Source organism: Pseudophryne corroboree, unplaced genomic scaffold (assembly GCF_028390025.1).
Source record: "Pseudophryne corroboree isolate aPseCor3 unplaced genomic scaffold, aPseCor3.hap2 scaffold_1622, whole genome shotgun sequence".
NCBI classification, from domain to species: Eukaryota; Metazoa; Chordata; class Amphibia; order Anura; family Myobatrachidae; genus Pseudophryne; species Pseudophryne corroboree.
This window is the reverse complement of record NW_026968257.1, coordinates 1-67,888: the sequence shown is the minus strand read 5'-3', so window position 1 is coordinate 67,888 and position 67,888 is coordinate 1. Positions and strand designations below refer to the sequence as shown.

Sequence of the window (67,888 nt, the reverse complement as noted above, 5' to 3'; positions counted from 1 at the left end):
CGCATTGGAAAATTCAGGGCTATGTCGTGTAGATGATGGCCTAACAGGAGGCTTTAAAATTTTCTTTCTAGTGTCCTTCGTTTGGGAGAAAAATGCAAAGGTACAAGACAGCTTTTCCTTGCCGATATCTCTCTTTTGCAAAGAGATAGGCATTGGAAAATTCTGGGCTATAACGTGTAGATGAAGCACTAATAGGAGGCTTTAAAATTTTCATTCTAGTGTCCTTCGTTTGGGAGAAAAATGCAAAGGTAAAATACAGCTTTTCCTTGCCGATATCTCTCTTTTGCAAAGAGATAGGCATTGGAAAATTCAGGGCTATAACGTGTAGATGAAGCACTAATAGGAGGCTTTAAAATTTTCATTCTAGTGTCCTTCGTTTGGGAGAAAAATGCAAAGGTACAATAAAGCTTTTCCTTGCCGATATCTCTCTTTTGCAAAGAGATAGGCATTGGAAAATTCAGGGCTATAACGTGTAGATGAAGCACTAACAGGAGGCTTTAAAATTTTCATTCTAGTGTCTTTCGTTTGGGAGAAAAATGCAAAGGTACAATACAGCTTTTCCTTGCCGATATCTCTCTTTTGCAAAGAGCTAGGCATTGGAAAATTCAGGGCTATAACGTGTAGATGAAGCACTAACAGTAGGCTTTAAAATTTTCATTCTAGTGTCTTTAGTTTGGGAGAAAAATGCAAAGGTACAATACAGCTTTTCCTTGCCAATATCTCTCTTTTGCAAAGAGCTAGGCATTGGAAAATTCAGGGCTATACCGTGTAGATGAAGCACTAAACAGGAGGCTTTAAAATTTTCATTCTAGTGTCCTTCGTTTGGGAGAAAAATGCAATGGTACAAGACAGCTTTTCCTTACCAATATCTCTCTTTTGCAAAGTGCTGCGCATTTGAAAATTCAGGGCTATGTCGTGTAGATGATGGCCTAACAGGAGGCTTTAAAATTTTCTTTCTAGTGTCCTTCGTTTGGGAGAAAAATGCAAAGGTACAAGACAGCTTTTCCTTGCCAATATCTCTCTTTTGCAAAGAGCTACGCATTGGAAAATTCAGGGATATGTCGTGTAGATGATGACCTAACAGGAGGCTTTAAAATTTTCTTTCTAGTGTCCTTCGTTTGGGAGAAAAATGCAATGGTACAAGACAGCTTTTCCTTGCCAATATCTCTCTTTTGCAAAGAGCTGCGCATTGGAAAATTCAGGGCTATGTCGTGTAGACGATGGCCTAACAGGAGGCTTTAAAATTTTCTTTCTAGTGTCCTTCGTTTGGGAGAAAAATGCAAAGGTACAAGACAGCTTTTCCTTGCCAATATCTCTCTTTTGCAAAGAGCTGCGCATTGGAAAATTCAGGGCTATGTCGTGTAGATGATGGCCTTACAGGAGGCTTTAAAATTTTCTTTCTAGTGTCCTTCGTTTGGGAGAAAAATGCAAAGGTACAAGACAGCTTTTCCTTGCCAATATCTCTCTTTTGCAAAGAGCTGCGCATTGGAAAATTCAGGGCTATGTCGTGTAGATGATGGCCTAACAGGAGGCTTTAAAATTTTCTTTCTAGTGTCCTTCGTTTGGGAGAAAAATGCAAAGGTACAAGACAGCTTTTCCTTGCCAATATCTCTATTTTGCAAAGAGCTACTCATTGGAAAATTCAGGGCTATGTCGTGTAGATGATGGCCTAACAGGAGGCTTTAAAATTTTCTTTCTAGTGACCTTCGTTTGGGAGAAAAATGCAAAGGTACAATACAGCTTTTCCTTGCCGATATCTCTCTTTTGCAAAGAGATAGGCATTGGAAAATTCTGGGCTATAACGTGTAGATGAAGCACTAACAGGAGGCTTTAAAATTTTCATTCTAGTGTCCTTCGTTTGGGAGAAAAATGCAAAGGTAAAATACAGCTTTTCCTTGCCGATATCTCTCTTTTGCAAAGAGATAGGCATTGGAAAATTCAGGGCTATAACGTGTAGATGAAGCACTAACAGGAGGCTTTAAAATTTTCATTCTAGTGTCTTTCGTTTGGGAGAAAAATGCAAAGGTACAATACAGCTTTTCCTTGCCGATATCTCTCTTTTGCAAAGAGCTAGGCATTGGAAAATTCAGGGCTATAACGTGTAGATGAAGCACTAACAGTAGGCTTTAAAATTTTCATTCTAGTGTCTTTAGTTTGGGAGAAAAATGCAAAGGTACAATACAGCTTTTCCTTGCCGATATCTCTCTTTTGCAAAGAGATAGGCATTGGAAAATTCAGGGCTATAACGTGTAGATGAAGCACTAACAGGAGGCTTTAAAATTTTCATTCTAGTGTCTTTCGTTTGGGAGAAAAATGCAAAGGTACAATACAGCTTTTCCTTGCCAATATCTCTCTTTTGCAAAGAGCTAGGCATTGGAAAATTCAGGGCTATAACGTGTAGATGAAGCACTAACAGGAGGCTTTAAAATTTTCATTCTAGTGTCTTTCGTTTGGGAGAAAAATGCAAAAGTACAATGCAGCTTTTCCTTGCCGATATCTCTCTTTTGCAAAGAGATAGGCATTGGAAAATGCAGGGCTATAACGTGTAGATGAAGCACTAACAGTAGGCTTTAAAATTTTCATTCTAGTGTCTTTAGTTTGGGAGAAAAATGCAAAGGTACAATACAGCTTTTCCTTGCCGATATCTCTCTTTTGCAAAGAGATAGGCATTGGAAAATTCAGGGCTATAACGTGTAGATGAAGCACTAACAGGAGGCTTTAAAATTTTCATTCTAGTGTCTTTCGTTTGGGAGAAAAATGCAAAGGTACAATACAGCTTTTCCTTGCCGATATCTCTCTTTTGCAAAGAGATAGGCATTGGAAAATTCAGGGCTATAACGTGTAGATGAAGCACTAACAGGAGGCTTAAAAATTTTCATTCTAGTGTCCTTCGTTTGGGAGAAAAATGCAAAGGTACAATACAGCTTTTCCTTGCCAATATCTCTCTTTTGCAAAGAGATAGGCATTGGAAAATTCAGGGCTATAACGTGTAGATGAAGCACTAACAGGAGGCTTTAAAATTTTCATTCTAGTGTCTTTCGTTTGGGAGAAAAATGCAAAGGTACAATACAGCTTTTCCTTGCCAATATCTCTCTTTTGCAAAGAGCTACGGATTGGAAAATTCAGGGCTATGTCGTGTAGATGATGGCCTAACAGGAGGCTTTAAAATTTTCTTTCTAGTGTCCTTCGTTTGGGAGAAAAATGCAAAGGTACAAGACAGCTTTTCCTTGCCAATATCTCTCTTTTGCAAAGAGCTACGCTTTGGAAAATTCAGGGCTATGTCGTGTAGATGATGGCCTAACAGGAGGCTTTAAAATTTTCTTTCTAGTGTCCTTCGTTTGGGAGAAAAATGCAATGGTACAAGACAGCTTTTCCTTGCCAATATCTCTCTTTTGCAAAGAGCTGCGCATTGGAAAATTCAGGGCTATGTCGTGTAGATGATGGCCTAACAGGAGGCTTTAAAATTTTCTTTCTAGTGTCCTTCGTTTGGGAGAAAAATGCAAAGGTACAAGACAGCTTTTCCTTGCCGATATCTCTCTTTTGCAAAGAGATAGGCATTGGAAAATTCTGGGCTATAACGTGTAGATGAAGCACTAACAGGAGGCTTTAAAATTTTCATTCTAGTGTCCTTCGTTTGGGAGAAAAATGCAAAGGTAAAATACAGCTTTTCCTTGCCGATATCTCTCTTTTGCAAAGAGATAGGCATTGGAAAATTCAGGGCTATAACGTGTAGATGAAGCACTAATAGGAGGCTTTAAAATTTTCATTCTAGTGTCCTTCGTTTGGGAGAAAAATGCAAAGGTACAATAAAGCTTTTCCTTGCCGATATCTCTCTTTTGCAAAGAGATAGGCATTGGAAAATTCAGGGCTATAACGTGTAGATGAAGCACTAACAGGAGGCTTTAAAATTTTCATTCTAGTGTCTTTCGTTTGGGAGAAAAATGCAAAGGTACAATACAGCTTTTCCTTGCCGATATCTCTCTTTTGCAAAGAGCTAGGCATTGGAAAATTCAGGGCTATAACGTGTAGATGAAGCACAAACAGTAGGCTTTAAAATTTTCATTCTAGTGTCTTTAGTGTGGGAGAAAAATGCAAAGGTACAATACAGCTTTTCCTTGCCGATATCTCTCTTTTGCAAAGAGCTAGGCATTGGAAAATTCAGGGCTATAACGTGTAGATGAAGCACTAACAGGAGGCTTTAAAATTTTCATTCTAGTGTCTTTCGTTTGGGAGAAAAATGCAAAGGTACAATACAGCTTTTCCTTGCCGATATCTCTCTTTTGCAAAGAGCTAGGCATTGGAAAATTCAGGGCTATAACGTGTAGATGAAGCACTAACAGGAGGCTTTAAAATTTTCATTCTAGTGTCTTTCGTTTGGGAGAAAAATGCAAAGGTACAATACAGCATTTCGTTGCCGATATCTCTCTTTTGCAAAGAGATAGGCATTGGAAAATTCAGGGCTATAACGTGTAGATGAAGCACTAACAGTAGGCTTTAAAATTTTCATTCTAGTGTCTTTAGTTTGGGAGAAAAATGCAAAGGTACAATACAGCTTTTCCTTGCCGATATCTCTCTTTTGCAAAGAGCTAGGCATTGGAAAATTCAGGGCTATACCGTGTAGATGAAGCACTAAACAGGAGGCTTTTAAATTTTCATTCTAGTGTCCTTCGTTTGGGAGAAAAATGCAAAGGTACAATACAGCTTTTCCTTGCCGATATCTCTCTTTTGCAAAGAGATAGGCATTGGAAAATTCAGGGCTATAACGTGTAGTTGAAGCACTAACAGGAGGCTTTAAAATTTTCATTCTAGTGTCTTTCGTTTGGGAGAAAAATGCAAAGGTACAATACAGTTTTTCCTTGCCGATATCTCTCTTTTGCAAAGAGATAGGCATTGGAAAATTCAGGGCTATAACGTGTAGATGAAGCACTAACAGGAGGCTTTAAAATTTTCATTCTAGTGTCTTTCGTTTGGGAGAAAAATGCAAAGGTACAATACAGCTTTTCCTTGCCAATATCTCTCTTTTGCAAAGAGCTAGGCATTGGAAAATTCAGGGCTATAACGTGTAGATGAAGCACTAACAGGAGGCTTTAAAATTTTCATTCTAGTGTCTTTCGTTTGGGAGAAAAATGCAAAAGTACAATGAAGCTTTTCCTTGCCGATATCTCTCTTTTGCAAAGAGATAGGCATTGGAAAATGTAGGGCTATAACGTGTAGATGAAGCACTAACAGTAGGCTTTAAAATTTTCATTCTAGTGTCTTTCGTTTGGGAGAAAAATGCAAAGGTACAATACAGCATTTCCTTGCCGATATCTCTCTTTTGCAAAGAGATAGGCATAGGAAAATTCAGGGCTATTACGTGTAGATGAAGCACTAAAAGGAGGCTTTAAAATTTTCATTCTAGTGTCTTTCATTTGGGAGAAAAATGCAAAAGTACAATGCAGCTTTTCCTTGCCGATATCTCTCTTTTGCAAAGAGATAGGCATTGGAAAATGCAGGGCTATAACGTGTAGATGAAGCACTAACAGGAGGATTTAAAATTTTCATTCTAGTGTCTTTCGTTTGGGAGAAAAATGCAAAGGTACAATACAGCATTTCCTTGCCGATATCTCTCTTTTGCAAAGAGATAGGCATTGGAAAATTCAGGGCTATAACGTGTAGATGAAGCACTAACAGGAGGCTTTAAAATTTTCATTCTAGTGTCCTTCGTTTGGGAGAAAAATGCAATGGTACAAGACAGCTTTTCCTTGCCAATATCTCTCTTTTGCAAAATGCTGCGCATTTGAAAATTCAGGGCTATGTCGTGTAGATGATGGCCTAACAGGAGGCTTTAAAATTTTCTTTCTAGTGTCCTTCGTTTGGGAGAAAAATGCAATGGTACAAGACAGCTTTTCCTTGCCAATATCTCTCTTTTGCAAAGAGCTGCGCATTGGAAAATTCAGGGCTATGTCGTGTAGACGATGGCCTAACAGGAGGCTTTAAAATTTTCTTTCTAGTGTCCTTCGTTTGGGAGAAAAATGCAAAGGTACAAGACAGCTTTTCCTTGCCAATATCTCTCTTTTGCAAAGAGCTGCGCATTGGAAAATTCAGGGCTATGTCGTGTAGATGATGGCCTAACAGGAGGCTTTAAAATTTTCTTTCTAGTGTCCTTCGTTTGGGAGAAAAATGCAAAGGTACAAGACAGCTTTTCCTTGCCAATATCTCTATTTTGCAAAGAGCTACTCATTGGAAAATTCAGGGCTATGTCGTGTAGATGATGGCCTAACAGGAGGCTTTAAAATTTTCTTTCTAGTGACCTTCGTTTGGGAGAAAAATGCAAAGGTACAATACAGCTTTTCCTTGCCAATATCTCTCTTTTGCAAAGAGCTAGGCATTGGAAAATTCAGGGCTATACCGTGTAGATGAAGCACTAAACAGGAGGCTTTTAAATTTTCATTCTAGTGTCCTTCGTTTGGGAGAAAAATGCAAAGGTACAATACAGCTTTTCCTTGCCGATATCTCTCTTTTGCAAAGAGATAGGCATTGGAAAATTCAGGGCTATTACGTGTAGATGAAACACTAAAAGGAGGCTTTAAAATTTTCATTCTAGTGTCTTTCGTTTGGGAGAAAAATGCAAAAGTACAATGCAGCTTTTCCTTGCCGATATCTCTCTTTTGCAAAGAGATAGGCATTGGAAAATGCAGGGCTATAACGTGTAGATGAAGCACTAACAGGAGGCTTTAAAATTTTCATTCTAGTGTCTTTCGTTTGGGAGAAAAATGCAAAGGTACAATACAGCATTTCGTTGCCGATATCTCTCTTTTGCAAAGAGATAGGCATTGGAAAATGCAGGGCTATAACGTGTAGATGAAGCACTAACAGGAGGCTTTAAAATTTTCATTCTAGTGTCTTTCGTTTGGGAGAAAAATGCAAAGGTACAATACAGCATTTCGTTGCCGATATCTCTCTTTTGCAAAGAGATAGGCATTGGAAAATTCAGGGCTATAACGTGTAGATGAAGCACTAACAGGAGGCTTTAAAATTTTCATTCTAGTGTCTTTCGTTTGGGAGAAAAATGCAAAGGTACAATACAGTTTTTCCTTGCCGATATCTCTCTTTTGCAAAGAGATAGGCATTGGAAAATTCAGGGCTATAACGTGTAGATGAAGCACTAACAGGAGGCTTTAAAATTTTCATTCTAGTGTCCTTCGTTTGGGAGAAAAATGCAAAGGTACAATACAGCTTTTCCTTGCCAATATCTCTCTTTTGCAAAGAGCTAGGCATTGGAAAATTCAGGGCTATACCGTGTAGATGAAGCACTAAACAGGAGGCTTTTAAATTTTCATTCTAGTGTCCTTCGTTTGGGAGAAAAATGCAAAGGTACAATACAGCTTTTCCTTGCCGATATCTCTCTTTTGCAAAGAGATAGGCATTGGAAAATTCAGGGCTATTACGTGTAGATGAAGCACTAAAAGGAGGCTTTAAAATTTTCATTCTAGTGTCTTTCGTTTGGGAGAAAAATGCAAAAGTACAATGCAGCTTTTCCTTGCCGATATCTCTCTTTTGCAAAGAGATAGGCATTGGAAAATGCAGGGCTATAACGGGTAGATGAAGCACTAACAGGAGGCTTTAAAATTTTCATTCTAGTGTCTTTCGTTTGGGAGAAAAATGCAAAGGTACAATACAGCATTTCGTTGCCGATATCTCTCTTTTGCAAAGAGATAGGCATTGGAAAATTCAGGGCTATAACGTGTAGATGAAGCACTAACAGTAGGCTTTAAAATTTTAATTCTAGTGTCTTTAGTTTGGGAGAAAAATGCAAAGGTACAATACAGCTTTTCCTTGCCAATATCTCTCTTTTGCAAAGAGCTAGGCATTGGAAAATTCAGGGCTATAACGTGTAGATGAAGCACTAACAGGAGGCTTTAAATTTTTCATTCTAGTGTCTTTCGTTTGGGAGAAAAATGCAAAAGTACAATGAAGCTTTTCCTTGCCGATATCTCTCTTTTGCAAAGAGATAGGCATTGGAAAATGCAGGGCTATAACGTGTAGATGAAGCACTAACAGTAGGCTTTAAAATTTTCATTCTAGTGTCTTTCGTTTGGGAGAAAAATGCAAAGGTACAATACAGCATTTCCTTGCCGATATCTCTCTTTTGCAAAGAGATAGGCATAGGAAAATTCAGGGCTATTACGTTTAGATGAAGCACTAACAGGAGGCTTTAAAATTTTCATTCTAGTGTCCTTCGTTTGGGAGAAAAATGCAATGGTACAAGACAGCTTTTCCTTGCCAATATCTCTCTTTTGCAAAGAGCTGCGCATTTGAAAATTCAGGGCTATGTCGTGTAGATGATGGCCTAACAGGAGGCTTTAAAATTTTCTTTCTAGTGTCCTTCGTTTGGGAGAAAAATGCAAAGGTACAAGACAGCTTTTCCTTGCCAATATCTCTCTTTTGCAAAGAGCTACGGATTGGAAAATTCAGGGCTATGTCGTGTAGATGATGGCCTAACAGGAGGCTTTAAAATTTTCTTTCTAGTGTCCTTCGTTTGGGAGAAACCAATATCTCTCTTTTGCAAAGAGCTACGCATTGGAAAATTCAGGGCTATGTCGTGTAGATGATGGCTTTAACATTTTCTTTCTAGTGTCCTTCGTTTGGGAGAAAAATGCAAAGGTACAAGACAGCTTTTCCTTGCCAATATCTCTCTTTTGCAAAGAGCTACGCATTGGAAAATTCAGGGCTATGTCGTGTAGATGATGGCCTAACAGGAGGCTTTAAAATTTTCTTTCTAGTGTCCTTCGTTTGGGAGAAAAATGCAAAGGTACAAGACAGCTTTTCCTTGCCAATATCTCTCTTTTGCAAAGAGCTGCGCATTGGAAAATTCAGGGCTATGTCGTGTAGATGATGGCCTAACAGGAGGCTTTAAAATTTTCTTTCTAGTGTCCTTCGTTTGGGAGAAAAATGCAAAGGTACAAGACAGCTTTTCCTTGCCAATATCTCTATTTTGCAAAGAGCTAAGCATTGGAAAATTCAGGGCTATGTCGTGTAGATGATGGCCTAACAGGAGGCTTTAAAATTTTCTTTCTAGTGACCTTCGTTTGGGAGAAGAATGCAAAGGTACAAGACAGCTTTTCCTTGCCAATATCTCTCTTTTGCAAAGAGCTGCGCATTGGAAAATTCAGGGCTATGTCGTGTAGATGATGGCCTAACAGGAGGCTTTAAAATGTTCTTTCTAGTGTCCTTCGTTTGGGAGAAAAATGCAATGGTACAAGACAGCTTTTCCTTGCCAATATCTCTCTTTTGCAAAGAGCTGCGCATTGGAAAATTCAGGGCTATGTCGTGTAGATGATGGCCTAACAGGAGGCTTTAAAATTTTCTTTCTAGTGTCCTTCGTTTGGGAGAAAAATGCAAAGGTACAAGACAGCTTTTCCTTGCCAATATCTCTCTTTTGCAAAGAGCTGCGCATTGGAAAATTCAGGGCTATGTCGTGTAGACGATGGCCTAACAGGAGGCTTTAAAATTTTCTTTCTAGTGTCCTTCGTTTGGGAGAAAAATGCAAAGGTACAAGACAGCTTTTCCTTGCCAATATCTCTCTTTTGCAAAGAGCTGCGCATTGGAAAATTCAGGGCTATGTCGTGTAGATGATGGCCTAACAGGAGGCTTTAAAATTTTCTTTCTAGTGTCCTTCGTTTGGGAGAAAAATGCAAAGGTACAAGACAGCTTTTCCTTGCCAATATCTCTATTTTGCAAAGAGCTACTCATTGGAAAATTCAGGGCTATGTCGTGTAGATGATGGCCTAACAGGAGGCTTTAAAATTTTCTTTCTAGTGACCTTCGTTTGGGAGAAAAATGCAAAGGTACAATACAGCTTTTCCTTGCCAATATCTCTCTTTTGCAAAGAGCTAGGCATTGGAAAATTCAGGGCTATACCGTGTAGATGAAGCACTAAACAGGAGGCTTTTAAATTTTCATTCTAGTGTCCTTCGTTTGGGAGAAAAATGCAAAGGTACAATACAGCTTTTCCTTGCCGATATCTCTCTTTTGCAAAGAGATAGGCATTGGAAAATTCAGGGCTATTACGTGTAGATGAAACACTAAAAGGAGGCTTTAAAATTTTCATTCTAGTGTCTTTCGTTTGGGAGAAAAATGCAAAAGTACAATGCAGCTTTTCCTTGCCGATATCTCTCTTTTGCAAAGAGATAGGCATTGGAAAATGCAGGGCTATAACGTGTAGATGAAGCACTAACAGGAGGCTTTAAAATTTTCATTCTAGTGTCTTTCGTTTGGGAGAAAAATGCAAAGGTACAATACAGCATTTCGTTGCCGATATCTCTCTTTTGCAAAGAGATAGGCATTGGAAAATTCAGGGCTATAACGTGTAGATGAAGCACTAACAGGAGGCTTTAAAATTTTCATTCTAGTGTCTTTCGTTTGGGAGAAAAATGCAAAGGTACAATACAGTTTTTCCTTGCCGATATCTCTCTTTTGCAAAGAGATAGGCATTGGAAAATTCAGGGCTATAACGTGTAGATGAAGCACTAACAGGAGGCTTTAAAATTTTCATTCTAGTGTCCTTCGTTTGGGAGAAAAATGCAAAGGTACAATACAGCTTTTCCTTGCCAATATCTCTCTTTTGCAAAGAGCTAGGCATTGGAAAATTCAGGGCTATACCGTGTAGATGAAGCACTAAACAGGAGGCTTTTAAATTTTCATTCTAGTGTCCTTCGTTTGGGAGAAAAATGCAAAGGTACAACACAGCTTTTCCTTGCCGATATCTCTCTTTTGCAAAGAGATAGGCATTGGAAAATTCAGGGCTATAACGTGTAGTTGAAGCACTAACAGGAGGCTTTAAAATTTTCATTCTAGTGTCTTTCGTTTGGGAGAAAAATGCAAAGGTACAATACAGTTTTTCCTTGCCGATATCTCTCTTTTGCAAAGAGATAGGCATTGGAAAATTCAGGGCTATAACGTGTAGATGAAGCACTAACAGGAGGCTTTAAAATTTTCATTCTAGTGTCCTTCGTTTGGGAGAAAAATGCAAAGGTACAATACAGCTTTTCCTTGCCAATATCTCTCTTTTGCAAAGAGCTAGGCATTGGAAAATTCAGGGCTATACCGTGTAGATGAAGCACTAAACAGGAGGCTTTTAAATTTTCATTCTAGTGTCCTTCGTTTGGGAGAAAAATGCAAAGGTACAATACAGCTTTTCCTTGCCGATATCTCTCTTTTGCAAAGAGATAGGCATTGGAAAATTCAGGGCTATTACGTGTAGATGAAGCACTAAAAGGAGGCTTTAAAATTTTCATTCTAGTGTCTTTCGTTTGGGAGAAAAATGCAAAAGTACAATGCAGCTTTTCCTTGCCGATATCTCTCTTTTGCAAAGAGATAGGCATTGGAAAATGCAGGGCTATAACGGGTAGATGAAGCACTAACAGGAGGCTTTAAAATTTTCATTCTAGTGTCTTTCGTTTGGGAGAAAAATGCAAAGGTACAATACAGCATTTCGTTGCCGATATCTCTCTTTTGCAAAGAGATAGGCATTGGAAAATTCAGGGCTATAACGTGTAGATGAAGCACTAACAGTAGGCTTTAAAATTTTAATTCTAGTGTCTTTAGTTTGGGAGAAAAATGCAAAGGTACAATACAGCTTTTCCTTGCCAATATCTCTCTTTTGCAAAGAGCTAGGCATTGGAAAATTCAGGGCTATAACGTGTAGATGAAGCACTAACAGGAGGCTTTAAATTTTTCATTCTAGTGTCTTTCGTTTGGGAGAAAAATGCAAAAGTACAATGAAGCTTTTCCTTGCCGATATCTCTCTTTTGCAAAGAGATAGGCATTGGAAAATGCAGGGCTATAACGTGTAGATGAAGCACTAACAGTAGGCTTTAAAATTTTCATTCTAGTGTCTTTCGTTTGGGAGAAAAATGCAAAGGTACAATACAGCATTTCCTTGCCGATATCTCTCTTTTGCAAAGAGATAGGCATAGGAAAATTCAGGGCTATTACGTTTAGATGAAGCACTAACAGGAGGCTTTAAAATTTTCATTCTAGTGTCCTTCGTTTGGGAGAAAAATGCAATGGTACAAGACAGCTTTTCCTTGCCAATATCTCTCTTTTGCAAAGAGCTGCGCATTTGAAAATTCAGGGCTATGTCGTGTAGATGATGGCCTAACAGGAGGCTTTAAAATTTTCTTTCTAGTGTCCTTCGTTTGGGAGAAAAATGCAAAGGTACAAGACAGCTTTTCCTTGCCAATATCTCTCTTTTGCAAAGAGCTACGGATTGGAAAATTCAGGGCTATGTCGTGTAGATGATGGCCTAACAGGAGGCTTTAAAATTTTCTTTCTAGTGTCCTTCGTTTGGGAGAAACCAATATCTCTCTTTTGCAAAGAGCTACGCATTGGAAAATTCAGGGCTATGTCGTGTAGATGATGGCTTTAAAATTTTCTTTCTAGTGTCCTTCGTTTGGGAGAAAAATGCAAAGGTACAAGACAGCTTTTCCTTGCCAATATCTCTCTTTTGCAAAGAGCTACGCATTGGAAAATTCAGGGCTATGTCGTGTAGATGATGGCCTAACAGGAGGCTTTAAAATTTTCTTTCTAGTGTCCTTCGTTTGGGAGAAAAATGCAAAGGTACAAGACAGCTTTTCCTTGCCAATATCTCTCTTTTGCAAAGAGCTGCGCATTGGAAAATTCAGGGCTATGTCGTGTAGATGATGGCCTAACAGGAGGCTTTAAAATTTTCTTTCTAGTGTCCTTCGTTTGGGAGAAAAATGCAAAGGTACAAGACAGCTTTTCCTTGCCAATATCTCTATTTTGCAAAGAGCTAAGCATTGGAAAATTCAGGGCTATGTCGTGTAGATGATGGCCTAACAGGAGGCTTTAAAATTTTCTTTCTAGTGACCTTCGTTTGGGAGAAGAATGCAAAGGTACAAGACAGCTTTTCCTTGCCAATATCTCTCTTTTGCAAAGAGCTGCGCATTGGAAAATTCAGGGCTATGTCGTGTAGATGATGGCCTAACAGGAGGCTTTAAAATGTTCTTTCTAGTGTCCTTCGTTTGGGAGAAAAATGCAATGGTACAAGACAGCTTTTCCTTGCCAATATCTCTCTTTTGCAAAGAGCTGCGCATTGGAAAATTCAGGGCTATGTCGTGTAGATGATGGCCTAACAGGAGGCTTTAAAATTTTCTTTCTAGTGTCCTTCGTTTGGGAGAAAAATGCAAAGGTACAAGACAGCTTTTCCTTGCCAATATCTCTCTTTTGCAAAGAGCTGCGCATTGGAAAATTCAGGGCTATGTCGTGTAGACGATGGCCTAACAGGAGGCTTTAAAATTTTCTTTCTAGTGTCCTTCGTTTGGGAGAAAAATGCAAAGGTACAAGACAGCTTTTCCTTGCCAATATCTCTCTTTTGCAAAGAGCTGCGCATTGGAAAATTCAGGGCTATGTCGTGTAGATGATGGCCTAACAGGAGGCTTTAAAATTTTCTTTCTAGTGTCCTTCGTTTGGGAGAAAAATGCAAAGGTACAAGACAGCTTTTCCTTGCCAATATCTCTATTTTGCAAAGAGCTACTCATTGGAAAATTCAGGGCTATGTCGTGTAGATGATGGCCTAACAGGAGGCTTTAAAATTTTCTTTCTAGTGACCTTCGTTTGGGAGAAAAATGCAAAGGTACAATACAGCTTTTCCTTGCCAATATCTCTCTTTTGCAAAGAGCTAGGCATTGGAAAATTCAGGGCTATACCGTGTAGATGAAGCACTAAACAGGAGGCTTTTAAATTTTCATTCTAGTGTCCTTCGTTTGGGAGAAAAATGCAAAGGTACAATACAGCTTTTCCTTGCCGATATCTCTCTTTTGCAAAGAGATAGGCATTGGAAAATTCAGGGCTATTACGTGTAGATGAAACACTAAAAGGAGGCTTTAAAATTTTCATTCTAGTGTCTTTCGTTTGGGAGAAAAATGCAAAAGTACAATGCAGCTTTTCCTTGCCGATATCTCTCTTTTGCAAAGAGATAGGCATTGGAAAATGCAGGGCTATAACGTGTAGATGAAGCACTAACAGGAGGCTTTAAAATTTTCATTCTAGTGTCTTTCGTTTGGGAGAAAAATGCAAAGGTACAATACAGCATTTCGTTGCCGATATCTCTCTTTTGCAAAGAGATAGGCATTGGAAAATTCAGGGCTATAACGTGTAGATGAAGCACTAACAGGAGGCTTTAAAATTTTCATTCTAGTGTCTTTCGTTTGGGAGAAAAATGCAAAGGTACAATACAGTTTTTCCTTGCCGATATCTCTCTTTTGCAAAGAGATAGGCATTGGAAAATTCAGGGCTATAACGTGTAGATGAAGCACTAACAGGAGGCTTTAAAATTTTCATTCTAGTGTCCTTCGTTTGGGAGAAAAATGCAAAGGTACAATACAGCTTTTCCTTGCCAATATCTCTCTTTTGCAAAGAGCTAGGCATTGGAAAATTCAGGGCTATACCGTGTAGATGAAGCACTAAACAGGAGGCTTTTAAATTTTCATTCTAGTGTCCTTCGTTTGGGAGAAAAATGCAAAGGTACAACACAGCTTTTCCTTGCCGATATCTCTCTTTTGCAAAGAGATAGGCATTGGAAAATTCAGGGCTATAACGTGTAGTTGAAGCACTAACAGGAGGCTTTAAAATTTTCATTCTAGTGTCTTTCGTTTGGGAGAAAAATGCAAAGGTACAATACAGTTTTTCCTTGCCGATATCTCTCTTTTGCAAAGAGATAGGCATTGGAAAATTCAGGGCTATAACGTGTAGATGAAGCACTAACAGGAGGCTTTAAAATTTTCATTCTAGTGTCTTTCGTTTGGGAGAAAAATGCAAAGGTACAATACAGCTTTTCCTTGCCAATATCTCTCTTTTGCAAAGAGCTAGGCATTGGAAAATTCAGGGCTATAACGTGTAGATGAAGCACTAACAGGAGGCTTTAAAATTTTCATTCTAGTGTCTTTCGTTTGGGAGAAAAATGCAAAAGTACAATGAAGCTTTTCCTTGCCGATATCTCTCTTTTGCAAAGAGATAGGCATTGGAAAATGCAGGGCTATAACGTGTAGATGAAGCACTAACAGTAGGCTTTAAAATTTTCATTCTAGTGTCTTTCGTTTGGGAGAAAAATGCAAAGGTACAATACAGCATTTCCTTGCCCATATCTCTCTTTTGCAAAGAGATAGGCATAGGAAAATTCAGGGCTATTACGTTTAGATGAAGCACTAACAGGAGGCTTTAAAATTTTCATTCTAGTGTCCTTCGTTTGGGAGAAAAATGCAATGGTACAAGACAGCTTTTCCTTGCCAATATCTCTCTTTTGCAAAGAGCTGCGCATTTGAAAATTCAGGGCTATGTCGTGTAGATGATGGCCTAACAGGAGGCTTTAAAATTTTCTTTCTAGTGTCCTTCGTTTGGGAGAAAAATGCAAAGGTACAAGACAGCTTTTCCTTGCCAATATCTCTCTTTTGCAAAGAGCTACGGATTGGAAAATTCAGGGCTATGTCGTGTAGATGATGGCCTAACAGGAGGCTTTAAAATTTTCTTTCTAGTGTCCTTCGTTTGGGAGAAACCAATATCTCTCTTTTGCAAAGAGCTACGCATTGGAAAATTCAGGGCTATGTCGTGTAGATGATGGCTTTAAAATTTTCTTTCTAGTGTCCTTCGTTTGGGAGAAAAATGCAAAGGTACAAGACAGCTTTTCCTTGCCAATATCTCTCTTTTGCAAAGAGCTACGCATTGGAAAATTCAGGGCTATGTCGTGTAGATGATGGCCTAACAGGAGGCTTTAAAATTTTCTTTCTAGTGTCCTTCGTTTGGGAGAAAAATGCAAAGGTACAAGACAGCTTTTCCTTGCCAATATCTCTCTTTTGCAAAGAGCTGCGCATTGGAAAATTCAGGGCTATGTCGTGTAGATGATGGCCTAACAGGAGGCTTTAAAATTTTCTTTCTAGTGTCCTTCGTTTGGGAGAAAAATGCAAAGGTACAAGACAGCTTTTCCTTGCCAATATCTCTATTTTGCAAAGAGCTAAGCATTGGAAAATTCAGGGCTATGTCGTGTAGATGATGGCCTAACAGGAGGCTTTAAAATTTTCTTTCTAGTGACCTTCGTTTGGGAGAAAAATGCAAAGGTACAAGACAGCTTTTCCTTGCCAATATCTCTCTTTTGCAAAGAGCTGCGCATTGGAAAATTCAGGGCTATGTCGTGTAGATGATGGCCTAACAGGAGGCTTTAAAATGTTCTTTCTAGTGTCCTTCGTTTGGGAGAAAAATGCAATGGTACAAGACAGCTTTTCCTTGCCAATATCTCTCTTTTGCAAAGAGCTGCGCATTGGAAAATTCAGGGCTATGTCGTGTAGATGATGGCCTAACAGGAGGCTTTAAAATTTTCTTTCTAGTGTCCTTCGTTTGGGAGAAAAATGCAAAGGTACAAGACAGCTTTTCCTTGCCAATATCTCTCTTTTGCAAAGAGCTACGCATTGGAAAATTCAGGGCTATGTCGTGTAGATGATGGCCTAACAGGTGGCTTTAAAATTTTCTTTCTAGTGTCCTTCGTTTGGGAGAAAAATGCAATGGTACAAGACAGCTTTTCCTTGCCAATATCTCTCTTTTGCAAAGAGCTGCGCATTGGAAAATTCAGGGCTATGTCGTGTAGATGATGGCCTAACAGGAGGCTTTAAAATTTTCTTTCTAGTGTCCTTCGTTTGGGAGAAAAATGCAAAGGTACAAGACAGCTTTTCCTTGCCAATATCTCTCTTTTGCAAAGAGCTACTCATTGGAAAATTCAGGGCTATGTCGTGTAGATGATGGCCTAACAGGAGGCTTTAAAATTTTCTTTCTAGTGACCTTCGTTTGGGAGAAAAATGCAAAGGTACAAGACAGCTTTTCCTTGCCAATATCTCTCTTTTGCAAAGAGCTGCGCATTGGAAAATTCAGGGCTATGTCGTGTAGATGATGGCCTAACAGGAGGCTTTAAAATTTTCTTTCTAGTGTCCTTCGTTTGGGAGAAAAATGCAATGGTACAAGACAGCTTTTCCTTGCCAATATCTCTCTTTTGCAAAGAGCTGCGCATTGGAAAATTCAGGGCTATGTCGTGTAGATTATGGCCTAACAGGAGGCTTTAAAATTTTCTTTCTAGTGACCTTCGTTTGGGAGAAAAATGCAAAGGTACAAGACAGCTTTTCCTTGCCAATATCTCTCTTTTGCAAAGAGCTGCGAATTGGAAAATTCAGGGCTATGTCGTGTAGATGATGGCCTAACAGGAGGCTTTAAAATTTTCATTCTAGTGTCTTTCGTTTGGGAGAAAAATGCAAAAGTACAATGCTGCTTTTCCTTGCCGATATCTCTCTTTTGCAAAGAGATAGGCATTGGAAAATGCAGGGCTATAACGTGTAGATGAAGCACTAACAGGAGGCTTTAAAATTTTCATTCTAGTGTCTTTCGTTTGGGAGAAAAATGCAAAGGTACAATACAGCTTTTCCTTGCCGATATCTCTCTTTTGCAAAGAGATAGGCATTGGAAAATTCAGGGCTATAACGTGTAGATGAAGCACTAACAGGAGGCTTTAAAATTTTCATTCTAGTGTCCTTCGTTTGGGAGAAAAATGCAAAGGTACAATACAGCTTTTCCTTGCCAATATATCTCTTTTGCAAAGAGATAGGCATTGGAAAATTCAGGGCTATAACGTGTAGATGAAGCACTAACAGGAGGCTTTAAAATTTTCATTCTAGTGTCTTTCGTTTGGGAGAAAAATGCAAAGGTACAAGACAGCTTTTCCTTGCCAATATCTCTCTTTTGCAAAGAGCTGCGCATTGGAAAATTCAGGGCTATGTCGTGTATATGATGGCCTAACAGGAGGCTTTAAAATGTTCTTTCTAGTGTCCTTCGTTTGGGAGAAAAATGCAATGGTACAAGACAGCTTTTCCTTGCCAATATCTCTCTTTTGCAAAGAGCTGTGCATTGGAAAATTCAGGGCTATGTCGGTGTAGATGATGGCCTAACAGGAGGCTTTAAAATTTTCTTTCTAGTGTCCTTCGTTTGGGAGAAAAATGCAATGGTACAAGACAGCTTTTCCTTGCCAATATCTCTTTTGCAAAGAGCTACTCATTGGAAAATTCAGGGCTATGTCGTGTAGATGATGGCCTAACAGGAGGCTTTAAAATTTTCTTTCTAGTGACCTTCGTTTGGGAGAAAAATGCAAAGGTACAAGACAGCTTTTCCTTGCCAATATCTCTCTTTTGCAAAGAGCTGCGCATTGGAAAATTCAGGGCTATGTCGTGTAGATGATGGCCTAACAGGAGGCTTTAAAATTTTCTTTCTAGTGACCTTCGTTTGGGAGAAAAATGCAAAGGTACAAGACAGCTTTTCCTTGCCAATATCTCTCTTTTGCAAAGAGCTACGCATTGGAAAATTCAGGGCTATGTCGTGTAGATGATGGCCTAACAGGAGGCTTTAAAATTTTCTTTCTAGTGTCCTTCGTTTGGGAGAAAAATGCAAAGGTACAAGACAGCTTTTCCTTGCCAATATCTCTATTTTGCAAAGAGCTACGCATTGGAAAATTCAGGGCTATGTCGTGTAGATGATGGCCTAACAGGAGGCTTTAAAATTTTCTTTCTAGTGACCTTCGTTTGGGAGAAAAATGCAAAGGTACAAGACAGCTTTTCCTTGCCAATATCTCTCTTTTGCAAAGAGCTGCGCATTGGAAAATTCAGGGCTATGTCGTGTAGATGATGGCCTAACAGGAGGCTTTAAAATGTTCTTTCTAGTGTCCTTCGTTTGGGAGAAAAATGCAATGGTACAAGACAGCTTTTCCTTGCCAATATCTCTCTTTTGCAAAGAGCTGCGCATTGGAAAATTCAGGGCTATGTCGTGTAGATGATGGCCTAACAGGAGGCTTTAAAATTTTCTTTCTAGTGTCCTTCGTTTGGGAGAAAAATGCAAAGGTACAAGACAGCTTTTCCTTGCCAATATCTCTCTTTTGCAAAGAGCTACGCATTGGAAAATTCAGGGCTATGTCGTGTAGATGATGGCCTAACAGGAGGCTTTAAAATTTTCTTTCTAGTGTCCTTCGTTTGGGAGAAAAATGCAATGGTACAAGACAGCTTTTCCTTGCCAATATCTCTCTTTTGCAAAGAGCTGCGCATTGGAAAATTCAGGGCTATGTCGTGTAGATGATGGCCTAACAGGAGGCTTTAAAATTTTCTTTCTAGTGTCCTTCGTTTGGGAGAAAAATGCAAAGGTACAAGACAGCTTTTCCTTGCCAATATCTCTCTTTTGCAAAGAGCTGCGCATTGGAAAATTCAGGGCTATGTCGTGTAGATGATGGCCTAACAGGAGGCTTTAAAATGTTCTTTCTAGTGTCCTTCGTTTGGGAGAAAACTGCAATGGTACATGACAGCTTTTCCTTGCCAATATCTCTCTTTTGCAAAGAGCTGCGCATTGGAAAATGCAGGGCTATGTCGTGTAGATGATGGCCTAACAGGAGGCTTTAAAATTTTCTTTCTAGTGTCCTTCGTTTGGGAGAAAAATGCAAAGGTACAAGACAGCTTTTCCTTGCGAATATCTCTCTTTTGCAAAGAGCTACTCATTGGAAAATTCAGGGCTATGTCGTGTAGATGATGGCCTAACAGGAGGCTTTAAAATTTTCTTTCTAGTGACCTTCGTTTGGGAGAAAAATGCAAAGGTACAAGACAGCTTTTCCTTGCCAATATCTCTCTTTTGCAAAGAGCTGCGCATTGGAAAATTCAGGGCTATGTCGTGTAGATGATGGCCTAACAGGAGGCTTTAAAATTTTCTTTCTAGTGTCCTTCGTTTGGGAGAAAAATGCAATGGTACAAGACAGCTTTTCCTTGCCAATATCTCTCTTTTGCAAAGAGCTGCGCATTGGAAAATTCAGGGCTATGTCGTGTAGATGATGGCCTAACAGGAGGCTTTAAAATTTTCTTTCTAGTGTCCTTCGTTTGGGAGAAAAATGCAAAGGTACAAGACAGCTTTTCCTTGCCAATATCTCTCTTTTGCAAAGAGCTACTCATTGGAAAATTCAGGGCTATGTCGTGTAGATGACGGCCTAACAGGAGGCTTTAAAATTTTCTTTCTAGTGACCTTCGTTTGGGAGAAAAATGCAAAGGTACAAGACAGCTTTTCCTTGCCAATATCTCTCTTTTGCAAAGAGCTGCGCATTGGAAAATTCAGGGCTATGTCGTGTAGATGATGGCCTAACAGGAGGCTTTAAAATTTTCTTTCTAGTGTCCTTCATTTGGGAGAAAAATGCAATGGTACAAGACAGCTTTTCCTTGCCAATATCTCTCTTTTGCAAAGAGCTGCGCATTGGAAAATTCAGGGCTATGTCGTGTAGATTATGGCCTAACAGGAGGCTTTAAAATTTTCTTTCTAGTGACCTTCGTTTGGGAGAAAAATGTAAAGGTACAAGACAGCTTTTCCTTGCCAATATCTCTCTTTTGCAAAGAGCTGCGCATTGGAAAATTCAGGGCTATGTCGTGTAGATGATGGCCTAACAGGAGGCTTTAAAATTTTCATTCTAGTGTCTTTCGTTTGGGAGAAAAATGCAAAAGTACAATGCTGCTTTTCCTTGCCGATATCTCTCTTTTGCAAAGAGATAGGCATTGGAAAATGCAGGGCTATAACGTGTAGATGAAGCACTAACAGGAGGCTTTAAAATTTTCATTCTAGTGTCCTTCGTTTGGGAGAAAAATGCAAAGGTACAAGACAGCTTTTCCTTGCCAATATCTCTCTTTTGCAAAGAGCTACTCATTGGAAAATTCAGGGCTATGTCGTGTAGATGACGGCCTAACAGGAGGCTTTAAAATTTTCTTTCTAGTGACCTTCGTTTGGGAGAAAAATGCAAAGGTACAAGACAGCTTTTCCTTGCCAATATCTCTCTTTTGCAAAGAGCTGCGCATTGGAAAATTCAGGGCTATGTCGTGTAGATGATGGCCTAACAGGAGGCTTTAAAATTTTCTTTCTAGTGTCCTTCATTTGGGAGAAAAATGCAATGGTACAAGACAGCTTTTCCTTGCCAATATCTCTCTTTTGCAAAGAGCTGCGCATTGGAAAATTCAGGGCTATGTCGTGTAGATGATGGCCTAACAGGAGGCTTTAAAATTTTCTTTCTAGTGTCCTTCATTTGGGAGAAAAATGCAATGGTACAATACAGCTTTTCCTTGCCAATATCTCTCTTTTGCAAAGAGCTACGGATTGGAAAATTCAGGGCTATGTCGTGTAGATGATGGCCTAACAGGAGGCTTTAAAATTTTCTTTCTAGTGTCCTTCGTTTGGGAGAAAAATGCAAAGGTACAAGACAGCTTTTCCTTGCCAATATCTCTCTTTTGCAAAGAGCTACGCATTGGAAAATTCAGGGCTATGTCGTGTAGATGATGGCCTAACAGGAGGCTTTAAAATTTTCTTTCTAGTGTCCTTCGTTTGGGAGAAAAATGCAATGGTACAAGACAGCTTTTCCTTGCCAATATCTCTCTTTTGCAAAGAGCTGCGCATTGGAAAATTCAGGGCTATGTCGTGTAGATGATGGCCTAACAGGAGGCTTTAAAATTTTCTTTCTAGTGTCCTTCGTTTGGGAGAAAAATGCAAAGGTACAAGACAGCTTTTCCTTGCCAATATCTCTCTTTTGCAAAGAGCTACGCATTGGAAAATTCAGGGCTATGTCGTGTAGATGATGGCCTAACAGGAGGCTTTAAAATTTTCTTTCTAGTGTCCTTCGTTTGGGAGAAAAATGCAAAGGTACAAGACAGCTTTTCCTTGCCGATATCTCTCTTTTGCAAAGAGATAGGCATTGGAAAATTCTGGGCTATAACGTGTAGATGAAGCACTAACAGGAGGCTTTAAAATTTTCATTCTAGTGTCCTTCTTTTGGGAGAAAAATGCAAAGGTACAATACAGCTTTTCCTTGCCGATATCTCTCTTTTGCAAAGAGATAGGCATTGGAAAATTCAGGGCTATAACGTGTAGATGAAGCACTAATAGGAGGCTTTAAAATTTTCATTCTAGTGTCCTTCGTTTGGGAGAAAAATGCAAAGGTACAATACAGCTTTTCCTTGCCGATATCTCTCTTTTGCAAAGAGCTAGGCATTGGAAAATTCAGGGCATTAACGTGTAGATGAAGCACTAACAGTAGGCTTTAAAATTTTCATTCTAGTGTCTTTCGTTTGGGAGAAAAATGCACAGGTACAATGCAGCTTTTCCTTGCCGATATCTCTCTTTTGCAAAGAGATAGGCATTGGAAAATGCAGGGCTATAACGTGTAGATGAAGCACTAACAAGAGGCTTTAAAATTTTCATTCTAGTGTCTTTCGTTTGGGAGAAAAATGCAAAGGTACAATACAGCATTTCCTTGCCGATAGCTCTCTTTTGCAAAGAGATAGGCATTGGAAAATTCAGGGCTATAACGTGTAGATGAAGCACTAACAGGAGGCTTTAAAGTTTTCATTCTAGTGTCTTTCGTTTGGGAGAAAAATGCAAAGGTACAATACAGCTTTTCCTTGCCGATATCTCTCTTTTGCAAAGAGATAGGCATTGGTAAATTCAGGGCTATAACGTGTAGATGAAGCACTAATAGGAGGCTTTAAAATTTTCATTCTAGTGTCTTTCGTTTGGGAGAAAAATGCAAAGGTACAATACAGCTTTTCCTTGCCGATATCTCTCTTTTGCAAAGAGATAGGCATTGGAAAATTCAGGGCTATAACGTGTAGATGAAGCACTAACAGGAGGCTTTAAAATTTTCATTCTAGTGTCCTTCGTTTGGGAGAAAACTGCAAAGGTACAATACAGCTTTTCCTTGCCGATATCTCTCTTTTGCAAAGAGATAGGCATTGGTAAATTCAGGGCTATAACGTGTAGATGAAGCACTAATAGGAGGCTTTAAAATTTTCATTCTAGTGTCCTTCGTTTGGGAGAAAAATGCAAAGGTACAATACAGCTTTTCCTTGCCAATATCTCTCTTTTGCAAAGAGATAGGCATTGGAAAATTCAGGGCTATAACGTGTAGATGAAGCACTAACAGGAGGCTTTAAAATTTTCATTCTAGTGTATTTCGTTTGGGAGAAAAATGCAAAGGTACAATACCGCTTTTCCTTGCCGATATCTCTCTTTTGCAAAGAGCTAGGCATTGGAAAATTCAGGTCTATAACGTGTAGATGTAGCACTAATAGGAGGCTTTAAAATGTTCAATCTAGTGTCCTTCGTTTGGGAGAAAAATGCAAAGGTGCAAGACAGCTTTTCCTTGCCAATATCTCTCTTTTGCAAAGAGCTAGGCATTGGAAAATTCAGGGCTATAACGTGTAGATGAAGCACTAACAGGAGGCTTTAAAATTTTCATTCTAGTGTCTTTCGTTTGGGAGAAAAATGCAAAAGTACAATGCTGCTTTTCCTTGCCAATATCTCTCTTTTGCAAAGAGATAAGCATTGGAAAATTCAGGGCTATAACGTGTAGATGAAGCACTAACAGGAGGCTTTAAAATTTTCATTCTAGTGTCTTTCGTTTGGGAGAAAAATGCAAAGGTACAATACAGCATTTCCTTGCCGATATCTCTCTTTTGCAAAGAGATAGGCATTGGAAAATTCAGGGCTATAACGTGTAGATGAAGCACTAACAGGAGGCTTTAAAATTTTCATTCTAGTGTCTTTCGTTTGGGAGAAAAATGCAAAGGTACAATACAGCTTTTCCTTGCCGATATCTCTCTTTTGCAAAGAGATAGGCATTGGTAAATTCAGGGCTATAACGTGTAGATGAAGCACTAATAGGAGGCTTTAAAATTTTCATTCTAGTGTCTTTCGTTTGGGAGAAAAATGCAAAGGTACAATACAGCTTTTCCTTGCCGATATCTCTCTTTTGCAAAGAGATAGGCATTGGAAAATTCAGGGCTATAACGTGTAGATGAAGCACTAACAGGAGGCTTTAAAATTTTCATTCTAGTGTCCTTCGTTTGGGAGAAAACTGCAAAGGTACAATACAGCTTTTCCTTGCCGATATCTCTCTTTTGCAAAGAGATAGGCATTGGTAAATTCAGGGCTATAACGTGTAGATGAAGCACTAATAGGAGGCTTTAAAATTTTCATTCTAGTGTCCTTCGTTTGGGAGAAAAATGCAAAGGTACAATACAGCTTTTCCTTGCCGATATCTCTCTTTTGCAAAGAGATAGGCATTGGAAAATTCAGGGCTATAACGTGTAGATGAAGCACTAACAGGAGGCTTTAAAATTTTCATTCTAGTGTATTTCGTTTGGGAGAAAAATGCAAAGGTACAATACCGCTTTTCCTTGCCGATATCTCTCTTTTGCAAAGAGCTAGGCATTGGAAAATTCAGGGCTATAACGTGTAGATGAAGCACTAATAGGAGGCTTTAAAATGTTCAATCTAGTGTCCTTCGTTTGGGAGAAAAATGCAAAGGTACAATACAGCTTTTCCTTGCCAATATCTCTCTTTTGCAAAGAGCTAGGCATTGGAAAATTCAGGGCTATAACGTGTAGATGAAGCACTAACAGGAGGCTTTAAAATTTTCATTCTAGTGTCTTTCGTTTGGGAGAAAAATGCAAAAGTACAATGCTGCTTTTCCTTGCCAATATCTCTCTTTTGCAAAGAGATAAGCATTGGAAAATTCAGGGCTATAACGTGTAGATGAAGCACTAACAGGAGGCTTTAAAATTTTCATTCTAGTGTCTTTCGTTTGGGAGAAAAATGCAAAGGTACAATACAGCTTTTCCTTGCCAATATCTCTCTTTTGCAAAGAGCTAGGCATTGGAAAATGCAGGGCTATAACGTGTAGATGAAGCACTAACAGGAGGCTTTACAATTTTCATTCTAGTGTCTTTCGTTTGGGAGAAAAATGCAAAGGTACAATGCTGCTTTTCCTTGCCGATATCTCTCTTTTGCAAAGAGATTGGCATTGGAAAATGCAGGGCTATAACGTGTAGATGAAGCACTAACAGGAGGCTTTAAAATTTTCATTCTAGTGTCTTTCGTTTGGGAGAAAAATGCAAAGGTACAATACAGCTTTTCCTTGCCGATATCTCTCTTTTGCAAAGAGATAGGCATTGGAAAATTCAGGGCTATAACGTGTAGATGAAGCACTAACAGGAGGCTTTAAAATTTTCATTCTAGTGTCTTTCGTTTGGGAGAAAAATGCAAAGGTACAATACAGCTTTTCCTTGCCGATATCTCTCTTTTGCAAAGAGATAGGCATTGGAAAATTCAGGGCTATAACGTGTAGATGAAGCACTAACAGGGGGCTTTAAAATTTTCATTCTAGTGTCCTTCGTTTGGGAGAAAACTGCAAAGGTACAATACAGCTTTTCCTTGCCGATAGCTCTCTTTTGCAAAGAGATAGGCATTGAAAAATTCAGGGCTATAACGTGTAGATGAAGCACTAATAGGAGGCTTTAAAATTTTCATTCTAGTGTCCTTCGTTTGGGAGAAAAATGCAAAGGTACAATACAGCAGGGCCGGCTCGAGGCATGTTCGACTCGAGCGGCCGCGCAGGGCGCCACCCTTAATGGGCGCCGTGCGCTGGCGCCGCCATGTCGGAGCCTGGAGCCGGCCCTGATCTCCCCTGCTGTCCTCCGAGTCCCGGCTGGCACTGTGCGCTATGCGGCGCCGGCGTCTGATGTCAGACACCGGCGCTGCACAGACAGCGGGCGCGCACAGCAGCACTCACCCTCCCTCGGCAGCACAGCAGCACTCACCCTCCCTCGGCCTCGGCACAGCAGGTACTGGGGGCACATGTGGCACTGTGGGGGGCATTTATCTGGCACTGTGGGGGCACTGGGGGGCATTCATTTATCTGGCACTGTGGGGGGGGGGGGACATTTATCTGTGCACTGTGAGGGGGCATTACTGTATCTGGCACTGTGGGGGCATGTATGTATCTGGCACTGTGGGGGCATTTCTGTATCTGGCACTGGGGGGGTATATCTGCACTGTGGGGGCACTTATTTATCTGGCACTGGGGGCATTTATTTATCTGGCACTGGGGGCAATTATTTATCTGGCACTGTGGGGGCATTTATTTATCTGGCACTGGGGGGGCATATCGGCACTGTGGGGGTATTTATGTATCTGGCAGTGCCAGCTACACGCGACATGCTCCCCAGCAGTGCCAGCTACACGCGACATGCTCCCCAGCAGTGCCAGCTACACGCGACATGCTCCCCAGCAGTGCCAGCTACACGTGACATGCCCCCCCCAGCAGTGCCAGCTACACGTGACATGCCCCCCAGCAGTGCCAGCTACATAAATGGCCACACAGTGCCAGATATGCACCCACAGTGCCATATATAAAAATGCCCCCACAGTGCCAGATATGCCCCCAAAGGGCCAGATACATAAATGCCCCCAGTGCCAGATACATAAATGCCCACACATTGCCAGATGCATAAATGCCCCCAGTGCCAGATGCATAAGTGCCCACACAGTGCCAGATGCATTATTGCCCCTCACAGTGTCAGATACATTAATGCCCCCAGTGCCAGATATGCCCCCACAGTGCCAGATACATTAATGCCCCCAGTGCCAGATATGTCCCCACAGTACCAGATAAATAAATGCCCCCCACAGTGCCAGATAAATAAATGCCCCCACAGTGCCAGATAAATAAATGCCCCCAGTGCCAGATAAATAAGTGCCCCCACAGTGCAGATATACCCCCACAGTGCCAGATACATAAATACCCCCACAGTGCCGATATGCCCTCCCAGTGCCAGATACAGAAATGCCCCCACAGTGCCAGATACATACATGCCCCCACAGTGCAGATACATAAATGCCCCCACAGCGCAGATACATAAATGCCCCCACAGCGCAGATATGCCCCCACAGTGCCAGAAATGCCCCCACAGTGCCAGATATATGCCCCCACAGTGCCAGATAAATAAATGCCCCCAGTGCCAGATAAATAAGTGCCCCCACAGTGCCAGATAAATAAATGCCCCCAGTGCCAGATAAATGAATGCCCCCCAGTGCCAGATAAATAAGTGCCCCCACAGTGCAGCACTGAAGATAGAGCAGAATTGAGGACACGTCAACAATTTCTGCCGAAGGTGGTTCATCTTTCCACATGGTGCCTTTGGCCACTGACACCTTCGTTGAGTCAAAGTCTCTGGCTGTGGTCAGAACTTTGAAAATTTATGTCACCAGAACGGTTCAGATTAGGAAAACAGAGGCTCTGTTTGTCCTGTATGCTCCCAACAGGATTGGGTGTCCTGCTTCCATGTAGACCATTATGCGCTGGATCTGTGGTAAGATTCAGCATGCTCATTCCATGGCAGGATTGCCGTTACTGAATTAGGTGAAGACCCATTCTACTAGAAAGGTGGGTTCATCCTGGGCAGCTGGTCGGGGAGTCTCGGCATTGCAACTTTGCCGAGCAGCTATTAAGTAAACACTTTTGCTAAGTTTTACAAGTTTGATACCTTGGCTGATGATAACCTCAAGTTGGGTCATTCGACTGCAGAGTCGTACGCACTCTCCCACCCGTTCAAGAGCTTTGGTATAACCCCATGGTTCTTAATGTGACCCCAGCATCCTCTAGGTCGTATGAGAAAATAGGATTTTAATACCTACCGGTAAATCCTTTTCTCTTAGTCCGTAGAGGTCCATACTGTCCATACCGTCCCAGTCCATACTGTGTCTGCAGTTATTACTTGTGGTTATACACATGTTATTTTATGGTTCTGGTCAGCTTTTTGCTGCAATTGTTCATGCCGTTGGCTTGTGTTCTGTTGAATGCCACGTTCTGCGGCATGCTTAAGGTGTGAGCTGGTAAGATGCTCACCTTAGTTTAACAATAAATCCTTTCCTCGAAATGTCCGTCTCCCTGGGCACAGTTCCTATAACTGGAGTCTGGAGGAGGGGCATAGAGGGAGGAGCCAGTTCACACCCTTTGAAAGTCTTAAAGTGCCCATGTCTCTTGCGGATCCCGTCTATACCCCATGGTTCTTAATGTGACCCCAGCATCCTCTACGGACTAAGAGAAAAGGATGCCCTTGCGCACTATCCTGACTTCTCCTCCCGTCTGCTTACTTTGTGCCTTCCAACGCACAATGCGAACTACAGGTGGTGCTGCAGGGCCCACACCCTTTTACTTGCCTTACAGAACAGCTCTGGAGCTGTTACAGTGCCCAGCTGCTGCAAGAAATCAGCTTGAATGCTTCAGGGGATGGGGCATGGCCAACATGAGCCCCACACCAAAGGAGGGTGGGGGTGTTTAATGCGAACTAGGGGTCATCCAAGCACCGCAAAAGGCCGCCATGCCCTGCATGCCCCTTTTCTCTTTTCATATGCAGATGAGGGTTCCAGCCAACTTTGGCCCACATCTTGGATGACATCACCGTATGCAAATCCGTCTTCTGCAGACCTTCCCCCAGGAATGCTTGTACTAGTTGTTGCATATGGTTTGATATTTGATGGTGCTTCAATATTAGGCAGCCTTCCACCCTCCCATGTTCATCTGAACAGATGTGGTCTCCCTGCAGTTGTTGTCCCCAGACGAGAGTTCCCTTGTGCGTCCTCAGTTGAATCTCCTTAACTTGACGGGGGAGGGGCTGCCCGAGCAGCCACCCTCCCCAGCCCTATCCCAACTCATACTTATTTTGCATATGAGATCTCTTGATCATGAAGATTGTTCTCACAGGGTGAGGTTCATCCATTATATTTTAAAATAGGAAGGTACAAATTACATATTTGAATTGCATCTATGTGCTGGATTCAAATGTCCCCCCCCCCTTCCTTTCTCAATTGTGCCCGTCAGCAGCTATTCTAAGGTTGCTGCCAATGGGTGTGACACATTAATTTCTTCTGTGGGGTACACTGGACTCCACAAGGATTCACATTGGGGTGTAGAGTAGGATCTTGATCTGAGGCACCAACCGGCTCAAAGCTTTTGACTGTTCCCAAGATGCTCAGCGCATCCTCCTCTATAACCCCGCTTCCATGAACAGGGAGCTCAGTTTGTAGTTGGTGCCTTCAGTAGCAGGCCACTTAACAGGGGCCTGCCTCAGGCAGCCTATTCTTAGCTATTAATTTTGACAAGAAAAGAAGAACTTGTTTTATGAGAATCTACAAGGGCTGCAGCAGGCTAGGTCTAATAGACATCTTTACTGCAGCTTCATCACTCCCAGCGGCGCTGTATACTCCCGTGCCCTGGTTGCTGGGTCACTGCAGCGGAGGCTCCAGTTTCTTCCTAAGGTCAGTCACACACACACCGCCCTTCCGGATCACGAGGCCGCTGATGAAGGGGAGCGTGGCCGTAGGGGGTGGACCGTGTGCGCACTGGCGTGGACACTGATTACTGGGCAGCCGCTCCACTAGCCACCAGGTACAGTTAAGGAGCACAGGTCTGGGAGTTTTACTCCTATATTAACCCAATTTTGTACTGCCCGCAGCGCATTGTGATAGGTAATAGGGCCTGATTCAGGTTGGAATGCAATCACAATAAGCGATCCAACTGCAAAAATTGCTAACAGCATACGCATGTGCCTGCATTTTCTGCGGCACCCCGCAGAGAATGCGATCGCCTCTGCCTGTCAATCGGGGCGGGGGGGGGGGAGAGGGGGGTCAGCAACACTCCATTTCCAAGTCAGGGATGGAGCGGTGCGGGGGCAAGGCTTCAAAATGGGGTCTGCAACGGAGGAGACACAGGGGGCGTGGTCACAGCGGCTGTATGACATCACATTCAGCCGCTGTGATCACAAAAATGGTGGCGGCTTCCTGCGCGCACATACAGTTTGCACCAGCAGGAGGCTACACCATTTTTTATGATCACGCTGAACTGCAGTGCGACTGCAATTACAGCATGGTCAAGAATGGAGGCGTCATGCTGGGTGGCCATGCCCTGTCACTGTGCAGGAGCCAGCACCGCACACACACTAGTCCCCGGGTGCAGCCCCCAACCCCCGGGACACCCGGAGCAACAAAATGTAGATTCAGGCCACCAGGCCACGCCCCTACCTATGAAACCATGCCTCCTTTTTACCATTGCGCTGCTTATCTGCGCGCACTGCATTACAATCTCCTTCGCCACCTCTCTGGGTGTCACCAGTGATAGTGACACCTCTGCCATGCTTGTAGCAGCTGGTCCTAAGATCTACGCCTCAAGCCCTGAGTGTTTGCCCTTGTGACTTGTTGATCATCATAGCGAAGCAGATGCTTACAGAAAACTGCAGGGGCTTAGATTGAAAATAAAAAAATTGATGGGTATAAGGTAGAGAGGAGCGGGTTCGGTTCTCCGAGAACCGAATTCCCGACGAACTCCATGTGGTTTACACTGGTCCGAGGCAGGCTCGGTTGTTCCCGCCTGACTCGGAAAACCTGAACAAGGGAAAATGTCATCATCCCGCTGTCGGATTCTCTCGAGATTCGGATTCCATATAAAGAGCTGCGCGTTGCCGCCATTTTTACTCGTGCATTGAAGAAAGAGCGGAGAGGACGTGGCTATGTTCTCTCAGTGGAAATCTCAATATCAGTGCTCAGTATCAGTGGTTACTTATTGCTGCTCAGTAATACTAGTAGTGTGTCTCTCCTGCTCAGTGTCAGTTCTCAGTAGTATCCTCATCAGTGCTCAGTATCACTGCTCATTGTCTTGTGCTGCATTGTGGTGCTCAGCATACTACAGTACATTACTAATAGTCCAGTGCTGCATCTTGCTGCTCAGTGTCAGTTCTAGTATCCTCATCAGTGCTCACTATCACTGCTCATTACATTGTGGTGTTCTGTATACTACAGTAACATAGTAATATAGTAACATATAGTAACATAGTTTTTGAGGTTGAATAGAGGCAAATTGCCCATCGTGTTCAACCTGTTTTAAGTTGTGATGATTCTACATACTTGCTGAATAATGTTTTATGACTAGTTAGCTACTATAACTCATGTTACCCCCGGATTAACCATGTTGATATTTTAAGTATTATAACCTTGGATAGCTTTTTCATTCAGAAATGTATCCATTCCTTTTTTAAATCCAATTACAGAGTCCGCCATTACCACCTTCCCTGGCAGGGAATTCCACATCCTGATTGCCCTAACAGTGAACATCATAGTATCTCACCTGGCAGGTAAGTAGGAGTTGGGCTAGAGCTGTGGAGGATTGCTGCTCGGGCACCCCCTGTCAAGTGAAGGAGATCCAACTGAGGCAGCACAAGGGAACTCTCGAAAGAAGAACAAGGCTAGAGGAAGATCTGAGACAAAGAAATCTGACTTTTACCAGAGCTGACCAGAGGAAAGCACAAACGCAGTCCCCCACTACCACAAATAATGCAGTCGAGTTCCCCACATTTGGGGAAATCACAGGGGTCAGCATACCCAGAGTGCAATGAATGAACCTCACCCTGGGAGAACAATCTTCATGACCATGGTATCTCCTATGCAAAATAAGTATGATTTGGGATAGGGCTGGGGAGGGCAGCTGCTCAGGCACATCTCTGTCAAGTAAAGGAGATTCAACTGAGGCAACACAAGGGAACTCTCATCTGGGGACAACAACTGCAGGGAGAACACATATTTTCAGATGAACATGGGAGGGCAGAAGGCTGCCTAACACTGAAGCACCCCCAAACAACAAACCAAATGCAACTACTAGTGCAAGCATTCCTGGGGGAAGGCCTGCAGCAGATGGATTTGCATATGGTGATGTCATCCAAGCAGTGGGTCAAAGTTGGCTTCAACCCTCGTCTGCATATGAAAATAAAAAAGGGGTGTGCAGGGCATGGCGGCCTTTTGCGGCGCTTGGATGACCCCTAGTTTGCATTAAACACCTCCACCTTCCTTCGGTGTGGGGCTCATGTTGGCTATGCCCCAGCCCCTGAAGCATTCAAGCTGATTTCTTGCAGCAGCTGGGCACTGTAACAGCTCCAGAGCTGCTCTGTAAAGCAAGTAAAAGGGTGTGGGCCCTGCAGCACTACCTGTAGTTTGCATTGTGCGTTGGAAGGCACAAAGTAAGCAGACGGGAGAAGTCAGGATAGTGCACAAGGGCATAGAAGGGAGCGGCTCAAGAAAAGAGAAGTGGAAACAGACAGCAAACTAGGCTGGAGAGAGACCTGAGACAAAGAGATCTGAATTATACGAGAGCCGACCAGAGGAAACACAAATTATGTAATCAAGTGTCCCACATTTGGGGAAATCGTAGGAGCAGCACACCCAGAGTGCATTGGGTGAGCCTTGCCCTGGGAGAAGCACCTTCCTGATCATAGTATCTCACCTGGCAGGTAAGTAGGAGTTGGGCTAGAGCTGGGGAGGGTCGCTGTTCGGGCACCCCCCTGTCAAGTGAAGGAGATCCAACTGAGGCAGCACAAGGAAACTCTCGAAAAAAGAACAAGGCTAGAGGAAGATCTGAGACAAAGAAATCTGACTTTTACCAGAGCTGACCAGAGGAAAGCACAAACACAGTCCCCCACTACCACAAATAATGCAGTCGAGTTTCCCACATTTGGGGAAATGACAGGGGTCAGCATACCCAGAATGCAATGAATGAACCTCACCCTGGGAGAACAATCTTCATGACAATGGTATCTCCTATGCAAAATAAGTATGATTTGGGATAGGGCTGGGGAGGGCCGCTGCTCAGGCACATCTCTGTCAAGTAAAGGAGATTCAACTGAGGCAGCACAAGGGAACTCTCATCTGGGGACAACAACTGCAGGGAGAACACATATTTTCAGATGAACATGGGAGAGCAGAAGGCTGCCTAATACTGAAGCACCCCCAAACAACAAACCAAATGCAACAACTAGTACAAGCATTCCTGGGAAAAGGTCTGCAGAAGACGGATTTGCATACGGTGATGTCATCCAAGCAGTGGGCCAAAGTTGGCTGGAACCCTCATCTGCATATGAAAAGAGAAAAGGGGTATGCAGGGCATGGCGGCCTTTTGCGGCGCTTGGATGACCCTTAGTTCGCATTAAACACCTCCACCCTCCGTCGGTGTGGGGCTCATGTTGGCTATGCCCCAGCCCCTGAAGCATTCAAGCTGATTTCTTGCAGCAGCTGGGCACTGTAACAGCTCCAGAGCTGCTCTGTAAGGCAAGTAAAAGGGTGTTGGCCCTGCAGCACTACCTGTAATTTGCATTGTGCGTTGGAAGGCACAAAGTAAGCAGACAGGAGAAGTCAGGAGAGTGCACAAGGGCAAGGGCAGGGGCTCAAGAAAAGAGAAGTGGAAACAGACAGCAAACTAGGCTGGAGAGAGACCTGAGACAAAGAGATCTGAATTATACGAGTAGCCGACCAGAGGAAACACAAATTATGTAGTCAAGTGTCCCACATTTGGGGAAATCGTAGGAGCAGCACACCCAGAGTGCAATGGGTGAGCCTTGCCCTGGGAGAAGCACCTTCCTGATCATAGTATCTCACCTGGCAGGTAAGTAGGAGTTGGGCTAGAGCTGGGGAGGGTCGCTGCTCGGGCACCCCCCTGTCAAGTGAAGGAAATCCAACTGAGGCAGCACAAGGAAACTCTCAAAAAAAGAACAAGGCTAGAGGAAGATCTGAGACAAAGAAATCTGACTTTTACCAGAGCTGACCAGAGGAAAGCACAAACACAGTCCCCCACTACCACAAATAATGCAGTCGAGTTTCCCACATTTGGGGAAATCACAGGGGTCAGCATACCCAGAATGCAATGAATGAACCTCACCCTGGAAGAACAATCTTCATGACCATGGTATCTCCTATGCAAAATAAGTATGATTTGGGATAGGGCTGGGGAGGGCCGCTGCTCAGGCACATCTCTGTCAAGTAAAGGAGATTCAACTGAGGCAGCACAAGAGAACTCTCATCTGGGGACAACAACTGCAGGGAGAACACATATTTTCAGATGAACATGGGAGAGCAGAAGGCTGCCTAATACTGAAGCACCCCAAACAACAAACCAAATGCAACAACTAGTACAAGCATTCCTGGGGGAAGGTCTGCAGAAGACGTATTTGCATACGGTGATGTCATCCAAGCAGTGGGCCAAAGTTGGCTGGAACCCTCATCTGCATATGAAAAGAGAAAAGGGGTATGCAGGGCATGGCGGCCTTTTGCGGCGCTTGGATGACCCTTAGTTCGCATTAAACACCTCCACCCTCCGTCGGTGTGGGGCTCATGTTGGCTATGCCCCAGCCCCTGAAGCATTCAAGCTGATTTCTTGCAGCAGCTGGGCACTGTAACAGCTCCAGAGCTGCTCTGAAAGGCAAGTAAAAGGGTGTGGGCCCTGCAGCACTACCTGTAGTTTGCATTGTGCGTTGGAAGGCACAAAGTAAGCAGACAGGAGAAGTCAGGAGAGTGCACAAGGGCATAGAAGGCAGCGGCTCAAGAAAAGAGAAGTGGAAACAGACAGCAAACTAGGCTGGAGAGAGACCTGAGACAAAGAGATCTGAATTATACGAGAGCCGACCAGGGGAAACGCAAATTATGCAGTCAAGTTTCCCACATTTGGGGAAATCGCAGGAGCAGCACACCCAGAGTGCAATGGGTGAGCCTTGCCCTGGGAGAAGCACCTTCATGATCATAGTATCTCACCTGGCAGTTATGTAGGAGTTGGGCTAGAGCTGGGGAGGGTCGCTGCTCGGGTACCCCCCTGTCAAGTGAAGGAGATCAAACTGAGGCAGCACAATGGAACTCTCGAAAGAAGAACAAGGCTAGAGGAAGATCTGAGACAAAGAAATCTGACTTTTACCAGAGCTGACCAGAGGAAAACACAAACACAGTCCCCCACTACCACAAATAATGCAGTTGAGTTTCCCACATTTGGGGAAATCACAGGGGTCAGCATACACAGAATGCAATGAATGAACCTCACCCTGGGAGAACAATCTTTATGACCATGGTATCTCCTATGCAAAATAAGTATGATTTGGGATAGGGCTGGGGAGGGCCGCTGCTCAGGCACATCTCTGTCAAGTAAAGGAGATTCAAATGAGGCAGCACAAGGGAACTCTCATCTGGGGACAACAACTGCCGGGAGAACACATATTTTCAGATGAACATGGGAGGGCAGAAGGCTGCCTAATACTGAAGCACCCCCAAACAACAAACCAAATGCAACAACTAGTACAAGCATTCCTGGGGGAAGGTCTGCAGAAGACGGATTTGCATACAGTGATGTCATCCAAGCAGTGGGCCAAAGTTGGCTGGAACCCTCATCTGCATATGAAAAGAGAAAAGGGGTATGCAGGGCATGGCGGCCTTTTGCGGCGCTTGGATGACCCTTAGTTCGCATTAAACACCTCCACCCTCCGTCGGTGTGGGGCTCATGTTGGCTATGCCCCAGCCCCTGAAGCATTCAAGCTGATTTCTTGCAGCAGCTGGGCACTGTAACAGCTCCAGAGCTGCTCTGTAAGGCAAGTAAAAGGGTGTGGGCCCTGCAGCACTACCTGTAGTTTGCATTGTGCATCGGAAGGCACAAAGTAAGCAGACAGGAGGAGAAGTCAGGATAGTGCACAAGGGTATAGAAGGGAGGGGCTCAAGAAAAAAGAAGTGGAAACAGACAGCAAACTAGGCTGGAGAGAGACCTGAGACAAAGAGATCTGAATTATATGAGAGCCGACTAGGGGAAACACAAATTATGCAATCAAGTTTCCCATATTTGGGGAAATCGCAGGGGCAGCACACCCAGAGTGCAATGGGTGAGCCTTGCCCTGGGAGAAGCAACTTCATGATCATAGTATCTCACCTGGCAGGTAAGTAGGAGTTGGGCTAGAGCTGGGGAGGGTCGCTGCTCGGGCACCCCCCTGTCAAGTGAAGGAGATCCAACTGAGGCAGCACAAGGGAACTCTGGAAAGAAGAACAAGGCTAGAGGAAGATCTGAGACAAAGAAATCTGACTTTTACCAGAGCTGACCAGAGGAAAGCACAAACACAGTCCCCCACTACCACAAATAATGCAGTTGAGTTTCCCACATTTGGGGAAATCACAGAGGTCAGCATACCCAGAACGCAATGAATGAACCTAACCCTGGGAGAACAATCTTCATGACCATGGTATCTCCTATGCAAAATAAGTATGATTTGGGATAGGGCTGGGGAGGGCCGCTGCTCAGGCACATCTCTGTCAAGTAAAGGAGATTCAACTGAGGCAGCACAAGGGAACTCTCATCTGGGGACAACAACTGCAGGGAGAACACATATTTTCAGATGAACATGGGAGGGCAGAAGGCTGCCTAATACTGAAGCACCCCCAAACAACAAACCAAATGCAACAACTAGTACAAGCATTCCTGGGGGAAGGTCTGCAGAAGACGGATTTGCATACAGTGATGTCATCCAAGCAGTGGGCCAAAGTTGGCTGGAACCCTCATCTGCATATGAAAAGAGAAAAGGGGTATGCAGGGCATGGCGGCCTTTTGCGGCGCTTGGATGACCCTTAGTTCGCATTAAACACCTCCACCCTCCGTCGGTGTGGGGCTCATGTTGGCTATGCCCCAGCCCCTGAAGCATTCAAGCTGATTTCTTGCAGCAGCTGGGCACTGTAACAGCTCCAGAGCTGCTCTGTAAGGCAAGTAAAAGGGTGTGGGTCCTGCAGCACTACCTGTAGTTTGCATTGTGCATCGGAAGGCACAAAGTAAGCAGACAGGAGGAGAAGTCAGGATAGTGCACAAGGGTATAGAAGGGAGGGGCTCAAGAAAAAAGAAGTGGAAACAGACAGCAAACTAGGCTGGAGAGAGACCTGAGACAAAGAGATCTGAATTATATGAGAGCCGACTAGGGGAAACACAAATTATGCAATCAAGTTTCCCATATTTGGGGAAATCGCAGGGGCAGCACACCCAGAGTGCAATGGGTGAGCCTTGCCCTGGGAGAAGCAACTTCATGATCATAGTATCTCACCTGGCAGGTAAGTAGGAGTTGGGCTAGAGCTGGGGAGGGTCGCTGCTCGGGCACCCCCCTGTCAAGTGAAGGAGATCCAACTGAGGCAGCACAAGGGAACTCTTGAAAGAAGAACAAGGCTAGAGGAAGATCTGAGACAAAGAAATCTGACTTTTACCAGAGCTGACCAGAGGAAAGCACAAACACAGTCCCCCACTACCACAAATAATGCAGTTGAGTTTCCCACATTTGGGGAAATCACAGAGGTCAGCATACCCAGAACGCAATGAATGAACCTAACCCTGGGAGAACAATCTTCATGACCATGGTATCTCCTATGCAAAATAAGTATGATTTGGGATAGGGCTGGGGAGGGCCGCTGCTCAGGCACATCTCTGTCAAGTAAAGGAGATTCAACTGAGGCAGCACAAGGGAACTCTCATCTGGGGACAACAACTGCAGGGAGAACACATATTTTCAGATGAACATGGGAGGGCAGAAGGCTGCCTAATACTGAAGCACCCCCAAACAACAAACCAAATGCAACAACTAGTGCAAGCATTCCTGGGGGAAGGCCTGCCGCAGATGGATTTGCATATGGTGATGTCATCCAAGCAGTGGGTCAAAGTTGGCTTCAACCCTCGTCTGCATATGAAAAGAGAAAAGGGGCATGCAGGGCATGGCGGCCTTTTGCGGCGCTTGGCTGACCCCTAGTTTGCATTAAACACCTCCACCCTCCGTCGGTGTGGGGCTCATGTTGGCTATGCCCCAGCCCCTGAAGCATTCAAGCTGATTTCTTGCTGCAGCTGGGCACTGTAACAGCTCCAGAGCTGCTCTGTAAGGCAAGTAAAAGGGTGTGGGCCCTGCAGCACTACCTGTAGTTTGCATTGTGCGTTGGAAGGCACAAAGTAAGCAGACAGGAGAAGTCTGGAGAGTGCACAAGGGCATAGAAGGCAGCGGCTCAAGAAAAGAGAAGTGGAAACAGACAGCAAACTAGGCTGGAGAGAGACCTGAGACAAAGAGATCTGAATTATACGAGAGCCGACCAGGGGAAACACAAATTATGCAGTCAAGTTTCCCACAGGAGTATATAGGATACGACCCAGTGGTACCTGACGACATAGATACTAACAGCTATTTAATAACATTACGCTAGAAAGTGATTATTAGCAACATATATATCTATATAAACAACCCCGCCAGGGTTGTGCCTTCAAAAATAATCACACACGGACACGCTTTTTAAACCTTTTTTTCACATCTCTTTATTCTTCTTATGCACATGTATGTTAGTTCTGTGATTTTAACCTTTATGTTTCACTGCAGTTTGGGATAATAATATTAATATTTATCCAATTTTAATACATACTTAATAAAGGTTAAATTTTATGATTCATTCATTCTGTCCAGTGCGTCAACAGTGCAGATTTCTTCTTGTTTTTTCTCCCAAATTCTATAACAATGACAGTAAATGTTGTTTCTTTTCAAACAGAACTTTCTTGACCATGCTTCTTGCTTGAAAGATCTGGGAGCACATGGAAAACAGTACAAACCATGCAGTATCACAAGAGCCTTTATTTGATATTTCATGAAGATAGAGCAGAATTGAGGACACGTCAACTATTTCTGCCGAAGGTGGTTCATCTTTCCACATGGTGCCTTTGGCCACTGACACCTTCGTTGAGTCAAAGTCTCTGGCTGTGGTCAGAACTTTGAAAATTTATGTCACCAGAACGGTTCAGATTAGGAAAACAGAGGCTCTCTTTGTCCTGTATGCTCCCAACAGGATTGGGTGTCCTGCTTCCATGTAGACAATTATGCGCTGGATCTGTGGTAAGATTCAGCATGCTCATTCCACGGCAGGATTGCCGTTACTGAATTAGGTGAAGACCCATTCTACTAGAAAGGTGGGTTCATCCTGGGCAGCTGGTCGGGGAGTCTCGGCATTGCAACTTTGCCGAGCAGCTATTTAGTAAACACTTTTGCTAAGTTTTACAAGTTTTAGAGTAAAGGAGATTCAACTGAGGCAGCACAAGGGAACTCTCATCTGGGGACAACAACTGCAGTGAGAACACATATTTTCAGATGAACATGGGAGGGCAGAAGGCTGCCTAATACTGAAGCACCCCCAAACAACAAACCAAATGCAACAACTAGTACAAGCATTCCTGGGGGAAGGTCTGCAGAAGACGGATATGCATATAGTGATGTCATCCAAGCAGTGGGCCAAAGTTGGCTGGAACCCTCATCTGCATATGAAAAGAGAAAAGGGGTATGCAGGGCATGGCGGCCTTTTGCGGCGCTTGGATGACCCTTAGTTCGCATTAAACACCCCCACCCTCCTTCGGTGTGGGGCTCATGTTGGCCATGCCCCAGCCCCTGAAGCATTCAAGCTGATTTCTTGCAGCAGCTTGTCACTGTAACAGCTCCAGAGCTGCTCTGTAAGGCAAGTAAAAGGGTGTGGGCCCTGCAGCACTACCTGTAGTTTGCATTGTGCATTGGAAGGCACAAAGTAAGCAGACAGGAGGAGAAGTCAGGATAGTCCACAAGGGTATAGAAGGGAGGGGCTCAAGAAAAAAGAAGTGGAAACAGACAGCAAACTAGGCTGGAGAGAGACCTGAGACAAAGAGATCTGAATTATATGAGAGCCGACCAGGGGAAACATAAATTATGCAGTCTAGTTTCCCACATTTGGGGAAATCGCAGGGGCAGCACACCCAGGTGAGATACTATAATCAGGAAGGTGCTTCTCCCAGGGCAAGGCTCACCCATTGCACACTGGGTGTGCTGCTCCTACGATTTCCCCAAATGTGGGACACTTGACTGCATAATTTGTGTTTCCTCTGGTCGGCTCTCGTATAATTCAGATCTCTTTGTCTCAGGTCTCTCTCCAGCCTAGTTTGCTCTCTGTTTCCACTTCTTTTTTCTTGAGCCCCTCCCTTCTATACCCTTGTGCACTATCCTGACTTCTCCTCCCGTCTGCTTACTTTGTGCCTTCCAATGCACAATGCAAACTACAGGTAGTGCTGCAGGGCCCACACCCTTTTACTTGCCTTACAGAGCAGCTCTGGAGCTGTTACAGTGCCCAGCTGCTGCAAGAAATCAGCTTGAATGCTTCATGGGATGGGGCATGGCCAACATGAGCCCCACACCAAAGGAGGGTGGGGGTGTTTAATGCGATCTAGGGGTCATCCAAGCACCGCAAAAGGCCGCCATGCCCTGCACGCCCCTTTTCTCTTTTCATATGCAGATGAGGGTTGAAGCCAACTTTGACCCACTGCTTGGATAACATCACCATATGCAAATCCATCTGCTGCAGGCCTTCCCCCAGGAATGCTTGCACTAGTTGTTGCATTTGGTTTGTTGTTTGGGGGTGCTTCAGTATTAGGCAGCCTTCTGCCCTCCCATGTTCATCTGAAAATATGTGTTCTCCCTGCAGTTGTTGTCCCCATATGAGAGTTCCCTTGTGCTGCCTCAGTTGAATCTCCTTTACTTGACAGAGATGTGCCTGAGCAGCGGCCCTCCCCAGCCCTATCCCAAATCATACTTATTTTGCATAGGAGACACCATGGTCATGAAAATTGTTCACCCAGGGTGAGGTTCATTCATTGCATTCTGGGTATGCTGACCCCTGTGATTTACCCAAATGTGGGAAACCCGCCTGCATTATTTGTGGTAGTTGGGGACTGTGTTTGTGTTTTCCGCTGGTCAGCTCTGGTAAAAGTCAGATTTCTTTGTCTCAGATCTTCCTCTAGCCTTGTTCTTCTTTCGAGAGTTCCATTGTGCTGCCTCAGTTGGATCTCCTTCACTTGACAGGGGGGTGCCCGAGCAGCGACCCTCCCCAGCTCTAGCCCAACTCCTACTTACCTGCCAGGTGAGATACTATGATCTTGAAGGTGCTTCTCCCAGGGCAAGGCTCAACCATTGCACTCTGGGTGTGCTGCCCCTGCGATTTCCCCAAATATGGGAAACTTGACTGCATAATTTGTGTTTCCCCTGGTCGGCTCTCGTATAATTCAGATCTCTTTGTCTCAGGTCTCTCTCCAGCCTAGTTTGCTGTCTGTTTCCACTTCTCTTTTCTTGAGCCGCTCCCTTCTATGCCCTTGCGCACTATCCTGACTTCTCCCGTCTGCTTACTTTGTGCCTTCCAACGCACAATGCGAACTACAGGTAGTGCTGCAGGGCCCACACCCTTTTATTTGCCTTACAGAGCAGCTCTGGAGCTGTTACAGTGCCCAGCTGCTGCAAGAAATCAGCTTGAATGCTTCAGGGGCTGGGGCATAGCCAACATGAGCCCCACACCGAAGGAGGGTGGAGGTGTTTAATGCGAACTAGGGGTCATCCAAGCGCCGCAAAAGGCTGCCATGCCCTGCATAACCCTTTTCTCTTTTCATATGCAGATGAGGGTTCCAGCCAACTTTGGCCCACTGCTTGGATGACATCACCGTATGCAAATTCGTCTCCTGCAGACCTTCCCCCAGGAATGCTTGTACTAGTTATTGCATATGGTTTGATATTTGATGGTGCTTCAGTATTAGGCAGCCTTCCGCCCTCCCATGTTCATCTGAAAAAATGTGGTCTCCCTGCAGTTGTTGTCCCCAGACGAGAGTTCCCTTGTGCTTCCTCAGTTGAATCTCCTTAACTTGACGGGGGAGGGGCTTGCCCGAGCAGCCACCCTCCCCAGCCCTATCCCAACTCATACTTATTTTGCATATGAGATCTCTATATCATGAAGATTGTTATCACAGGGTGAAGTTCATCCATTATATTTTAAAATAGGAAGGTTCAAATTACATATTTGAATTGCATCTATGTGCTGGATTCAAATGTCCCCCCCCCTTCCTTTCTCAATTGTGCCCGTCAGCAGCTATTCTAAGGTTGCTGCCAATGGGTGTGACACATTAATTTCTTCTGTGGGGTACACTGGACTCCACAAGGATTCACATTGGGGTGTAGAGTAGGATCTTGATCTGAGGCACCAACCGGCTCAAAGCTTTTGACTGTTCCCAAGATGCTCAGCGCATTCTCCTCTATAACCCCGCTTCCATGAACAGGGAGCTCAGTTTGTAGTTGGTGCCTTCAGTAGCAGGCCACTTAACAGGGGCCTGCCTCAGGCAGCCTATTCTTAGCTATTAATTTTGACAAGAAAATAAGAACTTTTTTTATGAGAATCTACAAGGGCTGCAGCAGGCTAGGTCTAATAGACATCTTTACTGCAGCTTCATCACTCCCAGCGGCGCTGTATACTCCCGTGCCCTGGTTGCTGGGTCACTGCAGCGGAGGCTCCGGTTTCTTCCTAAGGTCAGTCACACACGCACCGCCCTTCCGGATCACGAGGCCGCTGATGAAGGGGAGCGTGGCCGTAGGGGGTGGACCGTGTGCGCACTGGCGTGGACACTGATTACTGGGCAGCCGCTCCACGAGCCACCAGGTACAGTTAAGGAGCACAGGTCTGGGGTTTTTTCTCCCATATTAAACCAATTTTGTACTGCCCGCAGCGCATTGTGATAGGTAATAGGGCCTGATTCAGGTTGGATTGCAATCACAGTAAGCGATCCAACTGCAAAAATTGCTAAGAGCATACGCATGTGCCTGCATTTTCTGCGGCACCCCGCAGAGAATGCGATCGCCTCTGCCTGTCAATCGGGGCAGGGGGGGAGAGGGGGGTCAGCAACACTCCATTTCCAAGTCAGGGATGGAGCGGTGCGGGGGCAAGGCTTCAAAATGGGGTCTGCAACGGAGGAGACACAGGGGGCGTGGTCACAGCGGCTGTATGACATCACATTCAGCCGCTGTGATCACAAAAATGGTGGCGGCTTCCTGCGCGCACATACAGTCTGCACCAGCAGGAGGCTACACCATTTTTTATGATCACGCTGAACTGCAGTGCGACTGCAATTACAGATTGGTCAAGAAGGGAGGCGTCATGCTGGGTGGCCATGTCCTGTCACTGTGCAGGAGCCAGCACCGCTCACACACTAGTCCCCGGGTGCAGCCCCCAACCCCCGGGACACCCGGAGCAACAAAATGTAGATTCAGGCCACCAGGCCACGCCCCTACCTATGAAACCATGCCTCCTTTTTACCATTGCGCTGCTTATCTGCGCGCACTGCATTACAATCTCCTTCGCCACCTCTCTGGGTGTCACCAGTGATAGTGACACCTCTGCCATGCTTGTAGCAGCTGGTCCTAAGATCTACGCCTCAAGCCCTGAGTGTTTGCCCTTGTGACTTGTTGATCATCATAGCGAAGCAGATGCTTACAGAAAACTGCAGGGGCTTAGATTGAAAATAAAAAAATATATGGGTATAAGGTAGAGAGGAGCGGGTTCGGTTCTCCGAGAACCGAATTCCCCACGAACTCCACGTGGTTTACACTGGTCCGAGGCAGGCTCGGTTGTTCCCGCCTGACTCGGAAAACCTGAACAAGGGAAAATGTCATCATCCCGCTGTCGGATTCTCGCGAGATTCGGATTTCATATAAAGAGCTGCGCGTTGCCGCCATTTTTACTCGTGCATTGAAGAGGGAGCGGAGAGGACGTGGCTATGTTCTCTCAGTGGAAATCTCAATATCAGTGCTCAGTATCAGTGGTTACTTATTGCTGCTCAGTAATACTAGTAGTGTGTCTCTCCTGCTCAGTGTCAGTTCTCAGTAGTATCCTCATCAGTGCTCAGTATCACTGCTCATTGTCTTGTGCTGCATTGTGGTGCTCAGCATACTACAGTACATTACTAATAGTCCAGTGCTGCATCTTGCTGCTCAGTGTCAGTTCTAGTATCCTCATCAGTGCTCACTATCACTGCTCATTACATTGTGGTGTTCTGTATACTACAGTAACATAGTAATATAGTAACATATAGTAATATAGTTTTTGAGGTTGAAAAGAGGCAAATTGCCCATCGTGTTCAACCTGTTTTAAGTTGTGATGATTCTACATACTTGCTGAATAATGTTTTATGACTAGTTAACTACTACAACTCATGTTACCCCCGGATTAACCATGTTGATATTTTAAGTATTATAACCTTGGATAGCTTTTTCATTCAGAAATGTATCCATTCCTTTTTTAAATCCAATTACAGAGTCCGCCATTACCACCTTCCCCGGCAGGGAATTCCACATCCTGATTGCCCTAACAGTGAAGATCATAGTATCTCACCTGGCAGGTAAGTAGGAGTTGGGCTAGAGCTGTGGAGGATTGCTGCTTGGGCACCCCCTGTCAAGTGAAGGAGATCCAACTGAGGCAGCACAAGGGAACTCTCGAAAGAAGAACAAGGCTAGAGGAAGATCTGAGACAAAGAAATCTGACTTTTACCAGAGCTGACCAGAGGAAAGCACAAACACAGTCCCCCACTACCACAAATAATGCAGTCGAGTTTCCCACATTTGGGGAAATCACAGGGGTCAGCATACCCAGAATGCAATGAATGAACCTCACCCTGGGAGAACAATCTTCATGACCAAGGTATCTCCTATGCAAAATAAGTATGATTTGGGATAGGGCTGGGGAGGGCCGCTGCTCAGGCACATCTCTGTCAAGTAAAGGAGATTCAACTGAGGCAGCACAAGGGAACTCTCATCTGGGGACAACAACTGCAGGGAGAACACATATTTTCAGATGAACATGGGAGGGCAGAAGGCTGCCTAAAACTGAAGCACCCCCAAACAACGAACCAAATGCAACTACTAGTGCAAGCATTCCTGGGGGAAGGCCTGCAGCAGATGGATTTGCATATGGTGATGTCATCCAAGCAGTGGGTCAAAGTTGGCTTCAACCCTCGTCTGCATATGAAAAGAAAAAAGGGGTGTGCAGGGCATGGCAGCCTTTTGCGGCGCTTGGATGACCCCTAGTTCGCATTAAACACCTCCACCCTCCTTCGGTGTGGGGCTCATGTTGGCTATGCCCCAGCCCCTGAAGCATTCAAGCTGATTTCTTGCAGCAGCTGGGCACTGTAACAGCTCCAGAGCTGCTCTGTAAAGCAAGTAAAAGGGTGTGGGCCCTGCAGCACTACCTGTAGTTTGCATTGTGCGTTGGAAGGCACAAAATAAGCAGATGGGAGAAGTCAGGATAGTGCACAAGGGTATAGAAGGGAGGGGCTCAAGAAAAAAGAAGTGGAAACAGACAGCAAACTAGGCTGGAGAGAGACCTGAGACAAAGAGATCTGAATTATATGAGAGCCGACCAGGGGAAACACAAATTATGCAGTCAAGTTTCCCACATTTGGGGAAATCGCAGGGGCAGCACAGCCAGAGTGCAATGGGTGAGCCTTGCCCTGGGAGAAGCATCTTCATGATCATAGTATCTCACCTGGCAGGTAAGTAGGAGTTGGGCTAGAGCTGGGGAGGGTCGCTGCTCGGGCACCCCCCTGTCAAGTGAAGGAGATCCAACTGAGGCAGCACAAGGGAACTCTCGAAAGAAGAACAAGGCTAGAGGAAGATCTGAGACAAAGAAATCTGACTTTTACCAGAGCTGACCAGAGGAAAGCACAAACACAGTCCCCCACTACCACAAATAATGCAGTTGAGTTTCCCACATTTGGGGAAATCACAGGGGTCAGCATACCCAGAATGCAATGAATGAACCTAACCCTGGGAGAACAATCTTCATGACCATGGTATCTCCTATGCAAAATAAGTATGATTTGGGATAGGGCTGGGGAGGGCCGCTGCTCAGGCACATCTCTGTCAAGTAAAGGAGATTCAACTGAGGCAGCACAAGGGAACTCTCATCTGGGGACAACAACTGCAGGGAGAACACATATTTTCAGATGAACATGGGAGGGCAGAAGGCTGCCTAATACTGAAGCACCCCCAAACAACAAACCAAATGCAACAACTAGTGCAAGCATTCCTGGGGGAAGGCCTGCAGCAGATGGATTTGAATATGGTGATGTCATCCAAGCAGTGGGTCAAAGTTGGCTTCAACCCTCGTCTGCATATGAAAAGAATAAAGGGGTGTGCAGGGCATGGCGGCCTTTTGCGGCGCTTGGATGACCCCTAGTTCGCATTAAACACCTCCACCCTCCTTCGGTGTGGGGCTCATGTTGGCTATGCCCCAGCCCCTGAAGCATTCAAGCTGATTTCTTGCAGCAGCTGGGCACTGTAACAGCTCCAGAGCTGCTCTGTAAAGCAAGTAAAAGGGTGTGGGCCCTGCAGCACTACCTGTAGTTTGTATTGTGCGTTGGAAGGCACAAAGTAAGCAGACGGGAGAAGTCAGGATAGTGCACAAGGGTATAGAAGGGAGGGGCTCAAGAAAAAAGAAGTGGAAACAGACAGCAAACTAGGCTGGAGAGAGACCTGAGACAAAGAGATCTGAATTATATGAGAGCCGACCAGGGGAAACACAAATTATGCAGTCAAGTTTCCCACATTTGGGGAAATCGCAGGGGCAGCACACCCAGAGTGCAATGGGTGAGCCTTGCCCTGGGAGAAGCATCTTCATGATCATAGTATCTCACCTGGCAGGTAAGTAGGAGTTGGGCTAGAGCTGGGGAGGGTCGCTGCTCGGGCACCCCCCTGTCAAGTGAAGGAGATCCAACTGAGGCAGCACAAGGGAACTCTCGAAAGAAGAACAAGGCTAGAGGAAGATCTGAGACAAAGAAATCTGACTTTTACCAGAGCTGACCAGAGGAAAGCACAAACACAGTCCCCCACTACCACAAATAATGCAGTTGAGTTTCCCACATTTGGGGAAATCACAGGGGTCAGCATACCCAGAATGCAATGAATTAACCTAACCCTGGGAGAACAATCTTCATGACCATGGTATCTCCTATGCAAAATAAGTATGATTTGGGATAGGGCTGGGGAGGGCCGCTGCTCAGGCACATCTCTGTCAAGTAAAGGAGATTCAACTGAGGCAGCACAAGGGAACTCTCATCTGGGGACAACAACTGCAGGGAGAACACATATTTTCAGATGAACATGGGAGGGCAGAAGGCTGCCTAATACTGAAGCACCCCCAAACAACAAACCAAATGCAACAACTAGTGCAAGCATTCCTGGGGGAAGGCCTGCCGCAGATGGATTTGCATATGGTGATGTCATCCAAGCAGTGGGTCAAAGTTGGTTCAAACACCTTTGCAAAGTTCTATAAGTTTGATACCCTGGCTGAGGAGGACCTCCTGTTTGCTCAATCGGTGCTGCAAAGTCATCCGCACTCTCCTGCCCGTTTGGGAGCTTTGGTATAATCCCCATGGTCCTTACGGAGTCCCCAGCATCCTCTAGGACGTAAGAGAAAATAAGATTTTAAACCTACCGGTAAATCTTTTTCTCGTAGTCCGTAGAGGATGCTGGGTGCCCGTCCCAAGTGCGGTCTACTTCTGCAAGACTTGTATATAGTTATTGCTTACATAAGGGTTATATGTTAGTTTTCATCGGTCTTGGACTGATGCTATGTTGTTTTCATACTGTTAACTGGGTAGTATATCACAAGTTATACGGTGTGATTGGTGTGGCTGGTATGAATCTTGACCTTGGATTAACAAAAATCCTTTCCTCGTACTGTCCGTCTCCTCTGGGCACAGTTTCTCTAACTGAGGTATGGAGGAGGGGCATAGAGGGAGGAGCCAGTGCACACCCAGATCTAAAGTCTTTCTTAAAGTGCCCATGTCTGCTGCGGAGCCCGTCTATCCCCCATGGTCCTTACGGAGTCCCCATCATCCTCTACGGACTACGAGAAAAAAAAATTACCGGTAGGTTTAAAATGTTATTTTTTTCTCTGCAACCCACTGCTAAATTGTGCTTCCTAGCTGTTTTTTATAAAATCACTTAATTAAATCTAACTCTGATTACGTCAGAGAAGGCCAGGTACCCTACACCATAAGAGGGGGTTTGAAATTTTGACTTGTCTACTTAAAGATCACCAAAATCTGATGACAAGGTCAATTACATCCCTGGGTGGGATTGAACCACCAACCTTTTGGTTAATAGCCCATGTAAGTGCAAGAAATCCTGAAGCACTCACTCATCATGGGAAAGTACCAATGTGTTTCTTACAAAAATTCTCCAGATTATTGACTTTTTAAAGTTTTTCTAGGAAACGTTCTAGATGAATGCTTATTAGCCTTTGTCAGTATTGACTTTCGCAAGGTGTCTCTGTGGCGCAATCGGTTAGCATGTTTGGCTATTAACCAAAAGGTTGGTGGTTCAATCCCACCCAGGGATGTAATTGACCTTGTAATCAGATTTTGGTGATCTTTAAGTAGACAAGTCAAAATTTCAAAAACCCCCCTTATGGTGTAGGGTACCTGGCCTTCTCTGATGTAATCAGAGTTAGATTTGATTAAGTGATTTTATAAAAAAACAGCTAGGAAGCACAATTTAGCAGTGAGTTGCAGAGAAAAAAAATTATGCTGGCAGAAAAGTCCAATTGAGTGATTAAACAGCTCTTCATTTTCTGATTTTATGTTTATGCTAACAAATTTGCTCTCTGAAAAGTGTCCACAAAGCCAAGTCTCTGATTAACACCTTTGTAGGAATGGTTTTTCACCTATTACTGAATTAAACTTGCTTCATTGGAAAGGCATCAAAGATGCATCCTCATTTCAATGTCTACTGAAATAATACAGGTTGACACCAGGAAACGTCACTGCATCCTTGCTGCTTCCTCATGGGGAAGTCTGTTTAATGTGAAAACAAGGTGATATCTAATCAGCACACAGGTAAGGAATTAAGAAAATCTTTCTTTATGGGTGAAGATGTTTCTCACAAATTGTTGTCCCAATGCATCATTGAAATTCAAGATGGAAGATGATTTTCATATATCACTTGTACATTTTGCATTGCTCTTCTGGTGACAATGTAGTTTGTTTTTGTCAATTACCATTTCAGTAATAGGGTAAAGAAAATTAAGTGGATTTTTTAAAGAAAACAATGCTGTCAATATACTATTAAAACAAATTAAAATGATAAAAGTTATTGTACTTTAAGTAAAAATAAAAGTGCCAAAATATCAATCCCAGTTTTTGATTACTTTAATTATAAAAAAAAAAATGCACATAGCAGAGGATAGTTTCGATCAATCGACCTCTGGGTTATGGGCCCAGCATGCTTCCATTGCACTACTCTGCTGCTCATGGAAGTGTCAGAGATCCTGAAGACTAAATTGATTAAAGGCCTTAAAGTACTGGACTATAAGGAAAGACTTACTAGGCTGAATATTTATACACTAGAAAAGAGGTGCCTAAGAGGAGATATTATTAATATCTTCAAATATGTAAAGATACATAACAAAGAGTTATCAGAGGAATTATTTATTAAAAGAACACGTGGTCACTCGCTGCGACTGGAGGAAAGTTCAGAACGCAATGGAGGAAAGGTTTCTTCACTGTTAGGGCAATCAGGATGTGGAATTCCCTGCCAGGGAAGGTGGTAATGGCGGACTCTGTAATTGGATTTAAAAAAGGAATGGATACATTTCTGAATGAAAAAGCTATCCAAGGTTATAATACTTAAAATATCAACATGGTTAATCCGGGGGTAACATGAGTTATAGTAGCTAACTAGTCATAAAACATTATTCAGCAAGTATGTAGAATCATCACAACTTAAAACAGGTTGAACACGATGGGCAATTTGCCTCTATTCAACCTCAAAAACTATGTTACTATATTACTATGTTATTGTAGTATACAGAACACCACAATGCAATGAGCAGTGATAGTGAGCACTGATGAGGATACTAGAACTGACACTGAGCAGCAAGATGCAGCACTGGACTATTAGTAATGTACTGTATTATGCTGAGCAACACAATGCAGCACAAGACAATGAACAGTGATACTGAGCACTGATGAGGATACTACTGAGAACTGACACTGAGCAGGAGAGACACACTACTAGTATTACTGAGCAGCAATAAGTAACCACTGATACTGAGCACTGATATTGAGATTTCCACTGAGAGAACATAGCCACGTCCTCTCCGCTCTCTCTTCAATGCACGAGTAAAAATGGCAGCAACGCGCAGCTTTTTATATGGAATCCGAATCTCGCGAGAATCCGACAGCGGGATGATGACATTTTCCCTTGTTCAGGTTTTCCGAGTCAGGCGGGAACAACCGAGCCTGCCTCGGACCAGTGTAAACCACGTGGAGTTCGTGGGGAATTCGGTTCTCGGAGAACCGAACCCGCTCCTCTCTACCTTATACCCTATCAATTTTTTTATTTTCAATCTAAGCCCCTGCAGTTTTCTGTAAGCATCTGCTTCGCTATGATGATCAACAAGTCACAAGGGCAAACACTCAGGGTTTGAGGCGTAGATCTTAGGACCAGCTGCTACAAGCATGGCAGAGGTGTCACTATCACTGGTGACACCCAGAGAGGTGGCGAGGGAGATTGTAATGCAGTGCGCGCAGATAAGCAGTGCAATGGTAAAAAGGAGGCATGGTTTCATAGGTAGGGGCGTGGCCTGGTGGCCTGAATCTACATTTTGTTGCTCCGGGTGTCCCGGGGGTTGGGGGCTGCACCCGGGGACTAGTGTGTGAGCGGTGCTGGCTCCTGCAAAGTGACAGGGCATGGCCACCCAGCATGACGCCTCCCTTCTTGACCATGCTGTAATTGCAGTCGCACTGCAGTTCAGCGTGATCATAAAAAATGGTGTAGGCTCCTGCTGGTGCAGACTGTATGTGCGCGCAGGAAGCCGCCACCATTTTTGTGATCACAGCGGCTGAATGTGATGTCATACAGTCGCTGTGACCACGCCCCCTGTGTCTCCTCCGTTGCAGACCCCATTTTGAAGCCTTGCCCCCGCACCGCTCCATCCCTGACTTGGAAATGGAGTGTTGCTGACCCACCTCTCCCCCCCTTCCCCGCCCCGATTGACAGGCAGAGGCGATCACATTCTCTGCGGGGTGCCGCAGAAAATGCAGGCACATGCGTATGCTCTTAGCAATTTTTGCAGTTGGATCGCTTATTGTGATTGCAATCCAACCTGAATCAGGCCCTATTACCTATCACAATGCGCTGCGGGCAGTACAAAATTGGGTTAATATAGGAGAAAAACCCCCAGACCTGTGCTCCTTAACTGTACCTGGTGGCTAGTGGAGCGGCTGCCCAGTAATCAGTGTCCACCGCAGTGCGCACACGGCCCACCCCCTACGGCCTCGCTCCCCTTCAGCAGCGGCCTCGTGATCCGGAAGGGTGGTGTGTGTGTGACTGACCTTAGGATGAAACCGGAGCCTCCGCTGCAGTGACCCAGCAACCAGGGCACGGGAGTATACAGCGCCGCTGGGAGTGATGAAGCTGCAGTAAAGATGTCTATTAGACCTAGCCTGCTGCAGCCCTTGTAGATTCTCATAAAACAAGTTCTTCTTTTCTTGTCAAAATTAATAGCTAAGAATAGGCTGCCTGAGGCAGGCCCCTGTTAATTGGCCTGCTACTGAAGGCACCAACTACAAACTGAGCTCCCTGTTCATGGAAGCGGGGTTATAGAGGAGAATGCACTGAGCTTCTTGGGAACAGTCAAAAGCTTTGAGCCGGTTGGTGCCTCAGATCAAGATCCTACTCTACACCCCAATGTGAATCCTTGTGGAGTCCAGTGTACCCCACAGAAGAAATTAATGTGTCACACCCATTGGCAGCAACCTTAGAATAGCTGCTGACGGGCACAATTGAGAAAGGAAGGGGGGGGGGGGACATTTGAATCCAGCACATAGATGCAATTCAAATATGTAATTCGTACCTTCCTATTTTAAAATATAATGGATGAACCTCACCCTGTGAGAACAATCTTCATGATCAAGAGATCTCATATGCAAAATAAATATGAGTTGGGATAGGGCTGGGGAGGGCTGCTCGGGCAGCACCTCCCCCGTCAAGTTAAGGAGATTCAACTGAGGAAGCACAAGGGAACTCTCGTCTGGGGACAACAACTGCAGGGAGACCACATCTTTTCAGATGAACATGGGAGGGCGGAAGGCTGCCTAATACTGAAGCACCATATGCAACAACTAGTACAAGCATTCCTGGGGGAAGGTCTGCAGCAGACGGATTTGCATACGGTGATGTTATCCAAGCAGTGGGCCAAAGTTGACTGGAACCCTCATCTGCATATGAAAAGAGAAAAGGGGCATGCAGGGCATGGCGGCCTTTTGCAGTGCTTGGATGACCCCTAGTTCACATTAAACACCCCCACCCTCCTTTGGTGTGGGGCTCATGTTGGCCATGCCCCATCCCCTGAAGCATTCAAGCTGATTTCTTGCAGCAGCTGGGCACTGTAACAGCTCCAGAGCTGTTCTGTAAGGCAAGTAAAAGGGTGTGGGCCCTGCAGCACCACCTGTAGTTCGCATTGTGCGTTGGAAGGCACAAAGTAAGCAGACGGGAGGAGAAGTCAGGATAGTGCGCAAGGGCATTCTTTTCTCTTAGTCCGTAGAGGATGCTGGGGTCACATTAAGAACCATGGGGTATAGACGGGATCCGCAAGAGACATGGGCACTTTAAGACTTTCAAAGGGTGTGAACTGGCTCCTCCCTCTATGCCCCTCCTCCAGACTCCAGTTATAGGAACTGTGCCCAGGGAGACGGACATTTCGAGGAAAGGATTTATTGTTAAACTAAGGTGAGCATCTTACCAGCTCACACCTTAAACATGCCGCAGAACGTGGCATTCAACAGAACACAAGCCAACGGCATGAACAATTGCAGCAAAAAGCTGACCAGAACCATAACACAACATGTGTATAACCACAAGTAATAACTGCAGACACAGTATGGACTGGGACGGGTGCCCAGCATCCTCTACAGACTAAGAGAAAAGGATTTACCGGTAGGTATTAAAATCCTATTTTCTCATACGACCTAGAGGATGCTGGGGTCACATTAAGAACCATGGGGTTATACCAAAGCTCTTGAACGGGTGGGAGAGTGCGTACGACTCTGCAGCACCGAATGACCCAACTTAAGGTTATCATCAGCCAAGGTATCAAACTTGTAAAACTTAGCAAAAGTGTTTACTAAATAGCTGCTCGGCAAAGTTGCAATGCCGAGACTCCCCGACCAGCTGCCAAGGATGAACCCACCTTTCTAGTAGAATGGGTCTTCACCTACTTCAGTAACGGCAATCCTGCCGTGGAACGAGCATGCTGAATCTTACCACAGATCCAGCGCATAATGGTCTGCATGGAAGCAGGACACCAAATCCTGTTGGGAGCATACAGGACAAACAGAGCCTCTGTTTTCCTAATCTGAACCGTTCTGGTGACATACATTTTCAAAGTTCTGACCACAGCCAGAGACTTTGACTCAACGAAGGTGTCAGTGGCCAAAGGCACCATGTGGAAAGATGAACCACCTTCGGCAGAAATTGTTGACGTGTCCTCAATTCTGCTCTATCTTCATGAAAGATCAAATAAAGGCTCTTGTGATACTGCATGGTTTGTACTGTTTTCCATGTGCTCCCAGACCTTTAAGCAAGTAGCATGGTCAAGAAAGTTCTGTTTGAAAAGAAACAACATTTACTGTCATTGTTATGCAAATAAACTTACATTAAAGCTAACAAGAAAGCACACTCGTTCTGTCTTTAAACTGATAAAAGAAACCCCAATAATATGGGGCATGCAAAAATTGAGATAAAACTCAGTTTTGCTCCTCTCCACGGAAATCTTTAATAAAAGGCGAAATATTTGTTAGTTCTGAAGAGAAACCAGAGCATGACCAAGATTCCACCTGTCGCCTGAGTGCCATGCCAGCAGTTCTCATTCAGCTGAAAGTGAGCACCCAATTTGAATGAAAGAAAGCAGATTTCTCACCAGGCTTCCCCTTGCTATAAACATGGTTTGTACTCTTTTCCATGTGCTCCCAGATCTTTCAAGCAATTAGTGTGGTCAAGAAAGTTCTGTTTGAAAAGAAACAAACATTTACTGTCATTTCTATGCAAATGAGCTTACATTAAAGCACACTCGTTCTATCTTTAAACCGATAAAATAAAACCCCAATAAGATGGGGCATGCAAAAATTGAGATAAAACTCAGTTTTGCTCCTCTCCACGGAAATCTTTAGTAAAAGGCGAAAGATTTGTTCGTTCTGAAGAGAAACCAGAACATGACCAAGATTCCACCTGTCGCCTGAGTGCCATGCCATCAGTCCTCATTCAGCTCAAAGTGAGCACCCAATTTGAAAGAAAGAAAGCAGATTTCTCACCAGGCTTCCCCTTGCTATAAACATGGTTTGTACTCTTTTCCATGTGCTCCCAGATCTTTCAAGCAATTAGTATAGTCAAGAAAGTTCTGTTTGAAAAGAAACAAACATTTACTGTCATTTCTATGCAAATGAGCTTACATTAAAGCACACTCGTTCTATCTTTAAACCGATAAAAGAAACCCCAATAAGACGGAGCATGCAAAAATTGAGATAAAACTCAGTTTTGCTCCTCTCCACGGAAATCTTTAGTAAAAGGCGAAAGATCTGTTCGTTTTGAAGAGAAACCAGAGTATGACTAAGATTCCACCTGTCGCCTGAGTGCCATGCCAGCAGTCCTCATTCAGCGCAAAGTGAGCACCCAATTTGAAAGAAAGAAAGCAGATTTCTCACCAGGCTTCCCCTTGCTATAAGCATGGTTTGTACTCTTTTCCATGTGCTCCCAGATCTTTCAAGCAATTAGAATGGTCAAGAAAGTTCTGCTTGAAAAGAAACAGACATTTATAGTCATTATTATGCAAATAAACTTACATTAAAGCTAACAAGAAACTGATAAAAGAAACCCCAATAATATGGGGCATGCAAAAATTGAGATAAAACTCAGTTTTGCTCCTCTCCACAGAAATCTTTAATAAAAGGCGAAAGATTTGTTCGTTCTGAAGAGAAACCAGAGCATGACCAAGATTCCACCTGTCGCCTAAATGCTGTGCCAGCAGTCCTCATTCAGATCAAAGTGAGCGCCCAACTTGAAAGTAAGCAGATTTCTCACCTGGCTTCTCCTTGCTATAAGCATGGTTTGTACTGTATTCCATGTGCTCCCAGATCTTTCAAGCAAGTAGCATGGTCAAGAAAGTTCTGTTTGAAAAGAAACAAACATTTACTGTCATTTCTATGCAAATGAGCTTACATTAAAGCACACTCATTCTATCTTTAAACCGATAAAAGAAACCCCAAAAAGATGGGGCATGCAAAAATTGAGATAAAACTCGGTTTTGCTCCTCTCCACGGAAATCTTTAATAAAAGGCGAAAGATTTGTTCATTCTGAAGAGAAACCAGAGCATGACCAAGATTTTTATCTGAAAATATGTGTTCTCCCTGCAGTTGTTGTCCCCAGATGAGAGTTCCCTTGTGCTGCCTCAGTTGAATCTCCTTTACTTGACAGAGATGTGCCTGAGCAGCGGCCCTCCCCAGCCCTATCCCAAATCATACTTATTTTGCATAGGAGATACCATGGTCATGAAGATTGTTCTCCCAGGGTGAGGTTCATTCATTGCATTCTGGGTATGCTGACCCCTGTGATTTTCCCAAATGTGGGAAACTCGCTTTTATACCCTTGTGCACTATCCTGACTTCTCCTCCTGTCTGCTTACTTTGTGCCTTCCAATGCACAATGCAAACTACAGGTAGTGCTGCAGGGCCCACACCCTTTTACTTGCCTTACAGAGCAGCTCTGGAGCTGATACAGTGCCAAGCTGCTGCAAGAAATCAGCTTGAATGCTTCAGGGGATGGGGCATGGCCAACATGAGCCCCACACCGAAGGAGGGTGGGGGTGTTTAATGCGAACTAAGGGTCATCCAAGCGCCGCAAAAGGCCGCCATGCCCTGCATACCCCTTTTCTCTTTTCATATGCAGATGAGGGTTCCAGCCAACTTTGGCCCACTGCTTGGATGACATCACCGTATGCAAATCCGTCTTCTGCAGAACTTCCCCCAGGAATGCTTGCACTAGTTGTTGCATTTGGTTTGTTGTTTGGGGGTGCTTCAGTATTAGGCAGCCTTCTGCCCTCCCATGTTCATCTGAAAATATGTGTTCTCCCTGCAGTTGTTGTCCCCAGATGAGAGTTCCCTTGTGCTGCCTCAGTTGAATCTCCTTTACTTGACAGAGATGTGCATGAGCAGCGGCCCTCCCCAGCCCTATCCCAAATCATACTTATTTTGCATAGGAGATACCATGGTCATGAAGATTGTTCTCCCAGGGTGAGGTTCATTCATTGCATTTTGGGTATGCTGACCCCTGTGATTTACCCAAATGTGGGAAACTCGACTGCATTATTTGTGGTAGTGGGGGACTGTGTTTGTGCTTTCCTCTGGTCAGCTCTGTTAAAACTCAGATTTCTTTGTCTCAGATTTTCCTCTAGCCTTGTTCTTCTTTCGAGAGTTCCCTTGTGCTGCCTCAGGTGGATCTCCTTCACTTGACAGGGGGGTGCCCGAGCAGCGACCCTCCCCAGCTCTAGCCCAACTCCTACTTACCTGCCAGGTGAGATACTATGATCAGGAAGGTGCTTCTCCCAGGGCAAGGCTCACCCATTGCACTCTGGGTGTGCTGCTCCTACGATTTCCCCAAATGTGGGACACTTGACTGCATAATTTGTGTTTCCTCTGGTCGGCTCTCGTATAATTCAGATCTCTTTGTCTCAGGTCTTTCTCCAGCCTAGTTTGCTGTCTGTTTCCACTTCTTTTATCTTGAGCCCCTCCCTTCTATACCCTTGTGCACTATCCTGACTTCTCCTCCCGTCTGCTTACTTTGTGCCTTCCAATGCACAATGCAAACTACAGGTAGTGCTGCAGGGCCCACACAATCTTTTACTTGCCTTAAAGAGCAGCTCTGGAGCTGTTACAGTGCCCAGCTGCTGCAAGAAATCAGCTTGAATGCTTCAGGGGATGGGGCATGGCCAACATGAGCCCCACACCAAAGGTGGGTGGGGGTGTTTAATGCGAACTAGGGGTAATCCAAGCACCGCAAAAGGCCGCCATGCCCTGCACGCCCCTTTTCTCTTTTCATATGCAGATGAGGGTTGAAGCCAACTTTGACCCACTGCTTGGATGACATCACCATATGCAAATCCATCTGCTGCAGGCCTTGCCCCAGGAATGCTTGCACTAGTTGTTGCATTTGGTTTGTTGTTTGGGGGTGCTTCAGTATTAGGCAGCCTTCTGCCCTCCCATGTTCATCTGAAAATATGTGTTCTCCCTGCAGTTGTTGTCCCCAGATGAGAGTTCCCTTGTGCTGCCTCAGTTGAATCTCCTTTACTTGACAGAGATGTGCCTGAGCAGCGGCCCTCCCAGCCCTATCCCAAATCATACTTATTTTGCATAGGAGACACCATGGTCATGAAGATTGTTCACCCAGGGTGAGGTTCATTCATTGCATTCTGGGTATGCTGACCCCTGTGATTTCCCCAAATGTGGGAAACTCGCCTGCATTTTTTGTGGTAGTGGGGGACTGTGTTTGTGTTTTCCTCTGGTCAGCTCTGGTAAAAGTCAGATTTCTTTGTCTCATATATTCCTCTAGCCTTGTTCTTCTTTCGAGAGTTCCCTTGTGCTGCCTCAGTTGGATCTCCTTCACTTGACAGGGGGGTGCCCGAGCAGTGACCCTCCCCAGCTCTAGCCCAACTCCTACTTACCTGCCAGGTGAGATACTATGATCATGAAGGTGCTTCTCCCAGGGCAAGGCTCACCCATTGCACTCTGGGTGTGCTGCTCCTGTGATTTCCCCAAATGTGGGAAACTTGATTGCATAATTTGTGTTTCCCCTGGTCGGCTCTCGTATAATTCAGATCTCTTTGTCTCAGGTCTCTCTCCAGCCTAGTTTGCTGTCTGTTTCCACTTCTCTTTTCTGGAGCCACTCCCTTCTATGCCCTTGCGCACTATCCTGACTTCTCCCGTCTGCTTACTTTGTGCCTTCCAACGCACAATGCGAACTACAGGTAGTGCTGCAGGGCCCACACCCTTTTAGTTGCCTTACAGAGCAGCTCTGGAGCTGTTACAGTGCCCAGCTGCTGCAAGAAATCAGCTTGAATGCTTCAGGGGCTGGGGCATAGCCAACATGAGCCCCACACCAAAGGAGGGTGGGGGTGTTTAATGCGAACTAGGGGTCATCCAAGCACCGCAAAAGGCCGCCATGCCCTGCATGCCCCTTTTCTCTTTTCATATGCAGATGAGGGTTCCAGCCAACTTTGGCCCACTGCTTGGATGACATCACCGTATGCAAATCCGTCTGCTGCAGACCTTCCCCCAGGAATGCTTGTACTAGTTGTTGCATATGGTTTGATATTTGATGGTGCTTCAGTATTAGGCAGCCTTCCGCCCTCCCATGTTCATCTGAAAAGATGTGGTCTCCCTGCAGTTGTTGTCCCCAGACGAGAGTTCCCTTGTGCTTCCTCAGTTGAATCTCCTTAACTTGATGGGGGAGGGGCTGCCCGAGCAGCCACCCTCCCCAGCCCTATCCCAACTCATACTTATTTTGCATATGAGATCTCTTGATCATGAAGATTGTTCTCACAGGGTGAAGTTCATCCATTATATTTTAAAATAGGAAGGTACAAATTACATATTTGAATTGCATCTATGTGCTGGATTCAAATGTCCCCCCCCCCTTCCTTTCTCAATTGTGCCCATCAGCAGCTATTCTAAGGTTGCTGCCAATGGGTGTGACACATTAATTTCTTCTGTGGGGTACACAGGACTCCACAAGGATTCACATTGGGGTGTAGAGTAGGATCTTGATCTGAGGCACCAACCGACTCAAAGCTTTTGACTGTTCCCAAGATGCTCAGCGCATCCTCCTCTATAACCCCGCTTCCATGAACAGGGAGCTCAGTTTGTAGTTGGTGCCTTCAGTAGCAGGCCACTTAACAGGGGCCTGCCTCAGGAAGCCAATTCTTAGCTATTCATTTTGACAAGAAAAGAAGAACTTGTTTTATGAGAATCTACAAGGGCTGCAGCAGGCTAGGTCTAATAGACATCTTTACTGCAGCTTCATCACTCCCAGCGGCGCTGTATACTCCCGTGCCCTGGTTGCTGGGTCACTGCAGCGGAGGCTCCGGTTTCTTCCTAAGGTCAGTCACACACACACCGCCCTTCCGGATCACGAGGCCGCTGATGAAGGGGAGCGTGGCCGTAGGGGGTGGACCGTGTGCGCACTGGCGTGGACACTGATTACTGGGCAGCCGCTCCACTAGCCACCAGGTACAGTTAAGGAGCACAGGTCTGGGGGTTTTTCTCCTATATTAAACCAATTTTGTACTGCCCGCAGCGCATTGTGATAGGTAATAGGGCCTGATTCAGGTTGGATTGCAATCACAATAAGTGATCCAACTGCAAAAATTGCTAAGAGCATACGCATGTGCCTGCATTTTCTGCGGCACCCCGCAGAGAATGCGATCGCCTCTGCCTGTCAATCGGGGCAGGGGGGGAGAGGGGGGTCAGCAACACTCCATTTCCAAGTCAGGGATGGAGCGGTGCGGGGGCAAGGCTTCAAAATGGGGTCTGCAATGGAGGAGACACAGGGGGCGTGGTCACAGCAGCTGTATGACATCACATTCAGCCGCTGTGATCACAAAAATGGTGGCGGCTTCCTGCGCGCACATACAGTCTGCACCAGCAGGAGGCTACACCATTTTTTATGATCACGCTGAACTGCAGTGCGACTGCAATTACAGCATGGTCAAGAAGGGAGGCGTCATGCTGGGTGGCCATAAGAGATGAGCGGGTTCGGTTCCTCGGAATCCGAACCCGCCCGAACTTCACCCTTTTTTGCTCGGGTCCGAGCAGACTCGGATCCTCTCGCCTTGCTCGGTTAACCCGAGCGCGCCCGAACGTCATCATCCCGCTGTCGGATTCTCACGAGACTTGGATTCTATATAAGGAGCCGCGCGTCGCCGCCATTTTCACACGTGCATTGAGATTGATAGGGAGAGGACGTGGCTGGCGTCCTCTCCGTTTAGATTAGAAGATAGAGACGAGTGACATTTGATTTACTACTAATTTGGGGAGCAGTTGAACTTGTCAGGAGTACTCAGTAGTGCAGAGTTTTGCTGATAGTGACCACCAGTTATATTATTTATAATCCGTTCTCTGCCTGAAAAAAAACGATACACATACCATATCTGTGCTCAGCCTCAGTGTGCTGCATGATATATCATCTATGTATATCTGACTGTGCTGAGTGCTCACTGCTCACACAGCTTAATTGTGGGGGAGACTGGGGAGCAGTTATAGCAGGAGTACAGTGCACACTTTTGCTGCCAGTGTGACCACCAGTATATTGTCTGCCTGAAAAAGTTAAACACTCCTGTGGTGTTTTTTTTTTATTCTATAAATGCATTCTGCTGACAGTGTCCAGCAGGTCCGTCATACATATATTATATAAATATTTACCTGCAGTAGTGTTATATTTTTTTTTTCATCTTTATCATCTCTATATTAGCAGACGCAGTACGGTAGTCCACGGCTGTGGCTATCTCTGTGTCGTCAGTGCTCGTCCATAATTGTATACCTACCTACCTGTGGTGGGTTTTTTTTTTCTATCTTCTTCATACTAGTAGTTTAGGAGTCTACTGACAGTGTCCACCAGGTCCATCATTATATTATATACCTACAGTAGTAATATATTTATTATATTATCTATACTAGCAGACGCAGTACGGTAGTCCACGGCTGTGGCTATCTCTGTGTCGTCAGTGCTCGTCCATAATTGTATACCTACCTACCTGTGGTGGGGTTTTTTTTTTATCTTCTTCATACTAGTAGTTTAGCAGTCTGCTGACAGTGTCCACCAGGTCCGTCATTATATTATATACCTACAGTAGTAATATATTTATTATATTATCTATACTAGCAGATGCAGTACGGTAGTCCACGGCTGTACCTACCTCTGTGTCGTCAGTGCTCCTCCATAATTGTATACCTACCTGTGGTGGGGTTTTTTTTTCTATCTTCTTCATACTAGTAGTTTAGGAGTCTGCTGACAGTGTCCACCAGGTCCGTCATTATATTATATACCTACAGTAGTAATATATTTAGTATATTATCTATACTAGCAGACGCAGTACGGTAGTCCACGGCTGTACCTACCTCTGTGTCGTCACTCGTCCATAATTGTATACCTAACTGTGGTGGTTTTTTTTTTCTATCTTCTTCATACTAGTAGTTTAGCAGTCTGCTGACAGTGTCCACCAGGTCCGTCATTATATTATATATACCTACAGTAGTTATATCTATTTTTTTTTATATCATTAATTATCATCTCTATACTAGCAGACGCAGTACGGTAGGCCACGGCTGTGGCTATCTCTGTGTCGTCAGTGCTCGTCCATAATTGTATACCTACCTACCTGTGGTGGAAGTTTTTTTCTATCTTCTTCATACTAGTAGTTTAGCAGTCTGCTGACAGTGTCCACCAGGTCCGTCATTATATTATATATACCTACAGTAGTTATATATATATTTTTTTTTATATCATTAATTATCATCTCTATACTAGCAGACGCAGTACGGTAGTCCACGGCTGTAGCTACCTCTGTGTCGTCAGTCACTCGTCATCCATAAGTATACTAGTATCCATCCATCTCCATTGTTTACCTGAGGTGCCTTTTAGTTGTGCCTATTAAAATATGGAGAACAAAAATGTTGAGGTTCCAAAAATAGGGAAAGATCAAGATCCACTTCCACCTCGTGCTGAAGCTGCTGCCACTAGTCATGGCCGAGACGATGAAATTCCATCAACGTCGTCTGCCAAGGCCGATGCCCAATGTCATAGTACAGAGCATGTAAAATCCAAAACACAAAAGATCAGTAAAAAAATGACTCAAAAATCTAAATAAAAATCGTCGGAGGAGAAGCGTAAACTTGCCAATATGCCATTTACCACACGGAGTGGCAAGGAACGGCTGAGGCCCTGGCCTATCTTCATGGCTAGTGGTTCAGCTTCACATGAGGATGGAAGCACTCAGCCTCTCGCTAGAAAAATGAAAAGACTTAAGCTGGCAAAAGCACAGCAAAGAACTGTGCGTTCTTCAAAATCACAAATCCACAAGGAGAGTCCAATTGTGTCGGTTGCGATGCCTGACCTTCCCAACACTGGACGTGAAGAGCATGCACCTTCCACCATTTGCACGCCCCCTGCAAGTGCTGGAAGGAGCACCCGCAGTCCAGTTCCTGATAGTCAGATTGAAGATGTCAGTGTTGAAGTACACCAGGATGAGGAGAATATGGGTGTTGCTGGCGCTGGGGAGGAAATTGACAAGGAGGATTCTGATGGTGAGGTGGTTTGTTTAAGTCAGGCACCCGGCGAGACACCTGTTGTCCGTGGGAGGAATATGGCCATTGACATGCCTGGTGAAAATACCAAAAAAATCAGCTCTTCGGTGTGGAAGTATTTCAACAGAAATGCGGACAACAGGTGTCAAGCCGTGTGTTGCCTTTGTCAAGCTGTAATAAGTAGGGGTAAGGACGTTAACCACCTCGGAACATCCTCCCTTATACGTCACCTGCAGCGCATTCATCATAAGTCAGTGACAAGTTCAAAAACTTTGGGCGACAGCGGAAGCAGTCCACTGACCAGTAAATCCCTTCCTCTTGTAACCAAGCTCACGCAAACCACCCCACCAACTCCCTCAGTGTCAATTTCCTCCTTCCCCAGGAATGCCAATAGTCCTGCAGGCCATGTCACTGGCAATTCTGACGAGTTCTCTCCTGCCTGGGATTCCTCCGATGCATCCTTGAGTGTAACGCCTACTGCTGCTGGCGCTGCTGTTGTTGCTGCTGGGAGTCGATGGTCATCCCAGAGGGGAAGTCGTAAGACCACTTTTACTACTTCCACCAAGCAATTGACTGTCCAACAGTCCTTTGCGAGGAAGATGAAATATCACAGCAGTCATCCTGCTGCAAAGCGGATAACTGAGGCCTTGGCATCCTGGGCAGTGAGAAACGTGGTTCCGGTATCCATCATTACTTCAGAGCCAACTATAGACTTGATTGAGGTACTGTGTCCCCGGTACCAAATACTATCTAGGTTCCATTTCTCTAGGCAGGCGATACCGAAAATGTACACAGACCTCAGAAAAAGACTCACCAGTGTCCTAAAAAATGCAGTTGTACCCAATGTCCACTTAACCACGGACATGTGGACAAGTGGAGCAGGGCAGACTCAGGACTATATGACTGTGACAGCCCACTGGGTAGATGTATTGACTCCCGCCGCAAGAACAGCAGCGGCGGCACCAGTAGCAGCATCTCGCAAACGCCAACTCTTTCCTAGGCAGGCTACGCTTTGTATCACCGCTTTCCAGAATACGCACACAGATGAAAACCTCTTACGGCAACTGAGGAAGATCATCACAGAATGGCTTACCCCAATTGGACTCTCCTGTGGATTTGTGGCATCGGACAACGCCAGCAATATTGTGCGTGCATTATATCTGGGCAAATTCCAGCACGTCCCATGTTTTGCACATACCTTGAATTTGGTGGTGCAGAATTATTTAAAAAACGACAGGGGCGTGCAAGAGATGCTGTCGGTGGCCACAAGAATTGCGGGACACTTTCGGCGTACAGGCACCACGTACAGAAGACTGGAGCAACACCAAAAACGCCTGAACCTGCCCTGCCATCATCTGAAGCAAGAAGTGGAAACGAGGTGGAATTCAACCCTCTATATGCTTCAGAGGATGGAGGAGCAGCAAAAGGCCATTCAAGCCTATACATCTGACCACGATATAGGAGGTGGAATGCACCTGTCTCAAGCGCAGTGGAGAATGATTTCAACGTTGTGCAAGGTTCTGCAACCTTTTGAACTTGCCACACGTGAAGTCAGTTCAGACACTGCCAGCCTGAGTCAGGTCATTCCCGTCATCAGGCTTTTGCAGAAGAAGCTGGAGACATTGAAGGAGGAGCTAAGACAGAGCGATTCCGCTAGGCATGTGGGACTTGTGGATGGAGCCCTTCATTCGCTTAACCAGGATTCACGGGTGGTCAATCTGTTGAAATCAGAGCACTACATTTTGGCCACCGTGCTCGATCCTAGATTTAAAACCTACGTTGTATCTCTCTTTCCGGCAGACACAAGTCTGCAGGGGTTCAAAGACCTGCTGGTGAGAAAATTATCAAGTCAAGCGGAACTTGATCGGTCAACAGCTCCTCCTTCACAGTCTCCCGCAATTGGGGGTGCGAGGAAAAGGCTCAGAATTCCGAGCCCACCCGCTGGCGGTGATGCAGGGCAGTCTGGAGCGACTGCTGATGCTGACATCTGGTCCGGACTGAAGGACCTGCCAACGATTACGGACATGTCGTCTACTGTCACTGCATATGATTCTCTCACCATTGAAAGAATGGTGGAGGATTATATGAGTGACCGCATCCAAGTAGGCACGTCAGACAGTCCGTACGTATACTGGCAGGAAAAAGAGGCAATTTGGAGGCCCTTGCACAAACTGGCTTTATTCTACCTAAGTTGCCCTCCCACAAGTGTGTACTCCGAAAGAGTGTTTAGTGCCGCCGCTCACCTTGTCAGCAATCGGCGTACGAGGTTACTTCCAGAAAATGTGGAGAAGATGATGTTCATTAAAATGAATTATAATCAATTGCTCCGTGGAGACATTGACCAGCAGCAATTGCCTCCACAAAGTATACAGGGAGCTGAGATGGTGGATTCCAGTGGGGACGAATTGATAATCTGTGAGGAGGGGGATGTACACGGTGATGAATCGGAGGATGATGATGAGGTGGACATCTTGCCTCTATAGAGCCAGTTTGTGCAAGGAGAGATTTATTGCTTCTTTTTTGGTGGGGGTCCAAACCAACCCGTCATTTCAGTCACAGTCGTGTGGCAGACCCTGTCACTGAAATGATGGGTTGGTTAAAGTGTGCATGTCCTGTTTATACAACATAAGGGTGGGTGGGAGGGCCCAAGGCAATTCCACCTTGCACCTCTTTTTTCTTTTATTTTTCTTTGCGTCATGTGCTGTTTGGGGAGTGTTTTTTGGAAGGGCCATCCTGCGTGACACTGCAGTGCCACTCCTAGATGGGCCAGGTGTTTGTGTCGGCCACTTGGGTCGCTGAGCTTAGTCACACAGCTACCTCATTGCGCCTCTTTTTTTCTTTGCGTCATGTGCTGTTTGGGGAGTGTTTTTTGGAAGGGCCATCCTGCGTGACACTGCAGTGACACTCCTAGATGGGCCAGGTGTTTGTGTCGTCCACTTGGGTCGCTGAGCTTAGTCACACAGCTACCTCATTGCGCCACTTTTTTTCTTTGCGTCATGTGCTGTTTGGGGAGTGTTTTTTGGAAGGGCCATCCTGCGTGACACTGCAGTGCCACTCCTAGATGGGCCAGGTGTTTGTGTCGGCCACTTGGGTCGCTGAGCTTAGTCACACAGCTACCTCATTGCGCCTCTTTTTTTCTTTGCGTCATGTGCTGTTTGGGGAGTGTTTTTGGAAGGGCCATCCTGCGTGACACTGCAGTGCCACTCCTAGATGGGCCAGGTGTTTGTGTCGGCCACTTGGGTCGCTGAGCTTAGTCACACAGCTACCTCATTGCGCCTCTTTTTTTCTTTGCGTCATGTGCTGTTTGGGGAGTGTTTTTTGGAAGGGCCATCCTGCGTGACATTGCAGTGCCACTCCTAGATGGGCCAGGTGTTTGTGTCGGCCACTTGGGTCGCTGAGCTTAGTCACACAGCTACCTCATTGCGCCTCTTTTTTTCTTTGCGTCATGTGCTGTTTGGGGAGTGTTTTTTGGAAGGGCCATCATGCGTGACACTGCAGTGCCACTCCTAGATGGGCCAGGTGTTTGTGTCGGCCACTTGGGTCACTGAGCTTAGTCATCCAGCGACCTCGGTGCAAATTTTAGGACTAAAAATAATATTGTGAGGTGTGAGGTGTTAAGAATAGACTGAAAATTAGTGGAAATTATGGTTATTGAGGTTAATAATACTTTGGGATCAAAATGACTCCCAAATTCTATGATTTAAGCTGTTTTTTAGGGTTTTTTGAAAAAAACACCCGAATCCAAAAAACACCCGAATCCGACAAAAAAAATTCGGTGAGGTTTAGCCAAAACGCGTTCGAACCCAAAACACGGCCGCGGAACCGAACCCAAAACCAAAACACAAAACCCGAAAAATTTCCGGTGCACATCTCTAGTGGCCATGCCATGTCACTGTGCAGGAGCCAGCACCGCTCACACACTAGTCCCCGGTGCAGCCCCCAACCCCCGGGACACCCGGAGCAACAAAATGTAGATTCAGGCCACCAGGCCACGCCCCTACCTATGAAACCATGCCTCCTTTTTACCATTGCGCTGCTTATCTGCGCGCACTGCATTACAATCTCCCTCGCCACCTCTCTGGGTGTCACCAGTGATAGTGACACCTCTGCCATGCTTGTAGCAGCTGGTCCTAAGATCTACACCTCAAGCCCTGAGTGTTTGCCCTTGTGACTTGTTGATCATCATAGCAAAGCAGATGCTTACAGAAAACTGCAGGGGCTTAGATTGAAAATAAAAAAAATTGATGGGTATAAGGTAGAGAGGAGCGGGTTCGGTTCTCCGAGAACCGAATTCCCCACGAACCCCACGAACTCCTCCTCCGAGGCAGGCTCGGTTGTTCCCGCCTGACTCGGAAAACCTGAACAAGGGAAAATGTCATCATCCCGCTGTCGGATTCTCGCGAGATTCGGATTTCATATAAAGAGTGCAAGCATTCCTGGGGGAAGGCCTGCAGCAGATGGATTTGCATATGGTGATGTCATCCAAGCAGTGGGTCAAAGTTGGCTTCAGAAACAAACAGGAATGCTTGCACTAGTTGTTGCATTTGGTTTGTTGTTTGGGGGTGCTTCAGTATTAGGCAGCCTTCTGCCCTCCCATGTTCATCTGAAAATATGTGTTCTCCCTGCAGTTGTTGTCCCCAGATGAGAGTTCCCTTGTGCTGCCTCAGTTGAATCTCCTTTACTTGACAGAGATGTGCCTGAGCAGCGGCCCTCCCCAGCCCTATCCCAAATCATACTTATTTTGCATATGAGATACCATGGTCATGAAGATTATTCTCCCAGGGTGAGGTTCATTCATTGCATTCTGGGTATGCTGACCCCTGTGATTTCCCCAAATGTGGGTAACTCGACTGCATTATTTGTGGTAGTGGGGGACTGTGTTTGTGTTTTCCTCTGGTCAGCTCTGGTAAAAGTCAGATTTCTTTGTTTCAGATCTTCCTCTAGCCTTGTTCTTCTTTCGAGAGTTCCCTTGTGCTGCCTCAGTTGGATCTCCTTCACTTGACAGGGGGGTGCCCGAGCAGCGACCCTCCCCAGCTCAAGCCCAACTCCTACTTACCTGCCAGGTGAGATACTATGATCATGAAGGTGCTTCTTCCAGGGCAAGGCTCACCCATTGCACTCTGGGTGTGCTGCCCCTGCGATTTCCCCAAATGTGGGAAACTTGACTGCATAATTTGTGTTTCCCCTGGTCGGCTCTCGTATAATTCAGATCTCTTTGTCTCAGGTCTCTCTCCAGCCTAGTTTGCTGTCTGTTTCCACTTTTTTTTTCTTGAGCCCCTCCCTTTTATACCCTTGTGCACTATCCTGACTTCTCCTCCTGTCTGCTTACTTTGTGCCTTCCAATGCACAATGCAAACTACACACCCTTTTACTTGCCTTACAGAGCAGCTCTGGAGCTGTTACAGTGCCAAGCTGCTGTAAGAAATCAGCTTGAATGCTTCAGGGGCTGGGGCATTGTCAACATGAGCCCCACACCGAAGGAGGGTGGGGGTGTTTAATGCGAACTAAGGGTCATCCAAGCGCCGCAAAAGGCCGCCATGCCCTGCATACCCCTTTTCTCTTTTCATATGCAGATGAGGGATCCAGCCAACTTTGGCCCACTGCTTGGATGACATCACCGTATGCAAATCCGTCTTCTGCAGAACTTCCCCCAGGAATGCTTGTACTAGTTGTTGCATTTGGTTTGTTGTTTGGGGGTGCTTCAGTATTAGGCAGCCTTCTGCCCTCCCATGTTCATCTGAAAATATGTGTTCTCCCTGCAGTTGTTGTCCCCAGATGAGAGTTCCCTTGTGCTGCCTCAGTTGAATCTCCTTTACTTGACAGAGATGTGCCTGAGCAGCGGCCCTCCCCAGCCCTATCCCAAATCATACTTATTTTGCATAGGCGATACCATGGTCATGAAGATTGTTCTCCCAGGGTGAGGTTCA

The 67,888-nt window shown here is 44.8% G+C and overlaps 26 non-coding genes and 5 pseudogenes across 26 annotated transcripts; 10 read left to right on the top strand and 21 right to left on the bottom strand.

Moving 5' to 3' along the window:
• Positions 1–31,220: 31,220 nt before the first annotated feature.
• Positions 31,221–31,384, bottom strand: LOC135001171 (U1 spliceosomal RNA). Its single transcript, XR_010202709.1, has one exon. It is a non-coding gene; the product is annotated as a U1 spliceosomal RNA (small nuclear RNA).
• Positions 31,385–32,055: 671 nt separating this feature from the next.
• LOC135001193 (U1 spliceosomal RNA) lies at positions 32,056–32,218 on the bottom strand. The gene has a single exon (XR_010202725.1). It is a non-coding gene; the product is annotated as a U1 spliceosomal RNA (small nuclear RNA).
• Positions 32,219–32,370: 152 nt separating this feature from the next.
• LOC135001176 (U1 spliceosomal RNA) lies at positions 32,371–32,534 on the bottom strand. Its single transcript, XR_010202714.1, has one exon. It is a non-coding gene; the product is annotated as a U1 spliceosomal RNA (small nuclear RNA).
• A 668-nt stretch (positions 32,535–33,202) lies between these two features.
• LOC135001185 (U1 spliceosomal RNA) lies at positions 33,203–33,366 on the bottom strand. The gene has a single exon (XR_010202721.1). It is a non-coding gene; the product is annotated as a U1 spliceosomal RNA (small nuclear RNA).
• Positions 33,367–33,518: 152 nt separating this feature from the next.
• On the bottom strand, positions 33,519–33,682 carry LOC135001203 (U1 spliceosomal RNA). The gene has a single exon (XR_010202734.1). It is a non-coding gene; the product is annotated as a U1 spliceosomal RNA (small nuclear RNA).
• Positions 33,683–34,352: 670 nt separating this feature from the next.
• On the bottom strand, positions 34,353–34,515 carry LOC135001192 (U1 spliceosomal RNA). Its single transcript, XR_010202724.1, has one exon. It is a non-coding gene; the product is annotated as a U1 spliceosomal RNA (small nuclear RNA).
• A 152-nt stretch (positions 34,516–34,667) lies between these two features.
• On the bottom strand, positions 34,668–34,831 carry LOC135001173 (U1 spliceosomal RNA). The gene has a single exon (XR_010202711.1). It is a non-coding gene; the product is annotated as a U1 spliceosomal RNA (small nuclear RNA).
• A 702-nt stretch (positions 34,832–35,533) lies between these two features.
• Positions 35,534–35,668, bottom strand: LOC135001190 (U1 spliceosomal RNA; annotated as a pseudogene).
• A 152-nt stretch (positions 35,669–35,820) lies between these two features.
• LOC135001175 (U1 spliceosomal RNA) lies at positions 35,821–35,984 on the bottom strand. Its single transcript, XR_010202713.1, has one exon. It is a non-coding gene; the product is annotated as a U1 spliceosomal RNA (small nuclear RNA).
• A 702-nt stretch (positions 35,985–36,686) lies between these two features.
• LOC135001189 (U1 spliceosomal RNA) lies at positions 36,687–36,821 on the bottom strand (annotated as a pseudogene).
• Positions 36,822–36,973: 152 nt separating this feature from the next.
• On the bottom strand, positions 36,974–37,137 carry LOC135001174 (U1 spliceosomal RNA). The gene has a single exon (XR_010202712.1). It is a non-coding gene; the product is annotated as a U1 spliceosomal RNA (small nuclear RNA).
• Positions 37,138–39,498: 2,361 nt separating this feature from the next.
• On the top strand, positions 39,499–39,654 carry LOC135001196 (U1 spliceosomal RNA). The gene has a single exon (XR_010202727.1). It is a non-coding gene; the product is annotated as a U1 spliceosomal RNA (small nuclear RNA).
• A 674-nt stretch (positions 39,655–40,328) lies between these two features.
• Positions 40,329–40,492, top strand: LOC135001179 (U1 spliceosomal RNA). The gene has a single exon (XR_010202717.1). It is a non-coding gene; the product is annotated as a U1 spliceosomal RNA (small nuclear RNA).
• A 152-nt stretch (positions 40,493–40,644) lies between these two features.
• Positions 40,645–40,807, top strand: LOC135001188 (U1 spliceosomal RNA). The gene has a single exon (XR_010202723.1). It is a non-coding gene; the product is annotated as a U1 spliceosomal RNA (small nuclear RNA).
• Positions 40,808–44,110: 3,303 nt separating this feature from the next.
• Positions 44,111–44,274, bottom strand: LOC135001172 (U1 spliceosomal RNA). The gene has a single exon (XR_010202710.1). It is a non-coding gene; the product is annotated as a U1 spliceosomal RNA (small nuclear RNA).
• Positions 44,275–44,966: 692 nt separating this feature from the next.
• LOC135001187 (U1 spliceosomal RNA) lies at positions 44,967–45,108 on the bottom strand (annotated as a pseudogene).
• Positions 45,109–45,260: 152 nt separating this feature from the next.
• On the bottom strand, positions 45,261–45,424 carry LOC135001195 (U1 spliceosomal RNA). Its single transcript, XR_010202726.1, has one exon. It is a non-coding gene; the product is annotated as a U1 spliceosomal RNA (small nuclear RNA).
• A 692-nt stretch (positions 45,425–46,116) lies between these two features.
• LOC135001182 (U1 spliceosomal RNA) lies at positions 46,117–46,258 on the bottom strand (annotated as a pseudogene).
• A 152-nt stretch (positions 46,259–46,410) lies between these two features.
• LOC135001202 (U1 spliceosomal RNA) lies at positions 46,411–46,574 on the bottom strand. The gene has a single exon (XR_010202733.1). It is a non-coding gene; the product is annotated as a U1 spliceosomal RNA (small nuclear RNA).
• Positions 46,575–53,319: 6,745 nt separating this feature from the next.
• Positions 53,320–53,435, bottom strand: LOC135001201 (U5 spliceosomal RNA). Its single transcript, XR_010202732.1, has one exon. It is a non-coding gene; the product is annotated as a U5 spliceosomal RNA (small nuclear RNA).
• Positions 53,436–53,710: 275 nt separating this feature from the next.
• LOC135001197 (U5 spliceosomal RNA) lies at positions 53,711–53,826 on the bottom strand. The gene has a single exon (XR_010202728.1). It is a non-coding gene; the product is annotated as a U5 spliceosomal RNA (small nuclear RNA).
• A 274-nt stretch (positions 53,827–54,100) lies between these two features.
• LOC135001198 (U5 spliceosomal RNA) lies at positions 54,101–54,216 on the bottom strand. The gene has a single exon (XR_010202729.1). It is a non-coding gene; the product is annotated as a U5 spliceosomal RNA (small nuclear RNA).
• Positions 54,217–54,480: 264 nt separating this feature from the next.
• On the bottom strand, positions 54,481–54,596 carry LOC135001200 (U5 spliceosomal RNA). The gene has a single exon (XR_010202731.1). It is a non-coding gene; the product is annotated as a U5 spliceosomal RNA (small nuclear RNA).
• A 270-nt stretch (positions 54,597–54,866) lies between these two features.
• Positions 54,867–54,982, bottom strand: LOC135001199 (U5 spliceosomal RNA). The gene has a single exon (XR_010202730.1). It is a non-coding gene; the product is annotated as a U5 spliceosomal RNA (small nuclear RNA).
• A 144-nt stretch (positions 54,983–55,126) lies between these two features.
• Positions 55,127–55,254, top strand: LOC135001194 (U1 spliceosomal RNA; annotated as a pseudogene).
• Positions 55,255–55,847: 593 nt separating this feature from the next.
• On the top strand, positions 55,848–56,011 carry LOC135001183 (U1 spliceosomal RNA). Its single transcript, XR_010202719.1, has one exon. It is a non-coding gene; the product is annotated as a U1 spliceosomal RNA (small nuclear RNA).
• Positions 56,012–56,163: 152 nt separating this feature from the next.
• On the top strand, positions 56,164–56,326 carry LOC135001181 (U1 spliceosomal RNA). The gene has a single exon (XR_010202718.1). It is a non-coding gene; the product is annotated as a U1 spliceosomal RNA (small nuclear RNA).
• A 675-nt stretch (positions 56,327–57,001) lies between these two features.
• LOC135001177 (U1 spliceosomal RNA) lies at positions 57,002–57,165 on the top strand. Its single transcript, XR_010202715.1, has one exon. It is a non-coding gene; the product is annotated as a U1 spliceosomal RNA (small nuclear RNA).
• A 152-nt stretch (positions 57,166–57,317) lies between these two features.
• Positions 57,318–57,480, top strand: LOC135001186 (U1 spliceosomal RNA). Its single transcript, XR_010202722.1, has one exon. It is a non-coding gene; the product is annotated as a U1 spliceosomal RNA (small nuclear RNA).
• A 9,213-nt stretch (positions 57,481–66,693) lies between these two features.
• On the top strand, positions 66,694–66,857 carry LOC135001178 (U1 spliceosomal RNA). Its single transcript, XR_010202716.1, has one exon. It is a non-coding gene; the product is annotated as a U1 spliceosomal RNA (small nuclear RNA).
• Positions 66,858–67,009: 152 nt separating this feature from the next.
• Positions 67,010–67,172, top strand: LOC135001184 (U1 spliceosomal RNA). Its single transcript, XR_010202720.1, has one exon. It is a non-coding gene; the product is annotated as a U1 spliceosomal RNA (small nuclear RNA).
• The last annotated feature ends 716 nt before the right edge of the window (positions 67,173–67,888 follow it).